The following is a 61,552-nucleotide window of genomic DNA, read 5'->3' on the forward strand; positions in this document are numbered from 1 at the left end:
AAAAAAGTGCAGCTCCGTAGACTGAACACCTGCACACCTCAACTGCAACTTGGTAGACTGAACACCTGCACCCCTCAACTGCAACTCGGTAGACTGAACGCCTATGTCCCTCAACTGCAACTTGGTAGAATATACACCTACGCCTCTCCACTGTTTACTGGGACTTTCAAATAGTTGTATGTATAGTTATCATACCTGACGATGTCTCAAAGCCTACTAAACTGCAAGAATACTAGTGTTTAAAAGTAGAAAAAACATAAAGCCATCTGTGACTGGATTAGATGTTTGCAGTAGAACCTGAACTTTTAGTCTGGCCGTGTCCCATGAAAATGAGCTCTGCACATCCACTGGTCATATGCTGCCTCTCGAGGTGACTGAATACGATGACCTAATGGTCACAAGACAAGAACAAACTGCGTATAACATTAATGCTTGATAATCCATAAGCACAGAGAAGCCTTTGGTCATCGATATGGCATCACATGTAAAAGGTTAAGTGTGTGTTCCATTAAACCTTTCATGGTAAAAACACTGAAGCTCAAAACTCTTTGCATAATATAATGAAGGAGATATGTCTGACACTACCGTGAGAACTATGTCTGAGAACTAAATGATGTCAAGAGTGCATCAATTAGTTCTCGTGCAATATGCTGCTTGCAATATCTAACCTGCAAAATGCTGCCTTACTAAGTATACGTATTTGATTGGCAGCCTCCATGAAGTCTGTAGACATCTAACTTACTCAGCTATGGAGAACTTAAGTCTATACATTTCATTTATGCAAACTAGATCCAAACACATGAACTCTTCGTGCCTACATGCACCAAAAGAATATTTATGACATAATAAAAACTACATATTCAACTAGTTGAGATATAAACTATCACATTGGTTATATATGTCAAATGACTAGATAATCAAGAGAAGAAAACAACCAGAAGAATGAACTTCTGTCTGTTTCAATCAACTGTTGGGCAGTACTTATAGCAGGTGCAAGGGGTAACAAATCATAGAATAGTTAAAAAAGGTTAAATCAGTCGTAGTTACAAAGATCAACAACTAACGGGTGCTGCTTTTCCTCTGCAGATTGTTTGATCTGTAAACTGCCAGATTGCAGAGGGGATTAAGTGTGCCCAACACGTTTCCTTACTATAGAAAAAATTAGTAGCAAAAGTGAAAGCGGAGGAGCTTTGCTTGACTCGAGGTCAGATGTCGGAAGACAACTTCTAATGTCTCTTCAAGTCTTTAAGGTGACAAGTGTATGTCCCAGCACCATGCTGCTTCTTAGCAATCCAAACTGAGTCAGTTATCTCCCCATTCTTCTCATCATCGACCTACAGACAGCATTGTAATCAGCATTCAAACTCAATCCTGTCAATTATTGCGCCATTCCTAACATAGAAACATGTTAGGGACATGACAAATATTCACCAGTTGCTCACAATTTTTGGTTTCAACATGCTTGAAAAGAAGATAGAGTTGTCTGCTCATGACAAGGAACTACAAAGGAGCACAAACAATTTCTAATTATATCTTATGCATTTACCAACCAAATGACGTACCAATATCAATGTTTTAGCAATAAAATACAAAGTAGAATTAATGCTATGTTATGTAAAATTATAAATATGTAACTATTTATTTAACAAAAAATCCACGAAGTTTCAATGCAAGAGAGTAAAACAGTACAATGTGGCTCGGCCTCAATTACAGAAAAACTCACAAGACCGTAACAAACAATAGTTACTTAATAACATTATAGTAACTCTAATTAATTTTTTTACTAGGCAAATTAACGTCTGGAAAGTAATTGAAATGGGCAATGAGATACTTTCGTCCTAATGTACTGGAAAGCTAGATCGATGCTAGCTGGATATAATAATACAATAATGACATGGTATGATACAGTAGCCAATATCAGATGACATCTGAGCGCAGGTGTTAAGATACTTTATTGAATGCTATGAAGGGCATCTGTGTGACATGTTACAGGTATGAAGGGAAGTCTGTATTACATGTTACTGATATGAAGGGAAGTCTGTAATACATGTTAGTGGTATGAAAGGAAATCTGTATGACATGTTACTGATATGAAGGGAAGTCTGTATTACATGTTAGTGATATGACGAGAAGTCTGTATTACATGTTACTGATATAAAGAGAAGTCTGTAATACATGTTACTGATATAAAGGGAAGTCTGTAATACATGTTAATGATATGAAGGGAAGTCTGTAATACATGTTAATGATATGAAAGGAAGTTTGTATTACATGTTACTGATACAAAGGGAAGTCTGTATTACTTGTTACTGGTATGAAGGAAAGTCTGTATTACATGTTACTGATATGAAGGGAAGTCTGTATTTAAGAAGGAAAGTCTGTATTACATGACCTCTAGACAAGTACTCACCCATTCGAGAAGCACATGAGTAGAGTTGTCAATGTGCAGTTTACTGTAGCCATAATTAGTGGTACGATAGGCACTCCAAAATGGCTTTACAGGAACAAAGGGATCGTGGTCAGATGACATGCCCTGAAAATTTAGTTGACGCGAATATAATATGTTACATTCCAGAACAGGTATGTTGTATTCTAAGTGGCCAAACACACTGTACAGAATTGAAGTCACCAACAAAGAAATATAACACATCTAGTAGTTAGCTAGCATTGAGTTAACCCCAGGTATGTAAAGGGGAGGCCAGACACTACCAGATCTAATGATGTCTACATCGGTTTGGAACTAAGGCAAGGCGACCAAAGTTCTAAAGCTTGAAACCGAAAAGCTTGGGTCATATTCGACATTGTTTTTACGTTTGATTGGTTAGGAGCAGTAAATCTGAAGTTTGATTTGTCAGGAGCAGTAAATCTTAAGTTTGATTAGTTGCGAGCAGTAAATCTGAGGTTTGATTGGTCAGGAGCAGTAAATCTTAAGTTTGGTTGGTCAGGAGCAGTAAATCTGAAGTTTGATTGGTCAGGAGCAGTAAATCTTAAGTTTGATTGGTTGCGAGCAGTAAATCTGAAGCTTGATTGGTCAGGAGCAGTAAATTTTAAGTTTGGTTGGTCAGGAGCAGTAAAGTTATAATTTAAATTTTTTTATAAGCGAGTGCATCATTCACGTTATTTATTTACTAACAGTTGATTCAGAGCACAGCACAGAGTCATGTGACAATAGGACAAAAAATAGATACAATTATGTTAATTTTTTTAGTTCAGTTCGGAGTCGCATGTCCATAGGTTGTAAAATTTGGCTTTCTTGATCAAAATATACACCTTCAGAGATGCTGCTTCACCTGCCATGTGACGACCCTTACAACTAGGCACACTTGCAGCCGTCTATTCACGACAAGAGAACAATAAGAATACTAACCGCAGAGCCGGTAACAATATGAATAGGTCCAGTAGGGTCTATATAAGGATGATCATAACTCCCGTTGCATATTTACAAGCCAAACAAGATGACAACCTGCAGGAGCTCACATCAGAACAGGATACTACATACCAACAGTATAGAAGAATCTTATTTTCCGGCAAAAAAATAATGGTCTTATAAATTTGTGCCTTAGAATGACCTAAGACAGTGACACAAAATGATGACTTTGAAAACAAACAGAAAAAGCATGAAGTAATGAAGATTTTCTATAGTCTTCCTAAAAAAAGATCTAAAAGGTGGCACCATATGTGACACGGAAGAGTTTTACAGCAGCCACTCATGAATAAGAACATCATTATAACAAAGGGCTCAATCAGCACCGACTCCTCTTACTACTGTATTCCTCAAACCGCTAAAGACTAAGTCTCTGAGCTTGTCAGGTAGATGGACAAAAACAAGTCCTCATTCTTTCCAAGTTGGTTGATTAGCGTGTTAGCTTTAAATAGTGTTTAAAATTGACATCTACAGTATAACAAAGATCTCTACAGTAAGAGCTTTACGAATGTCTCTATTAATGACTTACCATAAATCTAAACTTACCAATAGCAATAACAGTATGGTATGACTTTCTATTAATAATAATAGTGGTAAGAGAAGAAAATTCTCGAACATATTTGTTCAAATTGTAATATTAAATAAAACATTACAGTGCACTTTAAACTATCTAGTTTTGAACAAAGTATGTTTTTTTAAAATTATCTGATCTTCATTTTGTAAATTATTGTAAATTATTATACACTATTTTGTAAATTTGTCGGTTACCTTCGCATGAATAAAAAGAAAGAAGCGAAGCGTTGATGTTGCATCCTTTTTGGCTAAGCTTTTATAGAATAAGCCTTGATTTGTTAGATTTGTTTAGCTATATTATTTTACAAATAAAACATAAAAGAAAGAAAGCGACAGAGTAAATGACTGGTGACCGTGATGACCTTATAATAGTCATAGAGCTAACCTTGCGATCATAGAGGGGCCAAGCTCTTTCATATGAGTGTTCATGAGCGCCGATGAATATATCAACACCAGCTTCATAGAACATGTCCTCAAATGCATACCTTATCTAAAACATAACCCCAAATGTGTGCTTTATTTAAAACATATCCCCAAATGTATACCCTATCTACAGCATGTTTTCAAATGTACACTTTATCGAAAACATGCCATTACGTATGTACCTTACTTAACATATCCTTACGTATGTACCTTATCTGAAACATATCCTTACGTATGTACCTTATCTGAAACATATCCTTACGTATGTACCTTATCTGAAACATATCCTTACGTATGTACCTTATCTGAAACATGTCCTTATGTATGTACCTTACCTGAAACATATCCTTACGTATGTACCTGACCTAACATATCACATCAAAAATAGCTGGTTATAATTACTCTAAACGAGTCAATTATAAACTCCTCAGATGTCACTTTGATTGGCAGGTGCTAGGCAGGTGCTCAGAAAAGTAACTGTGTCCATTATTTAAACATGTAGTTAGAGAGCTAGAGGGGGAACTGCCAGTACTAGTAGTTGACCAACAGATCCTCACACACATCTGCCTGAAGTCTGACAATGAATGAGATATTGGTATTCGAGTGACACTTTGAACCCCTGCCAAAGTTTATTTACAAATATTTCCTATAGTTGACAGACTTGAGAGCTTCTAAAATGCACCTGGAAACAAAAATGATGCTATGACGGATAAACACCGGAATAATAAGCCAGTACAGTGTGTTTGAGAACATAAAGGTATTTTCCCTAGACATACTTGTTAGGCTCTATTTTACTACAACCACATATTGGAATCTATAGGAGAGAAGCTGTCTAATGATTCATAGATATATCCAGATCCTTCGTGAAGTAGAGAGGCAATAAATAGACTTACAAAACACTAATAATACATTTACAGTTAAGTATACACGTAAGCTCACTACATTGGCCACGAACGGAGGGTAGTTTAGCCACTCACAAAACTCTCAAAGAAAGTGCAGTCATCGTGATCACTATTAGAGCAGTACATGGGTCTATGAGCAACCACTATGAGCCAGGGTCTCTCCTCTCTGTTCTTGTTTGCTTTCTATGAACACACAAGAATATTGAGCTTAAATAGCTGAATAGAACACGGCCAAAGTGCCAGTTGAATTCAGTAATGAGCATGTGAGGTGCCCTTCTCTCTCTATACTCTATAGTATAATAAACGAGCATCAGGTTTTACTCATGTTATTATGACTGATTCTAGCATACATTGTCCTGTTAAAAATATTAACAATGTATTCTTGAGCATGAGTAATCAAAACACCAGTTAATCTATTATAACCAAGCGTAAAAATAATGATGCAAACTCAACCAGATTAAGTATATAGCAGTTCTGGTTTCATTTAAACTTTAAATTTATGCTACTGCATACAGTCATACCTCTACATACGAGTGCACCAACATGCGAGAAACCCAAGATAAGAGCTAACTTTCGAGCAAGTTTCTTCCTTGAAATACGAGTAATCTTTGAGATATGAGCCAGTTGTCGATGGCCACTATATGGCCAAATATGCGACAGGCCTCTTTCGAGAACAGCATTGCTCGGTCCTTCTCCTCGAATCATTTAAAAAACTTTTTTTGACTAACAGTTGTAGTGAAAGTGAAACAAAACATGGCTAACTGGAAACAAAGGCTAAACAATGAAACGTAATAAATTAAGTATGTTGAGTGAAAGATTAAAACTTATCATCAAGTATGTATAATAATAACAATAGTAAGATAAACTTAATCAAAGGGTCACAAATGTTTAGTGCATCAAACGTGGAGCTATCAAGTCTCTGTCAGACGGCCGTTATCCACACCGTCTGTCTCGATGGTAAAAACTCCATGAAGTAGCGTATTTAAAGATGTAACATTTTATTGCAGATCATAACCACTTAATAGGCATTTGTTATTTGTTTAACGCATGTACTAAGATACAACAATTAAAAACAGATTTTCCTCCTTAATATCCAGTTTAAGTGTTTTTTTCATAGTATGTCTACAGATTAATTTGTACTTAGATATTTTATACAGTGCCTTGAAATGTGAGTAAACAGATATAAGAGCTCAGTCCCAGAATGCATTAAGCTTGTATGTCGAGGTATGACTGTGCAGAAGTTCTGGCTCCATTTGAACCTAGTTCATGTAGACCCTTTCACTTCCGATAAAAATGCATGAAAATATAAAAAAATCGAGAAGTGATGTACAACCACAAATGAAGCATATGCAATGCTTATTAAATGAATTTAATGTAGTCTATCAATAGAAAGTTGACAACCTATAGCTAATACTCTATAATCAATATTCTAGCTGCATGCAGTATAAGACATAATATAGTATAGTACAGTATATTACAGGTCACAACATCAGATAGAATATAACATGTCACAACATCAGATGGAATATAACTGGTAATAGCATCAGACAGTAAATAACAGGTGTGTAACAAGTGTGTAACAGGTTTCAATGTTGAACTATCAGCAGTACAAAAGCAAGACTAGTGTATACACTCACCTCAAAATCTTTCTGAAGCCAGAGCTTCTGTTTGGCAATCAAATCTAGTCCCTGGTTAATGTAGAAATATACTTCAGAGCTCACAGCAACTATGTGTGCGCGGCCATAGTCATAGCTGCAATATTTATGATGACCAAATATGTATGAGAGAATTTTGGTGGAGTTTGAGAACCATAATATTAATTTTGGATCATGCTAGTCAGGGTTTCAAATGATTTGAAACAATGAAAATAAAATGTCAATAACTCAAGATTGGCTAAAAAACAAGAGCATGGAAATCTGTATTGATGATGTATTGTTTATATCTTAGGACAGGACTGTTCAACCTTTTTAGAGTGAGGGCAGCACGAAAAACCAAGTTGATTCCAAAGGGCCAAGTATTGTGAATTAGCTGCAGAATATTTTCAGAGCAAGCAAATAAGAGAGATATATACAACTGGAGATAGTATGTTTGTTTGGTGCTTGTAGTTATATTATGTATGTATGAGATACTGTATCAAATAAACAAGTGTGTATACAATGTACACAGCACCATGTGTATACAAAAAATAGTGAACAGAAAAAATATTCAACAAGTAAACAGTCATGTTTTATTTGAAGAAATGCCATGTTCCTGCGATGCTTCATGAGAAACCTGATACTATTTTTCTCTCACAACTCGCGCGATGTCAGGTTTTGTTGCTGATAATGCAACTCTGAGTTGTTGCAGCAGGTGCTTATCTGTAAGACAAATGCGAGACTTGTTTCTGCGTGTTTCATTTTACTGAAAAAGTGCTCACAGAGATATGTTGAGCAAAATAGAATAACCACTCTCAAGGCATGTTTATATAGACTGGGATATGCGGTCTGAGACAAGAAATCACGATAAACCTCGATAAGTTTGTGATGCTCATGGTGACGCCTCCATTCACTCTTAACGGCTTGTATCCTCGAGTTGTCTCCTCCACAACTGAAGTTACTTTTGAATATGGTGACATGCTGCCAGAGTAAAGAAATGTGCTGCTGTTTTTTCTGAAGCTGACACCTGCTCTGATGTCTACTAGGAATGACAGGTCATTTATCCACCAGATCAGATAAATCTCTATGTTCCCTGCCCTTTACTTTTGGTGAATGAGTTGATCTCATTCAGAAGACTATCAAACCGATGTAGTGTTGGCACAGCTGAACCATTGCACTTTGCAGTAATATGTTACATAAGTGAACTCAAAATCAATCTCTTCAAGCATTTATTTGAATGAGTGATAGTTAAGTGCTCTCGACCTTGTGAAATTGACTGTTGACACAACTAGGTTCATCCCATGGTCCACCTTCAAAGTTTGAGCAGCCAGATTCTCTTGGTGTATTATGCAAGATAGATGAATGGTGGAATCTCCCGTAACCTTGATTTCAAGAGAAGACTGATCAGGCCAATCTGAGCTTTTGAGACATTGAATCATTTTTCCCTTTTCTTTTTCGTACTTGGTGCTGATCATAATCAGCATGATGAGTGGTATAGTGACGTTATCCTCCTTGATAACAGATGTTGTGTCGCTACAGATCACACAAATGGCTTTTTCTGCATGCTGCGTCACAAAATGTTTACAGTTCCATTCATTGTGAAAAATCCGTCCTTCCCAATCAACGTTACTACAGGCCGCAGCCATATCTAATGCTAATATAAAACAAAATTTACTCGTCATCATTTATGAGTTTTGTTGGGGACTTCCCCTTCTATCAACCTGAATGCTGATGACAGAGAAATCATAATATGGGAAAACTCCCAACTTCATGTACCGTACTTTTCGAACTATTAGCAGCTACTTTTTTTTGATGATTTTAGCCATGCGGCTTATATAAGGGTGCGGCTAATCTGTGGCTTTTTCCTTCACCGCTAGGGCGCATTAACGGGAATCTCCAATTAGTGCGCGTCCAGCGGTGAAAAAAAATGAATCAATGCCTCACGGTACAGTTACGTTAGGCACTAAGTAAAAAGCGTCAGATAATACGAAACTGTGCTGTTCGGCACTGTTCCGTTTTAAACAGCAAAGTTGCCGCTGCGTTAAAAGCACAGTCCAGAGTCCTGCGGCCTATACAAAGGTGCGGCTTATGTATTGTTTTATTATCGTTTTTTGGAAAATAAAGCAGGTGCGGCTTATATAGGGGTGCAGTTTATAGTCCGAAAAGTACGGTACCTCTATCCGTTAAAAACTGCTCATTGCTAATATTATTATAGCCTGTATCAAATATTGGTCTCAATATTGACATATACGGTACATGTACTCTGTTGAAATCGCCTAAAAAAGATGCTCACACAGCATTGTCCTAGGAGGTCATGAAAGGTCATCCATTCCTTACCTGTACCATAGCCCCTCTCCATCCCCACCAGGCATGGTAAACCGGTTTCGATAGTTACTGAAGTTGTATGCTGTCTCATGGTTGCCAACGGAGGTCATATATGGCACGTAGGCAGCTATAGGCTCAATCTGGTCCATAAATGAATCTCCCACAGCAGCGTCATCCTAACAAAGTGACGACACAATACCAGATACTACTTGACTTCTTTCAATGGCTAGAACTGTAGTAGAATGTTTAGCAGAGAAGACAATTACCATTCCACTGTGCCCGTACACCGTAAGACAAGTCTTAATGTTAGGTCAATACTTCTAAAAAGCAAGAAATCTTGAGCTAAAGTAAATGGAACGAGCGCCAACATCTACGAATCAATTAAAAATAATGACATTGCATGAACCTCTAATCCTATCTAGTAAACCTTTTTAAAGTGTGATCATATACATTGGCATGTCTATGCAGGTATACATTGGCAGGTCAGGCTCCAGGTATACTTACAGTTTCCATGTTATAAGCAAAATCACCTGCAATAAATAAAAAGTATTCAAGTAAATGTGCAGAAGACAGACCTATAGTTAGAATAGCATGAGAGTGTCCTAACTGCCCCGGAATATATGGATCATAATGTACATACTCACCAATATGTAGGACCGAGTCTATGGTACCAAACTCCGCTTCTGTCTGCAGTCTCCCAATAGACCTGCCATTCACGTTGCCGAGGTCCCCATAGACAGCGAGAACTGGAGACCATTCTGGACCGGCTGGAGTTGTCTTGAAGCTGAATAGAGCTGACCACCCAGCGTCTTCATCTCCAACTCTGTAGACTAAACATAACATCAGCATGTATTCACCTCTCATAGTTGCACCTTATACTAGCTTATACCTGCAGTCTCCTCTTATAGCTGCACCTTATAACTTATACCTGCAGTCTCCTCATATACGCTACTTCCCTGACAGAGAGTGCAGTAACTGAACAACCATATTCTTCACAATGAGAGTCGTGTTCATTTGTCTAAAGCCAGCTAAGAGCGTTTAGAAAAAGGAATACACCAGATGGAGGATTTCTATCTATCCATACTACTGTCTGTGCTATTCAACCATCTTGCAGGAATAATTATGCACATAGCTATTCCTCGTGATGATCTCTCACAATGCCTGCCAGGCGGTACAGCCAGAGTACAAGTTTTTAATATAATACGAGTTGTATATTAAATATAATATTATATAAAATATCATATTTGATGTAATATTATATGTAATATAACATTATAATTAATATAATATTATATTTAATATAATATTATAATTTAATATAACATTATATTTAATATAACATTATATTTAACATAATATTATATAAAATTATATTTTATATAATATTATATTTATTAACAGAAAAATAAACAAACAATATAACCAGAGCAGTTGAGTAATGGCACAGCTCACATGAGCGTAGATATTAATTTTCATTTAATCTACAATAGGTCACTGTATAAGACTAACTGTATTTGGCTGCAGACTTTAGTGAAGTCATGTGAGCCCTGTGTATAAACAGCTGTCGATGTTTTGGTCCTCCATCCACAAAGAGTCTCGTCTCAGCTACAGAGCTTAACCAGTTTTTGGAGCCAACGAGAGAGTATTCCACCTGGCCACTGGCATTTTGAAATGTTGTCCAGGTAACCACCATCTCATCATGAAGTTCTACACAAGATACCAATCAGAATAAGGAAGGACAGTCAAGAGTGAAAACGGCCAGTGAAATGTTCTGACTAAAACTATCCGTTGGCACATGACCAGACGCAGTACTTAATATAATGTATTACTTACTTCAAGTATTAGACCTCAACTAGACTGATAGTCAAAGTAAAATACTGGACACATTGATTTAAAACAGAGCACATATATTAAAAAAATTAGAAGCATTCCTTATTTTAGAACAGCATTCACAAACCCTTCTGAATATTAGTATTTTGTTTAAAGGTTGACTTGAAACAAAGTTCACATTACAGTTATTTGGTATCAAAAGATTCACCATGTCTTACTCTGCTATGTTGTAGCCACAAAGTATGTGGAAATGTGATTACAAGCTCTTAAAAGCTCAAAAACGAACAGTTAATCGCCGCCATGACGAAACTGCCGTACATCAAATCTGCAGTTTGTTGAACAAACTCAAACTCAACAACTGAACCACTCTGTCTTTCAACTTTGCCACAAACAGCTTGGGAAAGGCTAAAAGTGTACTTATGTGAGATGAATCAAAAGCACTACCTTCTACTAGTTGACTGGATAGAAGTGAGGAAACTATCTTCACTTAGCTCAAGAGACACCCTTGAAGCATTTAAATCCATCTTTGCTACATGCTATTTTTGGCATCTGTGACTCAGTGATCTCTTACAATGAACCACAGTTCGCTTTAGAGGAATTTTCTCAATTCACTAAACTACGGGTTTACTAATGCAATCAGATCCCCCTGTTATTTAAGGTCTAATAGAGAGGTAGGATGAGCAGTAAGGACAATCAAGAAAATGTGGAAAACATCTGACCCTCATTTAAATCTTTTAGCCTATAAAGCAACACCTTTAGATAATGGCTACAGTCCCTTGGAGCTGTTGATGGGCTAGCAAAAAACCCACTATACCTACTAAACTAAACTACTACACTCACTAAACTAAACTCACTTTAAAAACCAATTGTACAACTTCTACAAGCATTGTCGACAAAACCTAGAATAGCTGACATAAAGGAGATTTTCCTAAAAAAAGCCAGCAGTTCAAGGTCAGCAGATCAAAGATCAGCAGTTCAAGGCCAATAAGTTACCTGAATTAACACCCAGTAACGAAATATTTATTAGAGACCAACGGAAAGAAGCTCAAGGTTGTTCAAAAGGTAGCACCAAAGTCCTACACAGTGCAAACTAATACTGATGCCATTAAATGTAACAGGAGTTCATTAATCAATATGGATAGCTTTCAGCGTAGGGAACTTGGCGTAGAGGACTCTTGTCATCGTCAGACCACTCCAAAAGCCAGAGGAAAGAGCAAAACACCACAGCTCACGCTTCAGCCTAGGTGGTTGTGAGGAGTTTGAATCAAATGTCGCAGAGGGCAGGGCACTCAGTTACAGCCCAGGCACTCCGATTTGAACCATGGGTATGTAGATCGCAGAGACTGAGGAAATTACCTGAAAAGCTAGAGACAATCTAGTCACCTTAGATATTCATGGACACTAACGTTCTTGTTTAATTATCTTGTTTTTCATTTATTTGAGAGAGCTTTATTGTTGTATTCTATTTTAAAAAGGGGATGTCATATAATGTGCTTATGCATTTCAAATACTAAACAGCGTTATTATATCATTTCATGTAATGTGAAACTATTGTACTGAAGCCCGTCTGTCCGACCTCTGGAGTATGCCATGTGTTGGTAAAATATAATCGTTCTCAATAATAACATCGTTACCTCTTCTTCGTTAGTACGCACTAGAGTAAAAACGAGTGGTGCGCCTCAGATAATTTTAGTCCTTAACCAGCATTTGTATATCAAAATTGTTGCCTTATTATGCAACTAGAAGAAAAAACAATAGCAGGTCATAATTTACAATGTATTATACTGTTCTAGGTTATTGTTGGTTAATTGTAAGTTAGCTGTGTTATGTACATGTGCTAGCTGTGATTTGTTAGCTTGGTTTTTAGTTCACGAACTGCTCTTGGTAGGAAACTGTTGTGATATACCGATGTTTTTGCATACATTGTTGGTGGATCTCCTCTTGTAGCTGCTCTAGTGTTTGACATGCTGTCCAGTTTGACATTCATCAACTCGTCGTATGCACTAGACAGAGATGTATGATTTTCTTCCCTTGATAGAATTTTCATTAATAGTGCACGTCTGATTTTGGTACATCTTTCAGCAAGTGTATCTAGTTGCACGTTATTGCGAGCTTCAGTGATGCTTTCCCTACCTTTCAGCTGACCTATGAATTTTATTGCGTTGTTCTGCACCATTTCAATGTCATTTTTTTAAATATTCAAGTGAAGTATCCCAAACTGCTGCAGCATATTCTAGATGCGGTCTGCAGAAACTAGTGTAAGTCAGAAGACGCGTTTTATCAAGAGCAGCATGAAGAGCACACTTGACGCGCTTAGCTTTCAAGACCTTGGACTGTATATGGTTGTTGAATTTCAGATTGGATTGTAATACCACTCCTAGATATTTTGTCTCCTGAACTACTTCAAGAGTGGCATCATTAAGTAAGTAATCAGCTTGTGGAGAGGAATGAGTGAAGATAAAAGCTAACACAGAACACTTATTAATGTTCAATGACATACACCATGTCTTAGCCCAATTTTGTAAAGAGTTTATATTAGTTTGAAACAATTGTTTTTCTAGATCATTGTTGACCGGCTGGTAAAGTAGTGTATCATCAATGATATACAGCCCCCCATGGGGGCTGTATATCATTGGTATCATCAGCAACCAGACTGGTGCTACAGTTGACTGCCTTTGGAAGGTCATTGATGTATATTAAAAACAAGATTGGTCCGAGAAAAGACCCTTGTGGTACACCTGAGGTTACTGGTAGTTCGTTGGATAGTATACTCTTGGTCATCACTTTTTGTTTGCGGTTCAAGAGGAAATCGTGAATCCACATCAATATTTGGTTGCTATGTCTGGAACCCTTGATATTTTCTGCATCAGAAGTTCGTGGAAAACTTTATCAAAGGCCTTTGCAAAGTCTAAAACTACGGCATGAACCGTATTGCCTTTGTCTATATGCTTGGCTATTTCGTAATAAGTTCCGCATAGTTGGGCTTCGCAAGATCTATTTTATTTAACGTTATCTATTCGATTCAGCCACAACACAACATTTACCTCCCAAAGACAAGTGAACGTGTCTTGGATATCTAACGTCTGGAGTTTGCTGGCATAAAGCCAGACAAATGGAAATCGATGCAAATACTAGTAACTGCAATTTATTCACCATTTCGTTGTCTTGCCCGAGTCAAATATTGTTTACGAAGTCACGCGTATATATTTAGTAATCACCTTAGACCTAGTAATATGCAACATTTGATCTGCCAATAATAGAAGGTCATTAATATAAGTTTTTCCATAACATAAGCTTATAGTCATGTTAGCTCTATGACTATTATAAGCTTAAGAATTATTTCTACGGCCAAGGCGGTTTTGTAGCCCATAAGGGCACTTTTATGAAAAATCGCTTCGCGTCACGCGACGTCTGCAGCGCAGCCATTCTAGTGGAAGCATTCATCGGAGACGCTGTTCCCCGTCAAGCAGTATAATAAATTATTTGTTGAGGTTTTTCTATCAGCGGTGGAACTTGCTTAAAAATGACTGTAGTTGTAGTACGAATAGAACACTGGTAAGTATGTGTCGATATATGAATCATCAGCTAGCCGTATTTATAAAAATGCTTAAAATTGTAAGAATCGGTGATTAAGGCTCAATTACATCCAGCTGTAGCTGCTCAGGCAACTCGTCCTAATTCTGGCTTATTAGGTAGCTTACTTGACCATCATTACTGTTGCAGCTAGTAAATGTACATAGCATACATACTAGGTATAGCCTAGTAAAATGTGTTTAAAATCAATAAAATGACCAATGTATTGGAAAAGAATAATTTTTATTCTGTAGCACTAGCGTGTGTTGTATAAATCAATGTACTCACATGTACTGATGTGAAGATGAAGAAGAGCCTCGGTCTTTCGTTACACTTCCTTATATCCTCCCCTATACTGCCTTACACTAGCTTATCTACTAGCTTTACCCACTAGCTTTATCCAGCTTTATGCACTCACCGTAATTACCAAGACCACCTGTACTGCCTTGAGCTCAGACACCAACATAGCCTGAGCCTAACAAATCCCATAATACAACATGCCCTTTCTTTTTTTCTTTTTGTTTTGTGCCACTCCATCACTACCAACAAGCAGACGTAGTAACTTACCTTACTTGTGTTGCTCGTTACCTGACTCCGTTAGGGCAGTCTCCATAGGCTATGCCTCTGGCTTGTCTGACCCTGTGCCACCATCTAAAGTACTCTTCTCGCTACTGCCAGCTCCATTGCCAGTCTGCACTGGCTTTTCCATCACCCTGACCTCCGCCGCTACCAATACTTTTACCGTGACCACTGTCACTACCAACACTCCTTCCACCAACATCTCCAACACTACTTCCACCAACCCTGACTAGCCCGGAGTCTTTTGGTTGGGTCAGTAATGACTCCTCAACCTCATCTCCGTCTCTTCCGTCTTTACCTCGCTCTCCCCAGTAAGAGGCAGGCTCGACAGGCTTCCTGTGGGAGGTCTCCACCTGGGCCGTAACCGGCTGCACAGGGGATGGCACCACAGAGCTGGGAGTTGACATAGGCCCAGACCTATCTAGCTCGACCTCACCTGCAACCAGTGCAGGTCTGCTACCAGCAATTCTCCTCTGAACCTCGGCTAACTCCTGCACCACTACCCTGAAAGCCTTGACATTTTCCAACTCCATGACTGCTGCCTCCCGTTTGGCTTTCAGCTTAGCCAATTTCTCTTTCGACTTCCTCCGCACCTCCCTTTCCTCTCTTTCAATCTCTGCTACCTTTTTCTCATGACCTTCTCTGTCTAACATTCCATTGCTGGATACCTCGGCTAAAAAAGAGCAAACCTTTTCCATTACAGACACTGGTTCAGCTACTTTCTCAGCACCTTCCCTTACCTCATCGTGACTCTGTTCTCTATCACACCCCATAGACACTTGCACATCTCTGGTGCCTTGGGCTGTCCCCTGTTGACTACCAATTTCCACGTATTCGCTACTCTTCACTCCCTTGATTTTACAAGTCCACCAATCTTGACCTGTGTGACCTTTCTTAACTTCGCTCTCTCTGTCAGACTTATTTGTCAGGTTTTGCAACTTGACATCATCTGAAACATAACTTGACCCAACAATAATGGTTCTCGTCAAAAACGGCTTAACTGGCTTAATACTTCTACACTCCTTAACAGCCTCAAACTAACTTTCGCATAACGCATTTACAACAGCAAATAATTTAAGTTGCCTCAACTCAGTTATGCCCAAGAAGTTCGTTCTCAATCCTTTCACCACATGAACTTCAGCATCCATATGCCTGTCTTTACTTTCCAAATGAACTATTACACTTCCAACCACTTTTACCTCACTACCATCATCAGTTTCTAAAACTGTCGACGGTTTCTTTAACCATAGGTCCAACTTATTGGCTGTTGCCTCGGTTACCATAGACACCTCAGCCCCAGTATCAAACGTAAACTCTACATTTACTCCATTAACTTCTAAATACTGCACAATTCCCTGGCCTAGTCATTGATCTTCGCCATATTTATCTCTATAACCAGAGAATCTAACCCTTCTGCCCTTATTATTATCCCGGTACCCTTCATCATACCGGCTCGTCTCGCGCCTCTCCTTATACTTCTCCCCCTCAAACCTATCCATACTTTTGTCCCTGTACCTACTAGACTTGTCTCTCATCTCGCGGGGGCTTTCTCAGCCCCTGTACCTATCCCTACTAATATTCCTGCTGCCATATCGCTCATAGCTACTATCACGGCTACCTCCTGACCTCCTGCTGCTACCTCGTCTATCGTAACCTACATCTCCTCCCTTATCCCTGCAATAACGGGATACTTGTCCTCGCCGTCCACAAGAAAAACATTTAATGTGGGGACAACTCCGCATCTCATGCCCACTACCTCTGCAATTATAGCAAACTCTATCTCTACTTTCCCTACTGCTTTCTCTATGTCTAGAGACATACCTTTCCCTGCTATTGTCTCTATACTTCCTACTGCCACTGTCCTTGTTATACTCCCTGCCTCTTGTCCCATATCTACTAGTATCATGCTCCTCACTACCATAATACTCTCTACTACTCCTAGGGCTACCCCTAGGGGAAGATCTACCTGCTGAATCATAACTTCTATCTCTATCATTACTCCTGTACTGCGCTCGACTATCAAACTCTGATACCTTTGCTACTTCTCTCTTAACCTCACTTTTTAAATCACTACCTCTACTATCTGCTCTCACGAACCTGTCTGAATGATTCGCCATCTCACGAGCCCTCAATGCCTCATGTAACAACTCCCAAGTCAGATTGGCGTTCTTCATTAAATCTCTGCTTACTTCTGTATCTCTCAACCCGTTAACCGCCACTATAAGGGCAAACCTTACCCTATCATTATTGTTAGTCACCTCCACATATCTGCTCAAACTCTCTACCCGTTGTAAATATTCTCTATCACTTTCTCCAAGTGCCTGCTTAGCCGTCAGAAACTTATGCCCCTTTACGAACATACTCTCGTGCACCATAATAATCCTGCAAAACCTCCACTGCCTCTTCATAAGTAGAATTTACGCCATCTACGTTAAACCCTGCACTCCTCAATACCTCTCTACCACTGTGCCCAATAGCTCTCAATAGTGGCACTAACCTACCTCTACCTCTCATAATAGGGCGTCTATTGTCACCTTCACCTTCGTAACCTCTTCTCTCAACAGCAATCTCAATTCATAAATTCATCTCCTCTATAAATCTCTCCCACGACCCATCACCGTGCTCACCAAACACCAGCTTCGGCAACCCACTCTCCATCTCTACCCGACACAATATCTGTCGCCACAAATTCACTCTACCCCACTCGTATGAAATTAGTGTAATTCCCACCTCCGAATATGTAATAAATACTTACACCTCAACAACACCGCTACTTCACCGCTACAACACCTCACAACACCACCCTACCTCACGTCACCTCGCCTGCACGCCCGTGAAAGGGTCTAATCAACCGTTTAAACTTGCCCCGTAACCAGAAAAATTATCGCTAACGTTAACACACAAAGAAAAAAAATCAGAATTTTGTCAACTGCGCCATGTTGTATAAATCAATGTACTCACATGTACTGATGTGAAGATGAAGAAGAGCCTCGGTCTTTCGTTACACTTCCTTATATCCTCCCCTATACTGCCTTACACTAGCTTATCTACTAGCTTTACCCACTAGCTTTATCCAGCTTTACGCACTCACCGTAATTACCAAGACCACTTGTACTGCCTTGAGCTTAGACACCAACATAGCCTGAGCCTAACAAATCCCATAATACAACAACGTGCGTATTTGTTATCAGTACAGAAAATGTTGCTATGTATATTCAGTATACATTACACGATGCATTTTTGTCTTCATTTGATAAAACGTTTTATACATTATTGTGTATTGGCTAGCACTGTAACACCCTAACTATTGAGAGTAGAACCCGTATGTAGCGTATGTGGTGTAATTGAATTGTTCAGCGGCCTTTCAAAAGTATTCTCCATTGTAATAACTTGTTTGCTGTAACATCAACAGACGTGAAAAAGTGCACACATGACAGAATTTGGTAAAATGGTTTCGCTTCAACTTTAAAAATCGGAGGTTTACTAGCAGGCTTTAGGATACGATACAGAAGAGGGAGATAATATGAACATCTGCATATCAGAATGTCTAAACAAGGTATAACTCTCGTATTGTTTTTTAACAACCAAAGTGAATTAAGTGACTTGAAACAGGATAACAATGTTTGAGATTGTCTTATTGAAGCGTCAAAACACCTAGGTCATTTTGATAACAAGACTGTAACATTGTTACAAGGGGTTTGGGAAAGTTTATGTTATGCATAGCGAATTCGAATCCACACCCAACATCAGTGTTGAAACTGCTTTATCATCTTATTATCTTTTGACTGTTTAGTTTGTGCACTTTTGCTCAACTCATGGGAACTAATTTGATTATTACTAGTTCAGGTACCGATGAAGGTGTTAAACTATTGTGAGCAATACTGATATTTACCAGTAAAATTTACTTCTTTTTTCTCTAAGTCAAACAATTATAATACACAACTAACAAAATTCTAAAAAAACAATAATAATAACAAAAGACTGGAATAGCTGATGAAAGTTATATCCTTACTCGAATGTTCGTCAATGTTTGTTTGCTCAGTCCCATACGACTGCGAGTTTCTGTCAAATGAGAGTCGTGACAGTCCATAAGCAGGGAGTCTCGGCAGGGGGGGAGAGACTTTACAGGCAGGAGAGGGGCTCCTCAGCTGGCAGAAGGGAGAGCGCCTAAGCAGTCCAATGACTCGGCCCTCTCGAGGGCCGAGTCATTGGAGCTGTTATCTTTTACAGATGTCTAGCGTGTGGGAGGGCTAGCCTGTGGGAGTAGGTTGATTGTTAAGGTTCAATGCTTTATGTGAGGTGTGCAAAGATATCTTGTTTGCGTAAGTCTTCAGCTGATGTACGTGATGTAGACATGTAGGGTGACGCTCGTGACTTACTCCTGGTATCTAGGTCGTGTCCGACAGAGAATGGCAGATCTGAATACACATAATCATTTGATTCATCTCTATTGTTTGGTGGTTTTCTGGTTGTGGTTGGTAGATTTATTGCTTCTACACCCCTTTGGCGTTTTTTCCAGCTGGTGTTGACGCAATTTCCATGATTGATCCCTCGAATTTTGGAGTTTCTAATTTGCTTTTTACGTTTTCTATTTATTGGATCTTTTGATATATTTGGGTGTCTTGCTGCTTGTACGTATCGTATGCTTATTTTTTGTATGGCTGCATTCCCTGTTGGTATGTTGTTTTCGTGATATTTCCGTTCAACAACATTGAGATAGATCAAAGTTGCAAAAATGAATTTACATATCATAAATTCATATCCTATAATTTCATACCATTAATTTATATGGACTTTCACATGCTGCTACTTTTTTCTGGCCTATAGGAAGTGTGGGTGGGTATGGAGCAACTATAACTAAAGTGATTGAAAACTAAATTGTTTTTGTAGATTGAAAATGGAATGATTTCAGTAATTTAATAAATGCCTAATACTGTAATCTAAGCTTTTACTTGTGATGTTCTTGTTCATTCTTGCTTAACGATCAGAAACTGTAAGTTTTTGTTTGATAAATCACTTCTTCAAAAGCTTAGTTACGTCTGTGTGCAACAAACTTGGACCTTTATGCTGGGAAAACGACATAAATGTCATTTATCGGTTTCATGGGGAAACAACAAAAACATCGTTTTTAGTATACGTTTATAAAGCCGTCGCCTAGTAACAATTAAAAAGTGTATGAACGCTGTTAAGTTAAAAATATTGTCGTTAAGATATTTATCTATAAATTATGATATGAAACAATTACCTGAAGGGCATTTCTTTTTGCTACAAGCTAAACAAATATGAAATTGCAATTCCATCCCAAAAATGTGAAATGGAAAAACCAGTCAGCAAGCGATTCGGCTTTCAAAACAAAGGAATTAAACTGTTATTTGATCTTGTGGTGGTCAGTGACTCATGGTCAGTTTGACTCATCAATACAATAGTTATTCCCGTGAAAGTAGCGATGTAACTCTAAAACTTTGAATATATAGAAAAAAAAGTCATGGTTTTGTTAGGTCGGACGATGATAATGCTATATCCACTTGGGCTGTTGTGAATGCTAGAAAAGTGCCTCATACCCTACAGGATGAATTTATTCGCGGAGTTATATTTCGCGAAAATTGTTTTTCCATGCATATTCGCGGATGAATTTATTCGAGGCTTAAAACTGCCACTCTCTAGGAAAAGTTAACTCTATTGCGGCGAGTGATAGAGTTATTCCTACGCATGCGCACACCGCGTGTTCCGGTTTATATTTAGCTTACAACTGCGAGGCGATCATGCTAAGCTACGGTAAACAATTTTTGCTGCGTCCAGAAGTTTTCACGAATATTCATCGCTTTGGAGGCCTTTGATAAGCCAACAACTTGTGGTAAGTAATGAGTTTTTCACATTTACTAAATTAGTTGAATTTTACTCTGGTTCTTCGGTAAAACGCAATACTTATTTTTTTCCATCCCTACCGCTTCATTATTTGTTTTAGTGTGAGAGAGAGATTTTTAATCATACACCAAAGAACAATGATTGCAAGGGTGGTAGATGTCATTTTTAGAAGATCACCAATTACAGGGAGGTCTGGCAATTGAGGTTGAAGTGACCGCAGCTACTTACGAGAAGAATATATGTTTTTAAAAAGGAACAAAAACGTCTTTACGAGCACAAATCATTGGCTAACTGGCAGAACTTTGCAATAGTAAGCCCCGAGAAGAGTTCTGATGATAGCTTCCTTACCAGCCATGTAGTAGCGAGAGAATCGCCTTCAACATTTACCCAAGACAATGACAGCGACAGAGCTGCTATTACCAAAATAACTAGTCAGAAAGCACCATTACTCGCTAGTATTCACATATCAAGTGTACCAGTTTAATTTTATTGCTAGACAACCGCCATATGGACTAAACTGTTTATATTTACTCCATTCATCGTTTGTAAAATTTTATTTGTATTTGAAATATTTTATTTGTACACTCAAGTTTGTATAAATTATAATATATCTATACATGAAATAAAATATATAATTTAATCATGTTTGCTGCAGCGATATCAAGGAGTTGTTGTCAATGAAGGGGTCTAGGTTGACTGGTTGCTTCTCTGCCAATATTCCTGCCTTGATGAATATTACTACATGTCTCTAGTTTTCGTAATAGGAGTAGGTTGTTTCATTCTCAATCTGCAGTAAACACAAAAAAGAAAAAATAACAACGAGTGTTAAGGAAGTACAAAAACAATATCTGAAGTATTTAATGAAAGTGATCAGTTTTTAAACAAAAGAATTAATTAATGCAGTTGATTATATAAAAACGTATCTGCACTGCTAATCTAATACATACCATAATGTCCAGATCATAATCATGATCGTCCTTGACTTCGGTATTAGAGATTGATGGAGTTGATACTAATGTAAAAAGACTAGGAGAGCTTTTTTGCGATGCTGAAGCCATGCCGAATAACTTGTGAAAACCTTGAATAATTTTGTAAAGTTTGATGCAATGGCAATAAAGCTCGAAGCCTGGCGATGATTTTAAAGAAGTTTTGGAACTCGGCTACGTTTAGTACTTCTGCCTAGCGGCTATTTTCGCGATGACGCCATTCTGCATATCTTGTGACAACCTTCAATAATTTTGTAAATAAATGTGATGCATTGGCAATGGTGTTAGCTCAAAGCTCAGGCAATGATTTTAAAGATGTTCTGAAACTCAATTACGTTTAGTATTTACATTAAAAACTAGGCTAGCGACTAGTTTTCAATTTGATGCAATAGTTATTCTCTCTTGTGATTAAAAATAGAAATAATTATTCACGGAATTTAATAATTCGCGGGATTGACTGTTCGCAAAATCGCGAATTTTTATGACCAACGAATATTTTCATCCTGTAGGGTAATAGCAAATCCAATACAAGCAACACCCATGCTACTAACTATAATACACCAGTTACTACTACTGAGGGAGCAGAAAATGAACCACATATAATCACACAGCCTTCATCGCTCTACAATTTGTCTTCTCACTCAGGGTCCAACTTTCCATCACCTGCTGATACTCAGCCGTTAAAATATTTCGATTACTTCTTCCTTCCTACTGAGCAGGGTGGAAGTAATTCGTAGAAACTTATAGTAGCAGAATGTAACGAGTATACACATGCAAAGATTGCAGTTCTGTAACCACAGTCCAGACTGCACTTATGAGAAAGTGCTACAGTGGAACGATGAAGGGCAATTATTGGACTGTGTCTGAACGAGGGTTTGTGGAAAGCTTCAAACAAAGTAACCTACTTTAATAGAAAGCATCATATCCAAACCCATCCAGTAAATATCAGCTCAAGCCATGTATATTCATAGAATGCCGACTCTATTGAATTGTCAACAAAAAGTTACACGACTTTCAGGGTCAAGAGGGATAATGGTAATCATGGAAGAACAAAGCTTTAGGTTATAAGTAAGGTCAGTAAATGAATCTAACAAGACACTCGAAACACAAGGTTGTTAGATACACACAAATTTGACATAAAATGTGAAACCCTCCCTTGCCAGCTAGCGCTTCGAGGCCACAAACTACTTTTGTTGTTGCCTCAATTCAGCGACAAATTGCCAAGTGGTATCATATTACATTTCCAAACTAACTATTCATGCTAAATATAATGCTTTAAAAGTCAATATAAACCGGTGATGAACATTTCCAAAGCTCATTTAAGAACATATGCTCTCTATTAGCAAGCCATTATAACAGTATTTGCCCCATTAAAATTGAATGACTCTTGTTGGCGAAGTCTGTACTACAATCATTTGTTGGTAAATCTCAGAAGCAGCATTTTTTTGGCCCTATGATAGAACCCTATCAGATGTGTCATGAAGTTAAAAACACATTTTTTATCCTATAAATAAGATTATTAGAATAAAGAATCTTTTTGCCGATCTTTGGTATTTAAGAAAAGAGAAGCCTTAATTGTTATTTCGATTGTTCAGTTTTGACTGAAATTTCCTCATTAAGGCATAAAAGCATCACAAATGTTATATTTGGATATAGAGTGAATGTTTGATCATTTTTCTTAGCCAACATTGTTGTATTTTTCCAATTACAGTCATACTTCGACTTACGAGCTTAATGCGTTCCGAGACTGAGCTCGTATGTCAATTTACTCGCATGTTGGTGCAATTTATTTATATATAGAACAAGTAAATATATATTGATTAGTTTCCAGACTCTAAAAAATGCAAATAAAACACGCAAAACAAGATATTGTAACAGAAAGAACATGTTGGTTATTGTCCTAACTTACCACAAGCTTTTGTAAAGCAACAAATAAAAAATAATGCAAGGAAATGTGATTAATTAAAATGTAAAACTAAATACATACAATAGCAGCTAACGCTAGCATTTGCCAGAGAGGGAGATATCCTAGAGAGTTATAGCGAGTTATCCTTCATTACAAGAGTTGACTTTGATAAAGTTGGATTTTATCAGTCTTAAAAGACAAACTTAGAAGCAAACCTAAATGCAAACTTTCATTTTCAACTTATAGTAATTAAAATTTCTTCGGCGTTTATAGTTAGAAGTTTCTTGCTGGTTAGCTAATTTTCCTTTGTTTCGCTTTCACGACTAGCCGGCCGTTTTAAGATGGACATACCTAAGGACGTTTGCCTTTGTCGCCCTTTCAACATGTTGCGATTAGGACGAACACATGTCTCGTCACAAACGGTTAATGTACGACCACTATCCAACTTGTCCGAATGTTTATTGTTTTGATTGATAGCACCGGCCTTTTTACATAGCATCGTTCAGTTATGCTGTAACCGGCCAATTGTTTATCTTTTATCCAATGCCTGAGCAGTCTCTCCATCAGCGGTCGTGAAGATCGCTACGCCATTTAGAAACTATGGTTAGACCTTTTGCGAACTAAATGAATGCCCTGAATATAATCCTGTTTGATAATTGTGAATGTATTTCTGTCATATTGCTGAGCTAGCTCAATCACGCATACACATTTCGCATATTTTTCAATAATTTTCTGTTTAATATTAATTGTTATCATTTGCTTTTTCTTTGCGTTTTATCTTTCATTTTACTGGCAAACTTTTGGTCTACGCGCAGTACTTTTAATTCACATAAGTCTGCACTGAAAGCGCGCACAAAAACGCGGTACAAAAGTATAACCTGAGTAGTTGAAAAAATACAGAGTGATGCTGTTCTCATAAAACACCTCCGGCATACTTGGCAACTGACTCACGTGCTCGTATCTCAAACATGGCTCGTATGTTGGTGCTAAAACTTGGTTAAAAGCTGGCTCGTATCTCAAGTTTCTCGTACGTTGGAGCACTCGTAAGTTGAAGTATTACTGTAATGCCATGAAACAAAAAGTAGTCGTTTGTCAGAAGCCAATTGAGCATTGTTGCAGCTTTTTATCTGAGCATCAATTTTATGCTGCAATCACACTTCAGTTGTGTTACAATAGTTTACAGATTACTCAAAAATAATTTTAATTGTATATTCGGTAATTATTATAAGTAAAAAACCTGTTTTATAAAATGCTTGTGAAGATGAAATAGGTTTTCCAACCAGATTGCTTATGTTCTGTTTGATTTCCATGATAGTAAATTATAATTTCAAAAGATTTGTAAATATGTTAAAAAGCTACATACAATATCCGTTGTATGTAGTATGAAGCAGTAATTTGTTCCTGATGCTTCCTAAAGCCGTAGGATCTGTATTTCTTGTGGTGGTGTAGACAAAAGTATGACCAATTTTCTGGCAGGAATGATGGTTTTTAGTAAGAAAAGATTGTCTGATTAGTCCTAAATGCAGGTATTTAATTAAGTTATTGTGAATTGAAGCATAATCAATGGCAAGTTCTATTTATGTGTGAATTAGTAAACCTATCATTCGTCCAGTTCAGGTCACTGCAAACATCATTAAAGTATTATCGCTCATCATTGCTAGTAGCCTAATGTCATGTTTGGCCTAAAAGCAGCTTTCAAATTACCTACATTTGTGTCCTTGCACTGAGCAGTATTACATGGGTAGATACATGTCTACATTCACAGCAAACATTCACAAGCAAAAGTTCAAACAGGTGAAACTTGATTATTTGCCAAAACTTGCTTTGCTTAATGATGCAAAAGATTTAATGAAAAAAAATTTGAGCCTTTCATATTTTTCTAAGTAGTTTCTACTTTTACATTTGTAAGCTATTTTTTGCCCGGTGTATCTAGGTGTATTATCACTCCTGTTTTTTATTTTACTGTAAATCTTAAACAAAAACGCTACTTGATTGTACTCAAATATTTTTGCTACCTTTTTCAGTACAGATTTTTTTAGTTACTTTTACACAAAATGCACTTTAAGCAATCAAATTACTATCCACTAGTTTTGTACTATTTGCATCAATGTCGAATTTGCTCCAAATTTTTTCATTTGCACTAATAATGATATGTGACTTATGAGTCTAGCCCGGCTAGCAATTGTTGAGCTGTTTAATTATTTGGCTGGGTGTTGTTCAACCAAAATTCAACACATTGTTAAGATTTGTCTATTTTGGTGCTGGTCTAATAACTGGTATTTTATAATCTAGTCGTAGAATATAGAATACTAATATGCTCATTGAATACCAGTAATCTGGTATAACTAGATTACTAGTATTCAATGAGCTATACTTAGCACAGAGCTAGCACTAACAAGTGTTTTGAGTGAAAAAAACAAAGCATTCAATTTTAAAGCACATAAATTACACAATTTTTTATTATATATCTCAATACAGCAGAGTCTTGGCTTTCGAATGAGCCTATATTCAATACACAAAGAATAATAGAACTATGAAAGATAGGGCGTCAAAAGAATGTCCTGCAAAAAACACTTGGTTCAGGCTCTCAAAATGTGATGTCACAATTATTATTCAGCCTTAGGTAGTCGATCTATTTCGCTACAATTAAGGCTGCGCTTTTCTGTGACAATCGGTGCTGTTAAACCCAGAGAGCGCTAATAATAAACTAGGATTCTAGATAATCAACAATGCCCGGGATCGTACTAATGCCCGATCAATACAAACACATGTTCTCGGTTAATTAATTATGCTTCAATAAATGTACTGTCATTGATAAAGGTAATGAAATCACATCGATTAAATTTTAACCTGCGGTTGCGTGGCCCTAGGACTATATGTCAATCGCACTTTCGCGAGATCACGCAATGCTTGAAACTAATTAGTCTCAGTCGCGACCCTCAACATCACAATAAAATGAGAGGGCTAGTGCATAATATCATCGGAAAAACATAGTATGGTGCTTGGAATCTGAGTTATTTATCATATAAATAATCTGTACATGGAGAACTAATGACACTGATTCCTTCGTCACCTTCATTGGTTCTCTGGAGTTGTCCTATCTTCGCCTGACACTAGTGTCATTATCGTAGTTGATAAATATAAGGGGTAAGCAATAAAATAGGCGGTAAGAGCACACAACACCGCATATGAAAATTGTGACGTCACGATTTCCGAGCCTATGCCAGTAAACATTTCTGCAGTAGAGCTCTGGGGAAATCCTATAGACACCAACCAATGTCTGTCTCACCATGGCAAACAATAGCTCATTCGAAAGCCAAGACTTTGATGTATTGAAATATACAATAAAAAAATTATGTAATTTATGTGCTTTAAACTCAGTTTCTTTACTTACCTTAAAATTGTGCTTGATGTCAGTAGACAAGTTCACATTCTTCAATATTTTTAATCCTGAAAATTCTAAGTTTAATACTTGCATCCATGAATAACTTTTTAAATAGTAACCATCGAACATCGGTTACAAAAGAGATTTATTCATATGTGGTACTGCCTAAAGTCTATAACCACTTTTACTATATAGAATAAAGGTAAAATTAGAATATAGAAACAGTATATGACAAATGGAAATTTATATCAATAACGAGATCCTTATCTAATAGACACGTATCTGATATACATTGTAGCTGCAAAGTAAACTAGTAACCTAAGCATAACACAGCGTCATATTAAAACTATGCAAAAAATAAATGTCAAATTAGATTGTCTCTAAGAAAAATTAGAATGTATTGAAATAATCTTGGACAATAATTGAAGCAAATAAACAGTTCAGCACGAAACTGACTTTACCTTTGAGGCATACCAAGTCCTTGAGTATGACTCAACTGTCTGGTCCCCATTTCTAATAAAGCACATTAACTCTCTCGAATCAGTCAATAGGAAAGCTTTTAGGTGGGCGTTTAACCTTAAAGGTTTACTTGCAACAAAATTCACATTACAGTCATTTGGTATCAAAAAGTTCACCATGTCTTACTCTGCTGTGGTGTAGGTGCAAAATGTGTGGAAATGTGATTACAAGCTTTTAAAAGCTCAAAAACGAACAGTTAATCGCAACCATCATGGAAACGCCATAGTTTGGAATCTCTATATTTCGATGACGTACTCAAAAATTGTGGTTGCTTTGACACGTGATGTTATCACGTGAAATAAAAGGTTCAATATAAAACGTCTCGTAGCATTGGTTTATGACAAACACTTCGGGTTCTACCGAAAAGCATCAAATATAGATGCTCGCTAGTTTAAAGTTTCATTTCAGTTTGGTCTAATCATTTAGTCGTAATCTGATCATGTGACCCATACTTCCTGCCAAATGTCGCGAACAATTTCTGCAGCATTTTTCGACTATCACAGGTGACCAACAGGCTCCTCATGTTTATGAGAGGATGATATGCATTCCTTTGGGCTAAGGTTAAAAAATTGAATGAATTTTCATGGTAGGTTTTGAGATATTAGTGCTCAATGTGACAGCATTACAATGATGATGAAATAGATGTGTTAGGACAATAGACATGGTTTTAATGAACGCGTGAAGTATATTTGTGAAAATATTTCGGCGAATAAGGTTGCATGAAAATGTAAACGGAAGCCATTGTGTTCAACTACGTTCCATTTGAGCCGTTTTGGAAAGGGATTCCAATCTACATCGTTTTCGTGATGGCTGCGATTAACTGTTCGTTTTGAGCTTTTAAGAGCTTGTAATCACATTTCCATATATTTTGCACCTATTTTGCTCCCCATTTTGCACAGCAGAGTAAGACAAGGTGAGTCTTTTCCCATGACCAAACACGCGCAAGCGAGTGTTTGGGAGCTTTATGATAAATGCATATGTGCACACAACTCCCGAAAAGTATCCACAAACGGCCATACCCAAACCCTTTGTACCGAAATCCCATCAAAAAATTTAACCATTTTTCTGTGGAGTCGTTCAAGTATAATAATGATACAAAACATATATACACCTATTTAAATATGTTACCAAGTCTTTGAAAATTGTTGACAATATCCTAAAACTTAACCATCTGATCGGATAATACATAACTAGAAAGATTAATTTGGCCTAAAATCGCCATTAAAACTCGACAAGCCTTTTTAATCAAAATTAAGACCGGCCAACAAAACGCCCATAAAGCCGTGCGCGAGAGGAAATTTGCACCCCGAAAACTCTCGTGAGAGAAGTCAAGAAAGCGCGATTGTGCCGCGTTATATGACATTATTCAAAACCTGAACGTTATAACTTCAGAGTCCCTCATCAAAAATCAGAAACAAAAACGTTTGTTTCCAAACAAACCCGATCGACATACTGATCTCTAATGGAATATTCTTACCTCGCTCTCAACATCTCACTTTTTTGCATTTACATTATTTAAAAATTTTTTTTTAGTTTCTTCTAAGGAATATTGTCCTTTTTCAAATGGTGTATGATACAACAATCAACTTTAAAGCAACTGTCAATGAGAGTAATTTTTGTTGGTTAATGTTGCGGCCTCTCCATTATAACTTACGGTATATAAAAATAGTTTGTATACGGTATATAAAATATACAAACATGCACGGCCTGTTTGTTTGGAAACGAGCGAGCTCCCATATACACTTCCGTTGGTCGCGGAACTCTGTGAAACTATACGGCTCTCACCAAAACAAGGAAGTAGCTTTGTTGATATTTGGCACTGTCTTCCAAGCTTCAGCTCATGATTGAGCTGTTGTTTATAAAAAAATGCAATGTCGCTGCAGATTATGTAAATTTTGGGAACTGATCCTCTTTTTTCTCAACGCCAAAAACAAAAATTAACTCAGTTTTTGTGTGTGTACAATTGAATGGAGTGAACTTACATGTATACCCTCACTCTGGGTGGTAAGCTATGAAATGGCTTTTGGCTTGGCTGATCTAATAAGGATTTATTTATAGAGATGAATAGCACTGCTGGTATACAACTTGTGCAGAACTTTTACATCCCACAACTCACTTACACCTCCACATTTCATCATATCATGTGGCTTTTGAAACACATCAGTTGTAATAGTAAGTAACAATATCAAACCAATAATTCTTGATCAAATCAAATCAGCTGTGACCCATATAGACAATTATTGGCACAAATGTAGGCATCAAACCATCACGAAGCTCAGTTTTATCATCAAGCTGTATTAATAAATATAAGTAGGACAATTAGCCAGGCTGTGTTTTCATATCTTTTTATAAATCCCAAAAGCGTCGTAATCCTTACTATTGGTACAGCATAAATTAGTAGAGTTTGACTGACAATGTCTGGTGTTAACCATTAAAAATACTCATGTTTGTGCCTCATACAGAAATCATGTCCGCTTTATGATGTGGCGGATTGGGGGATAAAATTTGAAATGAAGTTTGAAAACACTTATATTCAAAATGTTCACTGTATTCTTTCAATAAGTTTTAATATATAAAAACCTTATTTGGAAATACTCAGTAAAATGCTATTCAGACTGTATGAGGATGAAGTCTCACACCTAACACACCTAAAATAATAAAACAAAATAATGCACAAGGGTGAGCTTCTATACTTGTGGTAATGATGATAATATTGTTTGTGATATGGTTTCTGGTTAAGGTTTGGATGAAAATTAGATTGTGAGTAGTTTAGTAGCTGTTAGCATTTTAATGTTCTATTCTATCAAAGGTCCGCTCATAGGGAACTACAATAATAACAAAAAGAAAGTATTACAAACAGAAAGTATACAGAAGTGTTAACTAACAAATGAGATTTAAGATGTACTCACATGCATCTATCTTATCAACATCCCTTTTACTTTAAATTGAAGAGAAAAAGGATTTAAAAAAACATTCTGAGAACAGTATAACAATAAACACAAATTCAACATTGTGAAAACCATCCGCTTCTACAGCCACAGTCAAAACTTATGCACATGTATCTAAGAGTACTGTTTAGCTGCCACTGTCTACATATGTCTAATACTAACTTATCTAACAAAACTATTTCTGTTACACTTTATATGTCTCCTTTTCTATATTTCTATTATTATATATTTCCTTTTTCACCTTTATATATCTATTTATGTTACACTACCAAATACAACTGTAATAGCATCAAATAACCAATTACTCATATACCTGGTTTCAACCCAACTTTACCTCCAAAATAAATTGTTAGTTGCACCTTTTTGGAGTCGTGCTCCCTCAAATTTATTTTATATTCTCTCGAACAATTCTCATTTACACTATACTCTGTCAGCTCCTGCTGACAACTACTTTTTCAACGACCAGCAGTACCCTTTTTTTTTCCATTATCACTTTGGTCGTGGGCTGTATGACGGAAATTTCTGGTGATACCAAATAACTGTAATGTGAATTTTGTTGCAAGTCAACTTTTAATGAAAATGACATGATTTCTGACCTCTTGTCTGAGTGGTCATGGGCCGCTCTTGCAGAGCGTCGACGAACTTCTGACCAAAACCTAAATCCCTTACTGAAGAAATTGCAATCCCTGTAGATTTTTACTCTACTACCCACCTACACTATACACGCCACAAAGTACCAAAGGCACCATTAACACAAACATAAAAAACATTCCTTTTTAGTGAGGACCCATAACAATTAACTCACATTTTCCCTACTCTCTCATTTAATCCCTTCCCAACACTTTTTACCCCCAAACTGTTTTTAAATTTAAAAGCTCAATAAATAATATAAACGTAAGAGTTATCTTCTCATGTTTTAAATAAAAATATATTGCTCTAATGCCCCATTTGGGGGCGAGTGCGATTAATTAAATTGACTTGACCTTTACTATGCTTGTTACCATTTGTATGTTTGCATGCATCATATGTCACAATTTTTTAGTTTGATGGTTTTAAAAATTTCCAGAAATAATTTTTTCATGCTGTGTGCTGCTCAAACTAAATTCAGATTTTTTTTGGTACAAGTTAGACAATAGCTACATTCTGAATAAAACAATAGCAGAGTTGACATGTTTTGTTGCTTAATAGCTTGACCTTTTCATTACAACAATTAACTCATTTGCACCCGATGCCAGTTAACTCTCATATTTATAACGTTGCTGTGCACCCAACGCGAGTTATCTCGCCTCTGAAATTTGCCTACTCATTGTATAGCTATTTTTAAATTATAAATTTTTTTCGATTAGTTAGAAAAAAAAAAAATTTTCTGGTTAATCAGACAAATGTACAAATATGCCTCTGGCATATTTGTACCTTTGTATATTTGTATGCCTCTGGCATACAAATATGGCTCTGGCTTATTTGTATTATTTGTCTCCGGCAAAAGTTTTGACCAAAATAGTACCCCCCATATCGACATCTACCTAAACCGGAAACCATAGTGGTGACTTAAAATTTTATCATTCGCGACAAAAAAGTTTCAACTTCGGAAGGAAATATGCAGATTCAGAAGTGGTAAGTAAGACAGTGAAATACTGCATAAATCAAATCAAATTATTATTTATAATGCTTTAATGTTTTATTAACTTTTAATTTTGCCAATTTGAATCGTTATGCTCGAATAAAAATACAAGTACACTTTTTAGCCGTAGCCAGCCTAAAGTTATCATTCACATTCTATAGCATCATATTGATTCTTAAAGCTGTATATGAAGTCTGAAAAGTCAAGAACAGAGTTATTGAACATATTTTTTATTATTTTAAACATGTTTATGACAGTTTATTTGTGTTATATTGGCATGTAGATTAGCTATGTTTTTGTTTGAAGGATGGTACTAGCGAAGAAACGTTCGAAATTAGAGTTCCATAATTTTCATGTTCATGACTAACTTTATATTTATAAATAATATTCATAACTGTGTATTATATGTAATAAATAAGTAAATTTAGTCAAACTTTGTATATTTTGCAATTTTTATGGTGCAGGTCTAACTTTGTTGCAGCAAATAACAATTTTTTCAAAATCGAAAATTTTCTAAAGCTACCTTCTTTGAGGCACAGATCTACATGAAAGGGATATGAGTTGTACATTTATATATGGATGTAATATCATTTGAAAGAGGAAACTTGGCTGGTTCTTGTGCAACTCGAATGAGTAAATTATCTCAAGTCTGTTTCTTGTAGTAGTAATTTGAATTATGGCAACTTTCTGAAAAATGAGCGGTATTTGGGGCTAATTGTCTGGAAATTAGTCGGGTGCGAATGAGTTGAAAGTACTGATTATTTTAGTATTGTGATGGCTATTAATGAGGGAAAAAATTACAATACCAACATAGCATGGTTAAAAACCATTGCCCTAAAACTGCAGTGCATTTGTTTGAGTGCTAAATGTAATTTTCTGAAGTATTTGTCACTAAGTTTTTTATGGCCCTGTAGTCGAATGAACAAAATAGAATGCATTCTTCCAACAAATTTTGCTCCAATGCAAGTTTGACATACGTTGTTACCGTAAAACCTCTAATTCGACGCCATCTCTATTTGACCTCACTACGAGAGAAGGGTTGAAAAATAGAGCGCCTCCCTCACATTGGAACGCCACCACCATTTGGCCGCTACTTTGACTATCTTTGATCTATATGAACCCATAATATAATATCAAGTGATTAGTAGAAAAGTGTCCACAAAATCATATTAATAATGAATTCTTTAAATTAATAACAATCAATTATCTCGTTGTCCAACTCCAAAGCTTTTTGCCTTTTTTTTCGCTATAACTTTGAAAGCAACACCATAGAAATGATCAATAACGGTCTCAGGTTAATAGTAGTTCATGGTTTAATGGGGTCTTTATACTCCCAAGTACATGTACCTATATAAAAAATGGTTTAAATTTACATTGGTAGATGAACTTTGAAAGCAACACCATAGAAATAATTAATATTTGTCTCAGACTAATAGCAGTTCCTCGTTCAACACGGTCTTTCTAATTCGAAGTACATGTACATATATAGAAAACGGTTTAAATTTACGATGGCAAATGAACTTTAAAAGCAACGCCATAGAAATAATTACTGTTTCAGGCTAATAGTAGTTCCTGTTTAACGCGGTCTTAATACTTCGAAGATCATGCATATAAAAAACGGTTTGTAAGGGTTAGGCCAAAGGCTACATTTAGCGAGCAAACTTTTACACGTTGCATTTGTGCTAAATGCAGCACGTAAAAATATTGCTCTGCCAAAAAATTGTTTGGACACTAATATCGACTAGCTCAGCAGTGCAGAAGGAGAGTTGAGGCTAGAAGATATTGCAGAAGGTATTGGAGAACTAGAAAACGTTCGTTCCATCGAAAGCAACAATCAGAATGCAGCTATCCGCGCAAACAATGGAAATATTTTTGTTTTAAAAACGTTAATTTTTGTTTTTGCATGTAATATAAGTATGGTTCATTTCTGTCACGTTCATGAATATATATTTGCATCAGTTGATAGATTATCATTATCCCACGACCAAACGAGCGGAGCGAAGTTTGAGAGTTTTTATGATAAATGCATGTGCACACAACTTACGATAATTATTCATCAACAACGTCGCAAACCCTTGTACCGAAATCTCATCAACAAATTAACCATCGTTTTGTAGAGTCGTTGAAGTATAATAACGATACAAAACACATATAAGCCTATTTAAATATGTTGCCAAGTCTTTGTAAATTGTCGACAGTATCCTAAAACTTACCCATCTGATCGGATTATACACAAATAGACAGATTAATTTGGCCGAAAATCGTTATTAAAACTGGCCAAGCCTTTTATCAAAATTAAGACCGGCAAACGAAACCCCAAGCGACAGAGACTAGAACCATTAAGTCGTGCACATTTCACGAAAAAATAACGTGCACATTTCACCAGTCTATAGCATTGTCGAATTGTCGAAGGTTTCTGTAATTAACGTAGAAGTACAGAAATCGTTTCTTTTTTGCCGATTTCAAAGTAACTGACATTTTGGAAACTTTTGAGTACTTTAGTATTCTAACTGATGTTCAGAGCAGTGAAAGTAAAGGAAATGACGATATTTTTTTCTAACGATTCTTATGAGATTATTACAATATTTAATTATAAGTTTGGATGACTATTGAAGTGTAATAGTCACACTAACAACATTGATGATGCGCAATATGTTACTGTTATTATTTTTTCTAAATAGTTATGTTAAATAGATTTTCTAAAAATCTATATAAATATCACCACTTCTTGATATTGTTAGCTATGACGTTTTGAAATGTAAACAAAATTGTGAATTGGTTTTCTATTATTACTATATTAATAATATTGGTTATTCTAATAATATCAGTGCATTTTACTTCTAATATTGGCCAATATTGCATTTCTCTTATTGCAGGGGGAAAAATATAAACATATAGTCCTTTCCTTTCATTATTGCTGTTTGTTGTATATAATAACACCCACACCCAGTACATTACAGCTACCATTGCAGTTATCCTATTGCACTGCAATGCCATTTGACTGCTAATATTGCATTTCTCAACCATCAGTACCCTTTCTTTTTTCCAGTATCACTTTGGTCGTGGGCTGTATGAAAGGGGAATTTCTAGTATAGCTGATAAATATTTAGATTTATAGCTTGTTATTTAATAGCATCCTTGCGACTATCTTAACACTGCTTACAACGGATCAATGCTCATGACTCCATTTTTATTGCACACAAAAAGCTAGTTTTTGGCTGCGAACTGTAGCAAACATATCAATGAGTGCAATGAGCTTTTACGCAACATTGTTAAATATAGATATGAAATAAAAATGTCTTCAAGTTTAAAATGAAATAAAAAATGAAAGTGCCAACAAATTGCAAGGAACGACACAGGCTATAATATCATCGCAGGTCAATTGCAAACAATAGATATCAACTGGTAGAACTATTGCTTGGTTTGTCGATGCCTATTTTTTAAGAGATCTTTGACAAGTTAGAGGTAAATTATCAAATTTATTGCATTCAAAAGGCTTCATAGCGCTTCATCGGAAAAAAGAGAGCAAAATATAGGCGACATTTGCTTCGCCCGTAATAGGGCTAAATTTATCTTTCCAAAATTCTGACAAGCCATTTGAAAAATACACCACCAGCCTCAATTTGATTGCCGCCTCCAATTGACTGCCACTACTATAGAAGAAGAGTTGAAAAATAGAGCGCCATGGCGTTCAATTAGAAGTTTTACAGTAATATTAATAGATTAACTTCAAATTGCCGAGGTCTGACCGTATTTGCTTCTACCAAATAATCTTGACTGAATGACTTCAGTGTGATCAGCCGGTATCTTTTCCTGAGATGCTAGGTATGAAGAAAATTACTTGTATGTTGCAGATCTCAGTGAGGCTACCGCCCCCGTGCTCAAGCATTGGGGGCTAAAATATCAAGTGCAATCCCGGACGCCCAAGTCGAACTTGTGGCTGGCCGAAGCAGTAAGTCAGCATTTATTGATGTTTGAGTTACGAGTAAAGAGGCACAGAATAGTGCTCACTAGATTTAAAAAAAATATTTGAACAGTCACCTGAAGGATATTAAATTATATAGACCATACAATTATTTATGGCAAAATTGAGTTTCAAATCTTTTTTAATGTAGAAATCCAAAATTTAGGAAATATTGTTAAAGTTACTCTTAACTACATTGACATATGGGATAAAACAAGCAAACACTAATCTGATTACTGATAAGATATATGCTAAAGTTAAATAGCTCAAGTTCAAGCAGTAAGAAAAACATTTCCAAAAAAATTCTTTAACTTTTCATCTTCACTAAAGTTTCACTTTGGTTTATGTGGACCCATCGGATGACCTAAAGAGTTTAAGAGTATTAACCCTTTGAATGCCTGCGACTGAATCTGACATACGTGTTTGAGCAGCAGCTATGTTCACAAATTTTAACTGGCCAGATTCAATTGCAAAAATTCTCCTTATAAACTGTATAAGCCATACTAGGACGATCATTAAGATCAACTTTTCAAAAAATAAAAAATTTTGCCTTGTGAACCAAGTGCTCTTATACATTTTGCATCAAATTCTGAAATAATGCAATAACATGTGATTCAGATTATATAATATATTTTCATTTAAGGGTATTTTATTTGGTTTGCATTAAATTAAAGGAGTTTGTGGTGGTTTTCTATATAGTTCAGTTTGCAGTTTCATGTACATGCAGCATGTGAAACAAATACATGCTACAGTAGCTACACCATTAGGGTAATTATTATTGTTTACAGGGTTTTTATGTTAAATTTGAACTGCAGTTGTAGTGTGCACAACTCTAAATTGTGCTGATAATTCTGATGGTCATACTTAGCAGCCTTATTGTGCTTTAAAACATCTATTTACACTTTTTGCTATTAGCTTATACAGCACTTATGCGAAGTCGTCCTGTGCCCTTAGCATTTTCCGTGTTTTCTCTGGCAACTTCATAGGTAGCGATTTCATCTCATCACTCTGCACATGATTTGTATGGAATATTTGGATTTTACAGCTTCATATGAAATTGATGTTAATGATACAAACATCTTTTCTAAACTCGCATCGGGCAGCTTTCCTGATGAAGCGATGGTAAGTACAGCCATAGAGCATCTTAAACTTAGAAAACATACAGGATATGTGCGTGGGCATGTGAAAGTGAGTAGAGCAAAAGTGATAGCAGATTGAGCTTTGGTGTTGTGACTGTTTCGGTCAATGTTTGAGACCGCAAATGTTCAAATTTTCAGACCACAATGTAGCTTAAACAGCTACACATGCTGATCATGTACACTTTTGTTGTCTTCATGATACTATATACCCTCTTTTGATAGCACCGGCCCTGACAGTACATATATTGACAACAGAAGTGTACTTGCTCAACTCCTTTCATCCATCCCTTGCTATATTCACTAACCACATGAACAATTATTGCATTATGTAGCAGATGAATTTAGCTGCCGAGTTATAATTTTTTCCATAATAAGGAACTTCATATTCTGCTATCCCACTGTTCAAATCAAACGACTTAGAAGCTTTGCTCAAATAATTGTTCACAGCAGATTGACCAGCACACAATTATAAGGTTGTCTGCTCTTTTTTCTTTTTAGCATAAAGTAGAAGGCAATTCTAATTCTGTATTTATCATTCGACATTGTGCAATTTTTCATGCTGTCTATAATTGCTCAACTGCTTTTTTGGTAAACGGGTCACACATTTCCTACTGTTGCTGACTGTTTCCATTAGAAAGACTTGATATCTTGGTTTTTGGCTGAGTATCTAACAGTTACAAAAGTTCTTTCCTACCGAGAGTTCATCTGAAACCAGTCTCAACAATGCAAATCTAATGCTGGAAATTTGTACATCACTATCTGTTACAGATAATAAAAGAAATCCAGGCTGTTGCTGCTGACCACAAGAAGCCTGAGCCTGTGAAGGAGTTAGAGAGAGGCTACTGCACTATACTTTAGACACTATCCCATACTCGCTACTTCTCACGCCTCTCTCCAACAATGTTTATTTTATTTCTTCAGGTGCCCATAATTTATTGTAAACTATGTTGCCTTTAATTCTGATCAATTTAGTTTGCCCCTTTGGTTACCTAAATATCTTCATTGTGGCAATTTTAATAATTAATCATTGGGTCCATTTCTAACAATCTCTTACCATGTCCGCTGTTTCTATTGAATGACTCTATCGCGTCAAGATATATGTATATTTGAGGGCGAATGATTGGCTGAAATTAACTGGCTACGGCCCGGTTTCACTCATGAGCGAACCACCCTGCAAATTTTTATATTTGTGCGCCACTTTGGCAGTCATTCTTTGGAAATAAATATTGTTTAAAAGTGAACACATACATCAGTGGCTTGCAATCTATAGCTGGCACTTGTCAGTCGTTATAGTTTTAACAAGTACTCAACCCTTACTGATATTGACAAGTGTTATATAAGTGCAAATTGAAATACAGAGCTTAAAGGCGTTTTACTCATTTGCGCTTTTATAGTTATTTTTAGATAAGCCTTTTCTACTAATTACCTCGTTTTCATGGAAAAACAAGATCACAGAATCTCTTTTGCAAATTTTATCACCATAGTGCAACGTTTTAAACCATTAGCAATGTTGACTATGATAAATCTCCAAAAAAAGATTCTGGATTCTCAGAAGTTGAGTTGCTTTCAATTGAAGAAAATGACATTTTGAGCCATTTTCGTTATATTTCGGAAAACCTAGTTGTTGGTAAACTGGTAAACTAGTGAAGGAACCTTTAACCATGATGTTAAGTAAATCTCGCTCTGCAGCTCGTAGCCTTAAAACAAGTCAAGTATAGTTATAGTGAGTTTGTGCGCATCCAACGAGTGCTTCATTCTCTTTATGTCATTTTGCTCCATAAGTTCAAGCCTGTAGTCTTACACATCGGCTAAATTTATATGCAAAATAACTGCAAACTTATACTAAAAAAACTTGATATATAATATCCGCTGCTAAAATAAACTACTAAAATAAACTGTAGTTTATTTTAGCAGTGGGTATTGTATATTACAAGCTTTTCTCATGTAAGTTCGCAGGAACCTTGTGAAGCCATTGTAGGTTGGCTATACAAAGTTAAAAATTAATTCATGACATTTCATTAGTAATTCATCAAAAGAATGCAAAAAAGGAGCTCAAGTCTTTCGTGCCACGCGTGAATTATTGCGGAGCTAATTGGATTAGAATTTATGTGAAATGAACGAGGTATGACTCAAGCACTGAAAAGAAATTAGATGAAGCCAGCTGCGTCTATTAGCTGCACCTGGTCAGACCAATATTTTTATCCCATGATTAATAGATGCGCAGAATATAGGAATACTTCTAATAGCACATCAACTGTCTAATACTTCATTGGTTAGATGTATAATATAATTTATGTTTGGCTTTTACGGAAGCATGTGTCATTAAGAGCCACCCACAACTATCAACCACTGAAAAGTTAGCAAGCATGAAGAAATCATCTCAAACAGTTTAATTTATGTTATTTGGTGTGGTTATAAAAATCTGAATCAGCAACAGGGTCAGTTTTTTAACCACAGGTTTATTTTAATGAATCAGTTCCTTTTCACTGTCATAGGTAACTTTTGTTTAAAGGAGGGGACAAAATGGGCAGCATTGTAAAAGTCTGTCAATGTTTCACATAAATAAAAATCTTGTTGAAAAAATGAATAAAAAATAACTTGACATAAATGAAAAAATGGTGTGGTTCTATTTATTGGTTTATCATTTAAATGAATGCACCTACATTTTTGCCACAATAAAGCCTTTTCTATTACAATGTTACTAGTTAGAATTATTGGTTTCCCTTGCATGGCATAGTAACAATTGATAAGATTTACAAGGTAGAAACTTGTGGTGGCTACTAGCTGTGCTGTGCTACTCGAGTACAAATTCGAGTACAAGTACTACTCGAGTACTGATTTCAACTACTCTCTACTCTACTCGAAGGGGCCATAATATGGGATAAATATACTCTACTTGTACTCCCTCGGGAAGAAAGTACTTGGAATCTACTTGCAAACTTAAATACTCTACTCTACTTTACTCTACATCAAATATACTCTACTCTACTTTACATCAAAATACTCTACTCCATTTTACTCTACATCAAATATACTCTACTCTTACTTGCACCAGGGAGTTGTCAACTCCCTGTTGACACAATATTTCTCTTTACTTTACCTAGACTGTGATCCAATTTGTATTGTGTACTACCTGCTTTGTTCAGCACCACAATTTCTCTGTTTGTACTCTGTACGTGTGTAATGTATGTTGGAACAAGGGCTTTTTCTTATTGAAATGTCAATCCAAGGTCACATAGACTACTGAAATGTTGTACAAGTAACATGGTATGATAGTTAAGTGTTTGTGAGAATTCAGAAAAATAAAATGTGAGGAGAGATTTATTTTAACAATGGCAGAGGCAGTGGTGGCATCTTGGTGAGGCCATATCGCGCCTCAATGAGCGATGCCGTTCTGGAGAACCTCATTTTCTGCAAATGCAACAGGCTGCAGGGCCTAGTATAAATAAAGAAAACTAGAACCCGGGGATAGTTGGACATTATACTTTTATATTATCATATTATTTTATCATATTATAATAATTATCATACCCTAATCATTATCATATTATATATAGGCCTACCTGTACTGGTTAATTTGGCTGTTTTACTTGTTTGTTCGTTTTACTTTAATTTAATAAAAAGTACTTAATATTTGATTAATGTACTCTATACTTGTACTTGAAATTCAGAAGGAAAACTCTACTTGAACTTCAAATTTGAGAAATAACTCTACTTGTACTCGGAACCAAGTTGTGATACTTTACTTGTACTCGGAATCAAATTGTGATACTCTACTTGTACTCGGAAGGCAGAAACATCTGTATACTTGTACTTGTACTCGATTTTGTTTTGAGTACTCGCTTACTCTACTTGAACTGAAAAAAAGTACTTGAGCACAGCTCTGGCTACTAGTACTGTTAATTCAACAGGCAGCCAGACACCACAGCTATCTCTAAAATCACTACTGTGCAATACAAACCAAATTCAATTTGTTCGCTGCTTTGTCTCAAGAAAAGTGAAGAGGGGAGGGGAGACCATCTGAAACAGGGCTAGTTTTATAAGGTCTTAGTGTTTATGCCCTGTTTACATTTAACATCTTGGGCTACATAACATCCAAAGGCAAAAAACTCACACATTAATATCAATACTAAAAAACTTAGTATGATATTGCATCTTATGACAAGATTAAAATTTTGAAAAAAAATTACAAATGTCAGATTTTTGATGTGTCTATAAATTGAGCGCATGAAATTTTGATAGTATGCGCTGTTTGATTTCAACATCTTTTTGTTATCAACAGGCCAAAGTCTCTATAAAACAAAATGCCAAACAGGCTGCTACATATGATACACTTATGAGAGCATAAGTTTAACACGCCTAATGGTTATAGCGACAAATTGAAACATAGGAAAAAGAGTGCAGGTAATAAATTATAAACCTGCTATCACATCTATAAAAGATACGCAATGTACAAATATCTGAAACTGCTTATAGATTATGTGTTGATATTATGGTCATCAACGTGTATGTCATTAGTCTTGTTAACAACTCGTAAAGAAGGAATCTTTGATAGCGCAGCATCTGAAAGAGCCAGAGAAAGAAGAGAGGTATGGTAACAATTAATTGCAATGGGATAAGCAAACAAAAGGTTTCCTTCATGATTTAGTCAGGAAAAAAGTTAAAATCAATTATGATGGTGCATTTTGTTTTGGCATTCGCTAGAGAGTGCAGTAAAACAATTGAAGACTATGTCAACATGTTGTCAAGATTCCTTTTCTTAAAAAGAACTTAAAAGAATATGATACACATTTAAAAACACAAAATGCTGACATAGAGACAGCTCAGACATCCAAGTGATCTCACAACTTCTGTACTTAATGAGATATGATGCTAATGTCAGTGATAACAGGTAGAAGTTTCATTGCTTGGTTTTATAATCTAATAACTTACCTTCTACTCTCATGGTTTACATATATCTAGTGTTACACTCACGCTATACATACTGTACACTTTTGTTAGTTTACTGAGAGATTATGAATAGCCTGCTGCCAACCTATGTACATTTTTAACTATGTACAACTCCATGTAATACATCTCCATGTCTCTCTTGGGATCATCTGAGGTGACTAAGGCTGTCCATGGTTGTGGCTTTTATATGGTAGGAGATCTCCAACCAGATCGATTACCATGAGATCTGCCATGCGTTTGTATTGATCCACTTCCATTTTAAATTCCTTTTAGCTACCTCTTTATAGCGGAGTCTAAGCCTCCCTGATTTCGTTTACCATCACATTGTTGTGAGAATAATAGTTAATGCGAAAGTCAGTCTTGTTTCATTTTGTATACATGGCCCAACTATAGATGGTAGACCTTCCCATTTTAAGATCTCTAAATTTGTGATCTTGGCCTTATTCTTTGATACTCTCGATGTCCTTTAAGGTCTGATCATCACAGCATGTAGGTTCCATACTTGAGCTTAATAAATCATCCGGGTCTTTGTACCGTATAAGAGTATTGACAGAATCACTGCTCGACACACTTTACACTTCACCTTGACCGACACAAGCCGCAGACAGCCGTTATTTTTAGTATAATTAATACTCCAAAAGCTAATTAAGTTAACTCAGTATAGTTATCAGTACCAAAACAATATTAATTATTTTCTAGCCCAGGGATTGTCAAATGATTTTAGCCATGATCCGTTACAGCCAAATCTGACAAATTAAAGATCCACAACAAGCTTTACATGTAGATGTGCATTTTTTTTACCATACATACATGTAAACATGCAATTATTTTTGTACATCTTAAAATAGGGCGGCAAATACAATTAAAAAAACTTTTTTATTTACATAATTTGACTGAAAATCAATGAATGAATGTGATGTAATAAATATGTCTGATAACAGGGAGAACAATGATGAGTGGGCTTTGAATTCACAATTTATCAAAACACGGTTTCTCGCTACTTGCAGCGACTCTTGAAGTTCATCAAGATGGGTATTTGTGAGTCGTTTTCTATGATTGTTTCTCACAAAATTCATTGCTGAAAACAATGAATTTACAAAAATTTCAAAAAAAGTTTACAAAAATCTTTTTTAAACCAAATTTAAAAATAAAATTTATTTTCAAATTTAATATTTAATATTTCAAAAATATTTTTAGACAGCCAACTTAAAAATCTTCAGAAAAACTCAAAAGATTCAGATTCGAATTTAGATCCGCCATTTGGCCATAGCTGCTTTAGCCTTTTCTTAAACATTTTTTGGTTTTGAGTTGTATTTTACAATTTCAGCCAATGGCTACATTTACTGCATGTGTTCAACTAATGCCACACACATTCAATTTTCTTAAAGCGTTAAGAGAGTTTTTAAAAATAAACATTGAGCCGCATAGAAGGCAGACTAACTTATTTGTTAAAGATGACTTCCTTCCTCACTGTTAATTTGCCATTCCTTCCTCACTATTAATTTGCCAAACTTTTTAGTACCAGAGTGGCACGTAACTCAAATTATTCTATTCTACCTCTGCTGTTTGTTGGGTAGATGATATACCACACACGCACAGCATAAGCTGAGAAGAACAATTCAAAAATCTTACAGTTAATTAATGTGCTTATCTGCAGAAACCATTTTAACATACTCCTTACTGGGCTACCAGTATTGCAAAATATAATTTTCTTTTGCTTCATTCAACTTAAAATGATTTAATTCCACACTAACTTTTCATCTCGATGTTTTTAATGTCCCTTATGGCACCCTTTTAAGTCTTTCAATTAAGTTCAAAGCCTGTATGTGAAGGGTTAGTATGTTTATAGGGTATGTCTATGAATAGTTCGTCTATTTATAAAGCATATCTATGGATTGTTTTCGGGTTGAGAAGTTCAACTTGATAAAATTAGTTAAGGTGTGTAATGGTAGTTCCTTCTCTCAAAAGAGTTATGAACGTCAACCAGTTAGTAATGTGAAACAATATATCAATATAATGTACCAAGTCATTGACTGTATGCATCTATCAAAGTGACAAACACACACAAAACTTAAATACTCATATTAAACTAAAAGTCAATTTTAGAATTTAAAAACAGTATTTCTTTCTTATACTACTTTAAATATATATACATATAGGTCATATATATCACATATATATAGGACATACATATATATCATATACCTTGCATATATAATTACATTGTGTATGCATATGATGATGATGATGATATATATATATATATATATAAAGAAAAAGAAAAGATAGAAAAATATCTCCCTCTTGGAGAAGAGATTGAAAAATGCTGGGATGTAAGAACAACTGTAACCCCTGTAGTCATTGGGGCACTGGGCGCAATAACACCGGCGCATAAAATGTGGCTTGCCCAAATACCGACAGCAATCAACTCAGGTGATTTGCAGAAAAGTGCGCTATTGGGGACAGCTAAGATCTTGAGGCGAGTGCTCAAACTCCCAGGTCTCTGGTAGGAGAGCCGGTTTAGAGCAGAAATTACCACCCATACGGGTTAACCGGGTTGAGGAAACAATTTTGTATATATATATATATATATATATACATATATATACAATTTTAGTACAATTCAGACCTCAGACGCAATTTTAGTACAATTGCGTCTGAGGAGTGCTTCGCACGAAACAAATTTGTAACGCAAATACTAAAAGTTTACTTTTTTCGCAATAATTTTTCATATATATATATATATATATATATATATATATATATGTAACATATCGGTATATATATCATCATTTGGACACTTTTACCAAATTTTAAAAATGTTACCAAATATTAAAAATTATATATTTTAAATGTCTCAAATAAATTTGAGACATGTCTGATAAGTTTGAGGAGTGTAAATAAATTTTAAATGATAGAAGATACAGACTATTTCATTTCATTTCTGTAATAAAATTGCTAGCTATTTTCAATTCTTATGACCCCATGACCCCATACCTCTATGACCGTATCACCCTCTGCAAGTGAACTTCATAAAAAATTGGAAATCTGGCATTTCACTGTAACTAACAAATAAACCTTGTTTTGATGAATTTGGAAAACTGAATATTTTAGTTGCTAGCATTGTTCATCAGCTAACACACGTTCCTGGTATGCCTCAGCTAACACACGTTCTTGGTATGCCTCAGCTAACACACGTTCCTGGTGTGCCTCAGCTAACACACGTTCTTGGTATGCCTCAGCTAACACACGTTCCTGGTATGCCTCAGCTAACACACGTTCCTGGTGTGCCTCAGCGAACACACATTCCTGGTATGCCTCAGCTAGCACACGTTCCTGGTGTGCCTCAGCTAACACACGTTCCTGGTGTGCCTCAGCGAACACATGTTCCTGGTGTGCCTCAGCTAGCACACGTTCCTGGTATGCCTCAGCTAACACACGTTCCTGGTGTTCATCAGCTAACACACGTTCCTGGTATGCCTCAGCTAGCACACGTTCCTGGTGTGCCTCAGCTAACACACGTTCCTGGTGTGCCTCTGCTAGCACACGTTCCTGGTGTGCCTCAGCTAGCACACGTTCCTGGTATGCCTCAGCTAACACATGTTCCTGGTGTGCCTCAGCTAACACACGTTCCTGGTGTGCCTCAGCTAGCACACGTTCCTGGTATGCCTCAGCTAGCACACGTTCCTGGTGTGCCTGAGCTAGCACACATTCCTGGTATGCCTCAGCTAGCACACGTTCCTGGTATGCCTCAGCTAACACACGTTCCTGGTGTTCATCAGCTAACACACGTTCCTGGTATGCCTCAGCTAGCACACGTTCCTGGTGTGCCTCAGCTAGCACACGTTCCTGGTGTGCCTCAGCTAGCACACGTTCCTGGTATGCCTCAGCTAACACACGTTCCTGGTGTGCTTCAGCTAGAAAATGGAGTGTGCTAGCCTTCGGCAAAAGGTCTGCACCACAACCATACTAATGAATTTTACGGCAAAACATTTATTATATTCCTGATAGGAGGCACTGACTTTTCAGTCGCACCATGACACTAATTAACAACCCTTAGATAAATAATGTTGTAATAAACTTTAGTTAATTAAATGCAAACCCACCAGAAGCCTTACCGCACCGTTTGGGAGAGGCTAATACCTTGAGAGCAACCTTTTCATCTCCAAGTCATTTTTCTGTTATTAATTTAGTGAATCTTAAAGAGTTTTTTGCCTGCAGAAAACAGTTTGGCTGAAGTTGAACCATAAAACAGCAGAAAACATTATTTTACCAATTTGCCATTCGCTCCAACATACAAAGAGCCTGAAACTCTTGTTACTTGTGAAGAGAATCTATATCGGGAAATTACATGAATTGTTTGACCACTTTAGGGAGTGCCTGTAGTACATAACAAATTTGCTTGTAAAAGGAACAGTGATTGCATCTTGAATTTCCTCGAAGTCATAATTAGATAGCATCATCTAAATGGTTTATTTAACAACTTGCTCCAACTTACGACTAATTGAAATCGTTTGCATAAATTTTCGAGTAAAAGGAAGTAGCAATTAAGGGAGATAGCCAAGTGTGATGATATCACGGTTATAGAATAAGATACAGAAACATGGAGTGGGAAGTCGAGATGAATCAGTTGAATTATTTGTTGCGTAAGATATTGACACGCGACTCAAATAGAAACATCTGTATCTTCTTTTCTAACATCTCCGCAAGCTGATCCGTGTTGGCCACCCGCCAACTCAGTGCGTCAACCAAACCTCAGCTCAGTTACACGCTGTGCCATGCAAACCATTCAGCTAGACCTCCTTCAACCTAAAAATAGTATAAGACACTTCTACGTTGTTTTCAACTGAAGATAAATATCATGACTTTCATTTTTTATAAAAAATCGTACAAAACATTGGAACGCAACTTATATGCTGACATGAACCAGCTAGAAATGGCTTATAAATATCAATACATATATTGAGCATCTACAGGTGTTAGAAGATTTATATGCATAATAAACTTTTGTTAAAATTTAGTTACCGTATATACATGTAGTTATGGGTAAAAATGACAGCATGATAATATTAACAAACACAAAACATGCTGTCATTAAGCCATTAATACCATCTATTATTGGTCAAAAACCAAAAACCTAAACCAAAAGTCAAAAATGAAATGTTCCAGGCTGGTAAATATTGCATCCCATCATCCCATGAGCCATTTTAACAGCTTCAGATAGCAAAGTGTTTTAGCAGACAGCTGATTTTAGTTTTTGTTACTCAAAAACATTTTTTCTAGTTATGTTCTTCATATGTTATATAATATATATTTTGCTAGACTTTCTCCTGCGAGATGACGCATTAATCAAATATGTATACAATATTTGTCCTCTTTCTAACATAGCGTTTTTCATGGCGTTATGTTTTCTATTAATATAATATTATATTGCTTATATTGTTGCTATCAGGATACACCCGTGTTAGCGTTACCACTACAAGGCACAACATACTTACTCTGTAATTTATATCTACTCTCTGAACTATGATGTCTACAGTTTACCTCCAACTTTGATCCTAGGCCATATCTACAGCCATCTATTAATTAAATTAATTCAATTTAATGAAAAGATTTGAATGCTAATTTAATATCATGATTTTAAAATGGTTTCCTACTTTTTAGTTAGAATTTTGATCTGTTTTTAACTTAACTTCATTTTAATTCACACAAACTTAATATATATTTACTTAATTAAGACGTCATCTTATAGAAAGGAGTCTAAAAAAATACGATATTATATGTCTCATGTAAAACAATAACTAAAAAAATATTTTTTTAAAGTTAATTCGGAGCAGAGATAATTTGATGCTTATTTATGTTTAATCTAAATTAATTTCAATTTTTCAAGTCTTATATGACTAAATGTTGAATGGTGACAACATAATAAAGTATTATATGACTAAATGTTGAACGGCGACAACATAATCAAGTCTTATATGACTAAATGTTGAACTGTGACAACATAATCAAGTCTTATATGACTAAATGTTGAACTGTGACAACATAATCAAGTCTTATATGACTAAATGTTGAACTGTGACAGCATAATAAAGTATTATTTGCTGTGGCAGCACTGAATAGTCATTGTAAATACGCTAGAGTTTGCTTCAATCCCGGTTATCACTTAATCATAATTCATGTGGAGACGATCCTGAAGTATGTATATAACATTGAGTTATGCCTGTTCACAGATTTTCTTCATGTTTAGCTTTAAGATGATACCCTAGTAGTCAGTAGCCTAGTAGTCAGTTAACTCATTTGCTAAACATGCCTGTAAACATTTACTAAACATGCCTAAACATACCTAATAATGACCTGACACGCCTCTACAAGCAGTGCTCTGACTTAATCTAGTTGAGATGAAGATCACTAGTGCTGAGATGAAGAACTTGAAGAGGTTTATATTAGTCACACTAAAAACACAAAATAGTAATATTGTATGAAATTAAAATTACATGGTCTGAATGAGTTATTACTAAAATTATCAAGTAATAACTCAGTAAAGACAATGGTCATTCCCTTAAAATAATAGCATTTTTGTGAACGATAAATGGACATTTAGCCTCTCGATGAAGATGAGAATAAAGTTGATGATGACAATAACAATGATGACAATGATGCTGCTAAATGGAAGGACACTTATTGTCTGTGCTGGGCCATGGTTTTAGCTTTAACAATATTTGTAGCAGCTTTAACAACATCTGTACGCTTAAAAACATAAAACGCTGACAGCTCAGACATCCGAGTGATCACACAACTGTTGTACCTAATGAGGTACAATACTAATGTCAGCAATAATAAGTAATAGTTTCTTGTTGCACCGATATCTATGGGAGGGTGAGTGGACCAAACCTGTGCCCTGATCACACTGATAACTGTTAAACCTAACCCTTTGGCCTACTCAGTGTAATGCCATCAGTCAAATTCATACCATGATGTACAGTAATTGCTGTCAGACGATCTTTCTCATAACTGGCAGACCATCATAATATGTATATATTAATTTGTTGGCAATAATTTCATTTCAAATAGAAATGTTTTTCAAATCAAATTATGCCATACAACGATCACTGTCAGATGACCTTATGATGTTGGCAGACAATCCTTATGATCGCTGTCTGACAACTTTTCTGATCGGACAGCGACCATTATGATCTCTGTCAGATGACCTTATGATAATTGTCAGATGACCTTATGGTCTCTGTCAGATGACCTTATGATTGCTGGCAGACGATTTTTCTGATCGCTGTCAGATGACCTTATGATAACTGTCAGATGACCTTATGATTGCTGGCAGACGGTTTTTCTGATCGCTGTCAGATGACCTTATAAATGACAGACAACCCTTATGATCGCTGCCTGACAACTTTTCTGATCGCTGTCAGACAACCATCATGATCTCTGTCAGATGATCTTTATGAGCCTGAAACAGAAATATCAGCTGATTAGTTACTGGCAGACATGAGAGACCTATTCAACATTAGAACTTTAGAGAGAAGTAGCTAACATTAGCTCGGACTAATTAGTGAAAAAGCCAGGCTCGACATAAAGTCCGTAATGGGAAAGCTACAAGGAAAGTCGTAATGAGTTATGCCCCACTTGACTAATAAGCCTTTTCGTCTGCTCTCCGACTTCAAAGTATCCGTGAGATTTATATCTCGATCATAAATTTTCACAATGTTGGTGAATCAATCATCTGCCTCCGCAAACATATTTATAGCTGTTTATAACCATAAAATTGTTTTTCCGGAATCATTTCCTAAATTTGTGGCTTGAATATCGTGTACCCTCGCGTGCCGAACCAATTATGGTCCGCTCACAAAAAAGGTGAAAATTGCACCAGTAACTGCTTTACAAGATTATGATGCCACAATAATGTTAGCCTTAGAAACTTTCCGCTTGCTAGAGGTCGAGATGAGGAAACTTACCCAGCGTTTGCTCATTGCACTCCACATAGCTTCAGCTCTGGAGAAATGTATTAAAATTTGTTATTATTGCATCACTTCCAAAGCAAGTCAAACTTGTTTTGCATTATTATAGTGGGTGACTAGAATAATTGGCAAGAATCTGAAAGTTTGTTTCCAATTTTTGCCGCAAGTTCAATTAAAGCTGCATGCCCACTAGCCAACAACCTTTTACTGACTCTCACCTAATTTTTGTTACATAAACTGGTTTGCAAAGAGCACATCAACTGTTCTACATTGTCGATTGATATCACGAGTGTAAATGGTTTGTCATTCATACCGATTATTTGATCACATTAAGTTCGTCTGTGTGAGAAAATAGAACTGTGCTTGATCTGCCCTTATTAATTGTCACACCCAAACAATGACTGGCAAATTTAAAAAGGTCAAACTGCAGTTTAAAGCATTTAAAGCAATTTTCAATCAGCAGAAACAGAAGTTTGTCATGTTTTCTATTGATCAAGGCTTTGAGAAAATTTGGAGGTTTATCGGTTATTGATTATTAGTTATTGATTATCGGCTATTGATTTTCGGTTATTGATTGTTGGGTATTGATCACCGGTTATTAATTATTGGTTCGCCTACATTCAGCTTAAAACAAAGTCTGTTAATATACAAATTTACTATTAGACAACTACCGATATGAACACCTGCAGCAAAAGTTGTTTTCGCACTCTTGCGCACCCAATCTAAGAGGCTTTATAACTCAGGTTTAGACTTCCTACTAGAGACCCACAATGCTCACTTTTTGCTGGAAATTGCCATCAACATTTATAAATGTTTGTGCTGCATCTGTGACCTATTGGGGCTTCTATCACAATAGATAAATAGAGCTGTCTATGTTTTAAAAAAAATGTATTCTTGGTTTTAAATAAATGTAGTACATTTATTTTATAGAATGCCATGCATTTTTTGAGTTTTATTTGTTTTTTTATTAACCTTTTGACTTTTGCCTATGAGCGAATGTGTTTTTGACAGAAGAAAATTTTTTTCTTTAGAAATTAGTAAGGATTTGTTCGACTACATTCAAACACCTAAAAGTTTTCCTTGAACATATTCAGCCATAACTATTTGTTGTTAGCTACTCTTTATATTCCTAAATATTATGGTGTTACAAACATTTTAGTATTGTACAATTATACAATTTATTTCTCCTAGATCTTTAGATTTGCAAAAAACATTTTAGAATATAAATACTTTTTTTCTCATTTCCAACTAGCTTATGCTGCAAGCAACTAAAACGGGCAAAACTTTTTTTGAGTCATCTCTAGTATAAGAATAGTGTGCAATGGCTTTTTGAGTCCTTTTACAAATGTTGTATGTTGTAACCCTCGTCTAAGCAATGTAGAACGCCCGTGGTCCAATTATAACCAACTATTCATTAAATTCGCATGCATGGCTAAAAAATATTTAATTGTCCATCAGGAGATTGCGCAACACTTTATGAGGTAAATAAGTTTGATATGATCTCCAGGAATGTAACCAAAAAAATTTAATTCCTTGAGTGGACTCAGAGTCAACGAGGGGTGACTGTCCAAATTATTGCAAGTAATTTCAAGCTTTGATCCATTACATGTCAAGGAAACTATTTATAGCTAATTTATTTGGTTCAGCTGTTTCATAACTACCTTTATTTAAAGTTTATAGTAAACAATTTTATAGCAACAGAAGCAGAGCAACAGAGCCGCAACTCTACTCATGTTCAAAGCCCCTTAAAGTAAATCGTTTTGACAATAATTGCCTCATGGTCTAGACCAGGAATGGCCAAATGATTTTGGTCATGATCCGCTACAGCCAAATCTAACAAATTAAAGATCCACAACGAGCTGAAGATGTGCATTTTTCTTTTTTACCATATATAAACATGCAATTATTTGTGTACAGCTTAAAAAAGTGTCAAATATAATCTAATTAAAAAAACTTATTTACTTATAAACTGTTTATTTACCTAATTTGACTAAAAATCATTGAATGAATGTGCTATAATAAATATGTCTGATATCAGTGAGAAAAATGATGAGCGGGCTTTGACTTCAAAATATTATTAAAACGCAGTTTCCAGCTACTTACTGCAACTCTTAAAGTTCATGAAGATGAGTATTTCACAAAATTCATTGCTGAAAATAATGAATTTACAAAAATTCTAAAAAAAGTTTACAAACATCTTTTTTAAACCAAACTTTTAAAAAAGTACTTCAAAAATTCATTTTGACACCCAACTTGAAAAATCCACAGAAAATACTACAGAGATCCGTATCCGGATCTAGATCCACCATTTGGCTATAGCTGTTCTAAGCTTTATCACTGACTTCCATTTAGTTCTGTTTGTCACCTCTTGTCATCTGCTTGTGTCTAGTTCAAAAACTTACAACCCAAATAAATGCATTTGTTTTAAACAGAGAAATTAAGCAATTTTTATATTAGTTTTATTAAGTATTCTTAGGCATTGTAGAGCGATATATTGAATATTGAATCTCGTCTACAGAATTCCTCATCAAAATCCATAGTCTATACCATTTTTATTTCTAAAATAATTTAACTGATCAATGTGAACACAAATTAGTGTAATATGCTCATCTCTTGCTTATGCCAATGTCAGTAACATGGCTTGGAGACCAATAAACAGGCCACCAAATTATAATATTGATTATTAGCAAAACATGCATTCTACAAGTAACAGTGGTAAAAGTTATGAAGAGGCAGTCCTTCATAATTATACTCTGGTCTGGTGATCTTTCCAACATAGCAATAGCGCTAACACGCTGGCTGGCCTCAGTCTACTAACACACTGGGTGGCCTCAGTCTACTAACACACTGGGTGGCCTCAGTCTACTAACACACTGGGTGGCCTCTGTCTACTAACACACTGGCTGGCCTCTGTCTACTAACACACTGGGTGGCCTCTGTCTCATGATGTACAGCTGAGCCTTGGCTTACAATCACCTCTACCTACAAATTATTCAAAAAATATCTGTACACACAGCCATGTTCGAAATACATGTAAGATACTCATGATCGCTCAAAACGTTGCTGTTTTGTAAGAGAGAATTTAATAATAATAAAAATATACGAGCTCCTTTATATTTGTATAATATTTAGTGTAAGTTAGAATATGTTATTTAACACATGTTTATTACTTACTGTATAACCAAAGGTATGTATTGTCGAGTCTGCACTTTTGTTCATGCTTTTCAAAAAAATGTATCAATAAAACCTTTTTACTGATTGTATGAATTTAGCATTTATTCATGATTTAGGCTTTTTTACATACTTTTCTTTAAAACTTTTAATGTATAATGTTATATTTAATGATGTATGTCATTATTTTAAAAAGTCTTTGTTGTTTTTAGGCTCTGAACCAATTGAAGCAAACACAATATATTCTTATAAGCATATTTATTTCAATATAAAATGGTTTGATACATAATACAAACATTGGAATGGTTTAACATTGTACGCAGAGGTTTGATTGAACTTTGTAGAGTGTGAAGTACACAGAAGGTCTAGTTTAAATATAAAATTTTGAGCGGAACTTAGGTAACCCTTAACCCCAAACCTATCAAACCAATTAGCTCTGTATTATAATATAACAGTGCCTCAGATTCCAAGTATATTATACTGTTTCACAGAACTGATAATAATAATTTCACAGCATCTTAATTGAACTTCCGAACTTAAATATTTGCTGTCTATGATACTCATACACTAAAAAATAATATAAAATACTAAAATACTAAAATACTAAAATACTCATACACAAACCCACCATACTTGAAATCAGATACCAACACCTTGCCAATACATATTATAGAACAGTGTTATGCAAAAGAAGCTTTTTATTTCAATATGCATAATTTTATTTTACTATTATGTTTTTGTCTCATGGTATAATTTAATTTAAATGGTATTAAAGAGGAATAATTTGTTTTGTTATAAAGTTCATATTTATCTATCTACTTATTTATCTATATATCTACCTACGGTATATAGCTATTTATTTATCTATTTATTTATGCATCTATCTATCTATATATCTATCTATCTATTTAGTATTCCTGTGTTGACAGTCAAAATCTAATAAACACAAGTACAGCTCAAGTCAACTTCAATGAATGGCTTGACTATTCCTTATAGAAACTCTAAAAGGAATTGTCAAGTTGCTTCTTAAAACTCTATCAGATTTGCGATAGGAACCATTTATGACTTGCAAGGGTTGACTTGCAACAAAATTCACATTACAGTTATTTGGTATCAAAAGATTCACCATGCCTTACTCTGTTGTGTTGTAGGTGCAAAATATGTGGAAATGTGATTACAAGCTCTTAAAAGCTCAAAAACAAAAAGCCGCCGTAGATTGGAATCAGTTTATTTCTCTGACGTAGTCATTATATTTGGTTGTTGTTTTGTCACGGGATGTTCTCACCTGAAATGAAAGGCCAATAAAAGGCTCAATATAAAACTTCTCGTAGCACTAGTTTATGACAAACACTTCGGGTTTTACCGAAGACCCCGTATCAAATATAGATGCTCGCTACTTTACAGTTTTGTTTTGGCTTGGTCTAAATGTGTAGTCGTAATCTGATCATGTGACCCAGACTTTGCGAAAAATTTCTGCAGCATTTTTCGATTATCACAGGTGACGAACAGGCTCGTCATGTTTATCAGACAATGATATGTACTCCTTCGAGCTAAGATTAAAAAATTAAACAAACTTTTACGGTAGGTTTTGAGATATTAGCGCTGAAAGTGACAGCATTACAATGACGATAAAATAGACACATTAGAACAATAGACATAGTTTTATTGAATGAGTGAAGTATATTTGTGAGAATATTCCGACGAATAAGGTTGCGTGAAAGTATAAACAGAAGCCATATTGTTCAAGTACATCCTATTTGAGCCGTTTTTAAAAAGAGATTCTAATCTACGGCATATTTTGGATGGCTGCGATTAACTGTTTGTTTTTGAGCTTTTAAGAGCTTGCAATCACATTTCCACATATTTTGCACCTAAAACGCAGCAGAGTAAGATATGATTAATCTTTTGATACCAAATAACGGTAATGTGAATTTTGTTGCAAGTCAACCTTTAACAATACAAACTGGGCTAGTAAATGATATTTCTACAAGGTTTATACATATACAAGTAGTGTTATACATGCACTAGTAGTGTTTGTACATATACTACTAGTGTTATTCATATACTACTAGTACTGTACATATACTAGTAGTATTTGTACAACACTAGTAGTGTTTGCACATATACTAGTAGAGTTGTACATATACTAGTAGAGCTGTAAATATACTTATGTATGTTGTACATGGAGTGTACTATCTCTTCTTGTACAGATCAACTAAATGGTGCAAAAAAACAATTCTAACATTTATATTTTTCCAATAATCCTTTCAAGCTTGTTGATATAGTTGCACACCTACATTGTACTTACTATGGAATACTTATAATAAGTACTAGTCATTCCTCAGTCAAGTGTTTGTTTCATGCTCCATTTCATATTATATAAATAACTCGTAAATGATGCGTACAAATTGTGGAGTCTTTATACAGCCAACTTAGCTGATTGAGATTATAAATTGACTGTTAAAATCTTTGAGTGTGGATCATATAAATGATTTGATTCTTTGATGTTTATTGAGTTTAAACTAAGTCAAGATAATATAATAGGCCTCCGCACATTGCTACGACTTGAACAACGTAAAACAGTATTATTATTAAATGTGGATACTATTTTATGACCAAGGATTTATTAATGGTGGTATTGCCATGTTTATAGGCAGTATTTGAATATGCATACTAGTTGTGTAATAAATTTGGTTTTTATGAATATGAGCATATCACTTGTTGAACTTCTGATTGTATAGGAAGAGAACAACTCCGACTCAAGAGATTCTCTGCAAATAATGACCTCTCTGGTTTGATGGAGAGTAGTTGTGGCCTGGTCGACTAGAACCGCTAACCTGTAAAAAGCAGGGACCCGATGGTGAAAGGAAGTGCATTCGACATTTGTTTACTTTTTCTACCAAATAAACACCGTAGATTAGTCAATACTTTGATAAGCAATTGACAAATCAATCAACAACTAGAGTTTTGTGAGAAATAGTTAGCTTTATTTCTAGTGTCAATTAAAGCCCAAGACCATGTCTTTTACTTCTATTCTCATAGCCAGTAACAGAGTAACTTCAGTTGGTTCACTCTATTCCTGGAAACAAGGGGGAGATAATTGTAGGCTGTTTTTGATGTCACAGCTACCTAGACTGCAATAGGCTTACCTCAACCAAATAATGGTCACACTTTGTGTAAGCTTGTTTGGAGTTGTGGACACCTTTGCACACTGTTCACAGCTTTTGAAACAACTTGGCTATTTACAGGTGCCTGCTTATCCATGCCGTGAGACTAACATAGGGTGATACGCTCGCTGCCAATTTACAAGCTGATCTGCTGCTACCACCAGAGAAATCTCCACTTGTTCTTAAGCATGTTTTAAACATTAGTTGTTCTAACACAAATGTATTATGTTGCTAGTAAGACTTGCAGCTTACTGATTGATGTTCACAAACAATCAACAAGGCTAATATTGTTTTAAGCATTCTACTGTAGAATGTTTTACATGTTTACTGAAGACCTATCATTAATGACGTAAACTCACTAAGAATTATGTAATTGCGGATTGTATCAAATGTGTTTTTTGTCAGCCTATTGTAGTCATGCAGACAAGAAAAAACTGAGCTGGTATTCACTACTTTTATAGTTGACCTTTAACTGAGTACACAGTACTGTCATCACTACAACAGGAACCCCATAATGCTTAGCAAAGACTGGTATCACTTTGGTTACACGAGCTTGTCATGTATGCTATCATGTTTATGGTGTTTTATATAAGATAGCTATTTGTTACGTCTTCACTCTTCGTTTACTGACCACAGGAAGTTCCGTTTCAAGGCCATTTCAAACACTGTTATTATTTTACTACATACAAAAGAAGTTATGGCTGGCTTAATACTTGCAGCAGTTTTTCAAAATACAAAGATATTTTTGGCTCTAACATAACTAACCAATGAGAGCAACTCAAACTGCTTCTGAGCGGACACCATCATGCTAGACTTCGCACTTGGGCCATAGACTGAACTCCTCAGGGCTGTCTTGTCGGGAGACGTTGGCAGCTGCAGCCGCTGGAGCCACACGTGTGATGTACTAATCAGGAAGAATTAAATTTCAAACAAAAATCTTTTTTAAATGATGCCATCCAACAATCATAAAACAAAAAGAAAGAAAGAAGGGTAACAGTTAGCCAATAAAATCAAATAAATGGGTTGGCATATACATAATGCTTAAAATAGCTTTCTCCGCTAAGAACATGGATATTAGGTGGATAATTGTTGAAGTAGTTAGGGATGATATCTTTAAAAGAATTATTAGATATTGTACGCACTTTGTTCGTATCACAGAGGTTGAAATGAGTTGAAAACCTGTAGCAGCTAATAAAGCTAAAGCCGAAGTACTCCTACAGATGACTGCAAACATGAGGCTACCAGTTCCAGCTAACTCTGTCCATGATAAGTTATATTTCAACTGTGAGACGCATTGCTTGACTGGTCGACACTTATACTGATAATACTCATGCATTCAGCTTTGAGAAAAAGTTGTTCCATCATTCTTTATCTGATTGACTACTACAATAATGTCAGATACCGGTCAGCGATGTCTGTGGATCGCTGATACTTGAATACAAGTACATGTATTAGCTCATGGATTTGTCTGCCCTTTGTCTAATAGAAGCATTGTACATATTAAATATGATTATAAATATACTTGCTATTATGACTTGGGTAAAGGCTGATGGTAAAAGATTCCAACCGGTAAACATTTCTACAATAAACAAATAGTTGTTAATAAGCACAATAATTTATATTTTAAAGGCATCTTACCAAAAAATCAGTTGAAGTTATAATGCAATGTAAAATAGTTTGCTCACAAAATAAATTTCTGTAATATACATGTACCCTAGGACACTTATATTTCGCTAGTATTTAGTTTCATGAGTAGCATACAGAATAAAATTCCGCTGCAACTTAATTTTGCAGCTCTGATGAGTGCGAAAATATAGTGATGTGAAAATAAATGCGGTGGAACAAACATAATTAGATTCCTTAGGTTCGGTTCACTGGTAACAAAATTTTTTTCAAATTAGGACTAGTTTGTAATTGTAAACCGCAGGTAGAATTGTGTGGCCGAGATCGATAATGCAAATTGATGGCTTGCTGCCATTTGTTTCTTGGACTATCAATGAACAAAGTTATTTAATTCCGCGTTTTCGCTCGTTCGTTATGATACACTGTAGTTTAGTTTCGCACATGAAATTTTCGTGAGAGGATGACTCCGCGAAAACACGAAAGTTAGATGAGGCGAATACATAAGTGTCCTAGGGTATATCGCTATTTGTATATATGTGTTGTTTATATAGCTAACAGAGCTATGGTAGGAAGTGTAGAATTTAAAGTGACAAGTTGAATGAAAGAGTAAGTTAAACGTGAAAAACGCAAAATATGGAATCTAAATTGTTCTCAATAAAAGGATAGCCTGTGCTCTCAGCCAAGGGCAGTCTATGCTCCCAGCAAAAAGGAGGCTTTTGCTCTCACAAAGAGGAAACTCTGCGCTCTCAAAAGCACGAGGCCAGCAATCTAAATAAAATGGTAGCTGTGCTTCAAGTAAAAGGACGACTTGTGCACCAAGTATGACTATAGCCTTTGCTCCCAATGAACGAGATGATTTAAATGAAAGCCTAAGCTCCATATAAGCTTATATGATATATGAACGTATGATCTCAATTAAGTTTGAAAAGCAATGATTTTTGAAATGGATGTATGGTCTCAACTGAAACAAGATAGCGACGTTTTGTATATATATATATACTTAACAGTATACATATATACAGCATATATTTGAAGATATATATTCATATATATTCTGTATATATACTGTATGAATATTTATGTGTCTATAAATATATATACATACATACTATTTATATAATGAGGTGCTCTTTTTAACTTATTAACTTCAGAATTTCTTTTAAATATTGCTTTTCTGAAGGTAATAATTTTTAATGTTGTTATTTGCTAATTGTGTATTAATAAATTACTACTTCACTTTATACCATACTAAGCTACATGTATATATTTCCTTTTAAAGAAAGTGATAGCGTTTCTTCTATACTCGGTCAACATATTTGTGAGAAACATTTGCAAAAGTGCTCTTAATCTGAGCCAAAAAAAGAACTCAATTTTAGCTATGAAAGTACAAACCAAGGAAATTTATTCTGAACTGAATGAGATTCAGTTCAGATTGTGTGACTCAGCTCATGGAACTACCAGCTGACCCGAGAGATGGTTCTTTCTGACTTGAGAAGCATACTAGATATGAGAGACTTGGTTACACCTGTCATGTTGATGCTGATCCCTTTGATAAATATGCGTATTAGACAATTTTGATTAAGACATAAATAACCTGCAGAGATAACACGTGCCTCGAGATACAATATTACCATGCGTAGCATTTCCTCCAAAGCCATTGAGAGCTTGGTACCGACCAGTTCTTGCATCAACTTGGCAACCAGAATATCTGAGTAAATTATCGAACACTAATGACGATGCAAATCTTTTGAGATTCACGGAACAAAATCGGCATGACAACTCGCTATCCAATGCCAAAAGTTTTTTCCGTAAATAGCTTATTATAATTTCTCTGTGAGTGAAATTTGCAATTCATGTCATGCACTACTTGATAATGCAGGAATGCATCTTGCAGTATCAAAGTACTTGCGCAAGGGGAGCCCTAATTCTTTCTCACGCTGTAAGGCATCACCAAAAAATTTTTTTTGTAATTTCATGTGACGCCTTCTCTTCACTTGTTTCACATCTGTTCTGCAGTTACTCCAGTTTTAGAAAAATATTAAATTTCTTTTCATTGGCAATCTTTTACACCAACATGGTGCTGAAGATTGTAGCTTCATAAACATAACACTAATGAAACATTGTAATGAGCAAGCCTGATGTCATTCATGTGTAAATATGTCAGCGGGTCAGACCTTTTCCTGTTTGAATGCTACAAAAAAGCAGTTTCTAGAAATTCATTCATAAACTTTTCCATCTGCAATTTTATTACGTATTTGTTTTGGTTTACAAAAGTATCTGTTACTTTAGCAGATTATACATGTATATAATATATATATATAATATATATATTATATATATATATAGGAGATTTAAAATCAGATTTTGAAGTTGCTAATTCAAACTGTTTTAGTCGCTGTTAATGTTGACAATGACCGTTATCGATCATTGTGAATGGATGAGAATCAACTTGCAAATATGTATATAGAGTGAAAGTACACTTTCAATCTCTACATGTACATATAATATGTTGCAACCTTTTCATGTTTCACAAAGTAGAATTTACTTGACTTGCTTGTTGGGAAAAAGTTTTACATATAATCAACACCACAGAGTTGGTTTACAATGGAAAAATACCCAATATAAATTATGATTCAACTCTATAAGCCTGAAACTAAAATACAAAAACTGAGTACATGAGAAACTTAATGAATAACTTTTGCAAAGTTTTTGGGAGGTTCCTAATGCACCTACGTTTACTTGTATACAAGTAACTAGTAACAATCAGACCGATATTACTGTTGTAGGGAAACATCTGTCAGCCTCAGCATATATGCAAACTTATTGTTTGAGCAAGCAGCAGCAACCAATAGTATTGCTACACCTGTTAAAGCAGCAAATAATGCTATTACTACATCTGCTAAGGCAGCAAAGAACGCTATTACTACCCCTGTCAAGGCAGCAAAGAACACTATTGCTGCACCTGTCATGTCAGCAAAGAATGCTATTACTACCCCTGTCAAGGCAGCAAAGAACACTATTGCTGAACCTCTCAAGGCAGCAAAGAACACTATTGCTGCACCTGTCAAGGCA

The 61,552-nt window shown here is 35.8% G+C and overlaps 2 protein-coding genes and 1 long non-coding RNA gene across 3 annotated transcripts; 2 read left to right on the forward strand and 1 right to left on the reverse strand.

Moving 5' to 3' along the window:
• Nucleotides 1–751: 751 nt before the first annotated feature.
• On the reverse strand, nucleotides 752–14,290 carry LOC137396995 (acid phosphatase type 7-like). Its single transcript, XM_068083279.1, has 11 exons — nucleotides 14,156–14,290; nucleotides 10,791–10,988; nucleotides 9,926–10,111; nucleotides 9,786–9,811; nucleotides 9,294–9,457; nucleotides 6,960–7,074; nucleotides 5,398–5,505; nucleotides 4,383–4,487; nucleotides 3,368–3,439; nucleotides 2,411–2,533; nucleotides 752–1,334 (listed from the first exon to the last, which is right to left on the reverse strand). The coding sequence occupies exons 1-11, from the start codon at nucleotides 14,265–14,267 to the stop codon at nucleotides 1,227–1,229; spliced, it is 1,317 nt and encodes a 438-aa protein (XP_067939380.1). The 5' UTR covers nucleotides 14,268–14,290; the 3' UTR covers nucleotides 752–1,226.
• Nucleotides 14,291–14,503: 213 nt separating this feature from the next.
• On the forward strand, nucleotides 14,504–38,430 carry LOC137396798 (uncharacterized). Its single transcript, XR_010978614.1, has 4 exons — nucleotides 14,504–14,666; nucleotides 36,348–36,445; nucleotides 37,503–37,579; nucleotides 38,365–38,430. It is a non-coding gene; the product is annotated as an uncharacterized lncRNA (long non-coding RNA).
• Nucleotides 38,431–45,698: 7,268 nt separating this feature from the next.
• LOC137397590 (uncharacterized) lies at nucleotides 45,699–46,484 on the forward strand. Its single transcript, XM_068083885.1, has one exon. It carries the CDS (start codon nucleotides 45,699–45,701, stop codon nucleotides 46,482–46,484), a length of 786 nt encoding a protein of 261 aa, XP_067939986.1.
• Nucleotides 46,485–61,552: the final 15,068 nt, after the last annotated feature.

This window comes from Watersipora subatra, chromosome 5 (genome assembly GCF_963576615.1).
Source record: "Watersipora subatra chromosome 5, tzWatSuba1.1, whole genome shotgun sequence".
Classification (NCBI taxonomy): Eukaryota; Metazoa; Bryozoa; class Gymnolaemata; order Cheilostomatida; family Watersiporidae; genus Watersipora; species Watersipora subatra.

Bases quoted from the DNA above. Each gene is read 5' to 3' on its own strand.
- LOC137397590 (XM_068083885.1), top strand. From the start codon at position 45,699: ATGCCTCAGCTAACACACGTTCTTGGTATGCCTCAGCTAACACACGTT.
- LOC137396995 (XM_068083279.1), bottom strand. From the start codon at position 14,267: ATGGTGAATAAATTGCAGTTACTAGTATTTGCATCGATTTCCATTTGT. The intron at 10,989-14,155 runs GTAAATGTTGTG...TATCTTGTGTAG, and splicing joins CGTTCACTTGTCTTTGGGAG to AACTTCATGATGAGATGGTG. The intron at 4,488-5,397 runs GTGAGTGGCTAA...GTTATGTTTTAG, and splicing joins GCACTTTCTTTGAGAGTTTT to ATAAGGTATGCATTTGAGGA.